At 36.5% G+C, this 69,429-nt stretch overlaps 8 protein-coding genes across 14 annotated transcripts in view; 2 read left to right on the forward strand and 6 right to left on the reverse strand.

The window, feature by feature from the left end:
* LOC147565152 (serine/threonine-protein kinase SAPK2-like) overlaps positions 1-2,077 on the reverse strand; it is a 3,080-nt gene extending 1,003 nt beyond the window's left edge. Inside the window, exons 1-6 of the mRNA XM_086651651.1 lie at positions 1,708-2,077; positions 1,487-1,561; positions 876-977; positions 485-538; positions 291-383; positions 41-133 (exon numbers count right to left, since the gene is read on the reverse strand). Coding sequence (XP_086507777.1) covers positions 41-133; positions 291-383; positions 485-538; positions 876-977; positions 1,487-1,561; positions 1,708-1,827 — 537 coding nt within the window. The 5' untranslated portion in view covers positions 1,828-2,077. The remainder of the gene's footprint in view (positions 1-40; positions 134-290; positions 384-484; positions 539-875; positions 978-1,486; positions 1,562-1,707) is intronic.
* A 6,115-nt stretch (positions 2,078-8,192) lies between these two features.
* Positions 8,193-18,507, reverse strand: LOC147565153 (uncharacterized). The gene is made up of 4 exons (XM_086647597.1): positions 16,880-18,507; positions 15,581-15,952; positions 8,379-8,503; positions 8,193-8,276 (listed from the first exon to the last, which is right to left on the reverse strand). The coding sequence occupies exons 1-4, from the start codon at positions 18,498-18,500 to the stop codon at positions 8,193-8,195; spliced, it is 2,202 nt and encodes a 733-aa protein (XP_086503723.1). The 5' UTR covers positions 18,501-18,507.
* A 4,584-nt stretch (positions 18,508-23,091) lies between these two features.
* Positions 23,092-25,512, forward strand: LOC147565154 (14-3-3-like protein A). The gene is made up of 4 exons (XM_086651652.1): positions 23,092-23,881; positions 24,004-24,126; positions 24,878-24,994; positions 25,103-25,512. Exons 1-4 carry the CDS (start codon positions 23,405-23,407, stop codon positions 25,160-25,162), a joined length of 777 nt encoding a protein of 258 aa, XP_086507778.1. The 5' UTR covers positions 23,092-23,404; the 3' UTR covers positions 25,163-25,512.
* An 827-nt stretch (positions 25,513-26,339) lies between these two features.
* On the reverse strand, positions 26,340-27,096 carry LOC147565155 (VQ motif-containing protein 9-like). The gene has a single exon (XM_086651655.1). The coding sequence runs from the start codon at positions 26,974-26,976 to the stop codon at positions 26,473-26,475; it is 504 nt and encodes a 167-aa protein (XP_086507781.1). The 5' UTR covers positions 26,977-27,096; the 3' UTR covers positions 26,340-26,472.
* Positions 27,097-32,411: 5,315 nt separating this feature from the next.
* On the reverse strand, positions 32,412-34,609 carry LOC147565156 (histone H3.3). Of its 2 annotated transcripts, none has more exons than XM_086651653.1 (5): positions 34,303-34,609; positions 33,734-33,805; positions 33,568-33,644; positions 33,368-33,458; positions 32,412-32,875 (listed from the first exon to the last, which is right to left on the reverse strand). In XM_086651653.1, the coding sequence occupies exons 2-5, from the start codon at positions 33,803-33,805 to the stop codon at positions 32,705-32,707; spliced, it is 411 nt and encodes a 136-aa protein (XP_086507779.1). In that variant the 5' UTR covers positions 34,303-34,609; the 3' UTR covers positions 32,412-32,704. The 2 variants fall into 2 exon arrangements, with proteins under 2 accessions (XP_086507779.1, XP_086507780.1); XM_086651654.1 differs by having other exon boundaries at positions 33,734-33,806; positions 34,310-34,398.
* Positions 34,610-35,330: 721 nt separating this feature from the next.
* On the reverse strand, positions 35,331-41,360 carry LOC147565157 (signal transducer, putative (DUF3550/UPF0682)). 4 transcript variants are annotated; one of them, XR_015230121.1, is made up of 9 exons: positions 40,626-41,349; positions 39,370-39,576; positions 38,656-38,898; positions 38,222-38,288; positions 37,945-38,136; positions 37,766-37,861; positions 36,373-36,558; positions 36,157-36,293; positions 35,331-35,888 (listed from the first exon to the last, which is right to left on the reverse strand). XR_015230121.1 is itself a non-coding variant. In XM_086651656.1 (9 exons), the coding sequence occupies exons 1-9, from the start codon at positions 41,142-41,144 to the stop codon at positions 35,702-35,704; spliced, it is 1,830 nt and encodes a 609-aa protein (XP_086507782.1). In that variant the 5' UTR covers positions 41,145-41,360; the 3' UTR covers positions 35,331-35,701. The 4 variants fall into 4 exon arrangements, 2 of the variants coding, with proteins under 2 accessions (XP_086507782.1, XP_086507783.1); XR_015230122.1 differs by having other exon boundaries at positions 35,331-36,020; positions 36,118-36,293; positions 40,626-41,217; XM_086651656.1 differs by having other exon boundaries at positions 37,770-37,861; positions 40,626-41,360.
* A 3,647-nt stretch (positions 41,361-45,007) lies between these two features.
* Positions 45,008-55,231, forward strand: MCM9 (minichromosome maintenance 9). 3 transcript variants are annotated; one of them, XM_086651659.1, is made up of 21 exons: positions 45,008-45,259; positions 45,345-45,447; positions 45,530-45,632; positions 45,719-45,857; positions 45,995-46,061; positions 46,399-46,573; positions 47,541-47,640; positions 47,840-47,937; positions 48,101-48,166; positions 48,349-48,441; positions 48,937-49,053; positions 49,544-49,616; positions 49,822-49,888; positions 50,340-50,421; positions 51,479-51,600; positions 51,684-51,754; positions 52,181-52,290; positions 52,418-52,465; positions 52,559-52,711; positions 52,962-53,097; positions 54,985-55,231. In XM_086651659.1, the coding sequence occupies exons 1-20, from the start codon at positions 45,138-45,140 to the stop codon at positions 53,051-53,053; spliced, it is 2,001 nt and encodes a 666-aa protein (XP_086507785.1). In that variant the 5' UTR covers positions 45,008-45,137; the 3' UTR covers positions 53,054-53,097; positions 54,985-55,231. The 3 variants fall into 3 exon arrangements, 2 of the variants coding, with proteins under 2 accessions (XP_086507785.1, XP_086507784.1); XM_086651658.1 differs by having other exon boundaries at positions 55,002-55,231; XR_015230123.1 differs by lacking the exon at positions 51,479-51,600 and having other exon boundaries at positions 51,624-51,754; positions 55,002-55,231.
* An 11,873-nt stretch (positions 55,232-67,104) lies between these two features.
* LOC147565159 (uncharacterized) overlaps positions 67,105-69,429 on the reverse strand; it is a 2,559-nt gene continuing 234 nt past the window's right edge. The window contains exons 1-3 of the mRNA XM_086651660.1: positions 68,757-69,429; positions 68,077-68,456; positions 67,105-67,980 (exon numbers count right to left, since the gene is read on the reverse strand). The exon at positions 68,757-69,429 is cut by the window's right edge and continues 234 nt beyond it. Of these exons, the coding sequence (XP_086507786.1) occupies positions 67,378-67,980; positions 68,077-68,456; positions 68,757-68,820 (1,047 nt within the window). The 5' untranslated portion in view covers positions 68,821-69,429 and the 3' untranslated portion in view covers positions 67,105-67,377. The remainder of the gene's footprint in view (positions 67,981-68,076; positions 68,457-68,756) is intronic.

Consider the following 69,429-nt stretch of genomic DNA (forward strand, 5'->3'; position numbering starts at 1 on the left):
AACATGAAAGTGAAATAGTATGTATATAAGTATATATCACCTTTCCGTCGTATTCCTTTCTAGCTAAGACCTCTGGTGCAATATATGCTGGTGTTCCCACAGTTGATTTCGGTTGAGAGTGTAACACCGATGACTGCAGAATAAGCAGAATGTATTAGTCGTTGTAAGAAGAGTATACATAATAAAGTGTAAATGGAGTGTAAATACTCGACTATTTATGTTCGCCAATTTTAGTTTTGTTGCACTAATAAACCATTAAATTCTGCAGATTTGCACAAATCGAATATTACCTTTGAATACCCAAAGTCGCATATCTTCAATCGAGGGGCATTACTTCCATCTAAGAGCGTGTTTTCTAGCTTTAGATCTCTATGACATATTTGCTGAACAAAGAAAAGGTTGTAGTAAATTATGGCATAAAATTTTACGGAAAATTATCTAATAAGTAAATGAATTGTAGTGGTAAAAAGATAGGAAGAAGTACCATAGAATGACAATAGCTAACTCCTGATATCAGTTGTTGGAAGAAAAATCTGGCCTGTTTCAAATAATTGAGAATCGAAAAGGAGTGAGATATTGTTCCACCACTCACCAATCCTAAGATAAAATGAAAAAGTTAAGCAAGAAGATGGTCCACTAAGAGTTGTCTCCACTTGTATCGGTCCGGGCTCTCATCCAGACTGTCTAAATTATTGTAATCCTCTTTATGAGTTAAAGAACGAAGACAATACTGACGATAACTTATATAACAAACATTATGGAATCAGTGTCAACAATATTTATTGCTTTAAGAATTAAACATATATTGTAGTCGAGGTAGGTCCATATATTGAAGATTTTGAATATAAGGTCAAAATTCGGTTTGGTTATTATACCTCATCCTCGCTGAATCTACCGGCCGTACATATCCTCTCAAAGAGCTCACCACCGGCTGCGTATTCCATGACTATACCCAAGTGGGTAGGTGTTAATAAGACCTAAAAATATACCAAATTTGGGTTAGAGAAACAAAAAGCCCATTAAACAACTAGAAAAAACAAATCAAGAAGATGAATTAGAATTGCATATTTGTTCTTTCTCCCCCTAAATGTGTAATCTCGTCTTAAAGAAGCTATTTACACAATGAGAAGTCTCTCATTAAGATTCTAGTTCTTAATTAGGAGTAGCTTAATCAAATTCCTAAACTGAGGCCATAAGATCATCGCTATTGAAGTAGTTAACTTCGTAATTGTATTGACTAAATCGATCGAAAAGAGCCCAAAAAACTATATAAACAAGGTGGGTGATATTCTATTAGCATTCATCTAAAACAGAGTAATTCAAGTAATTCAAACCCAATTTCTTAGTAATATCTAATTTTCAATTCTCAAACCTAGAACTATCTTCCTCTTTGATTGTGAACTTCATTTTTATCCAACCAAAAATCAAGCTAAACAAATTTAAGATTAAAAGCTTGAGAGATAAAGAAGAAGCTAAAAACCCTCACCTCTTTGAACCTAACAATATTGGGATGTTGTAAAGATCTATGGTTCATAATCTCTCTCTGCACATTCTCATCAATCTGTAACATCAAATAAAATAACTCAAAGTTACTAATCAAATCAAATAGCTAAAAAAACCCATGAATAAAAATCAAAACCCAGATAGAAAATTGAATCTAAAACCTAGAAATCCAAGAACAAGATGAAGAAGAAAAACAGAGCATACCTTTTGCCCTCTTTCTATATATTTAACAGCTAAAAGTTCTTTAGACCATTTATCTCTAACAAGCTTAGCAACAGCAAAATTCCCAGACCCAATATCTTTCACAACTTCATAACGTTCCATTCTAACTTCTCCAGAGAGATCAACCAACAACAATAGAACAGAGCTTATCTCTTACCTCTCTCTCACTTTATCTCTCTACTTGTTTGTTCTTGTTTGCTTAAGAAGACAAATTCACAGAGTTCCAGATTATTGATGTCTCTCTGTCTCTATGCGTCAAAAAACAAGTGTTTTACAGCAGGTTTTAGACAGAGAGAGTTTAGAGAGAGAGAGAGAGAATGATGAAATGACAAATGGTGGAAACCTATAGGTTGGGAAATTGAGCTGAATTGTGCAAGTTGATGAAATTATCAATGGGTGGTTCTTTTTTCTTTTTGTGGGTACCCATGAAAGTAACAGAATTTTCTTTCCACTTTTTCTTTTTGTGGGGAAAGAGGAATTCTATGAAATTGGTGGTTTAAACTCATGGGGTTTTGAAATTGAAAAGGGAAGAATATGCATTCTAACATAGAGTTAATAGAAATTTTGGTTTTTTATGAGAAGAAAGTGACAAGAAAAAGTGCAGGCAAATGTCTAAAAATTCTTTTTTATTTGATTCTATTAATACTTTACTTAGGATAAAAGTTTCCTCTGTTTGGTAAGAGGAGATCCACATTTCTTTTTGTAGTGGGACTAGATTTATTAGTATTATAAGGAATCACAAGTAAACTTGGCCACTTTGGGGAGACCAGCCACATACCCAGAACACAAGAACTTACGTAGTTCAGTGATTGATTTGATACCAAGTAGTAATTCATACTCGGGCTATGACGGCGATCCCATTTACCAGGTGTCTGAACTGTTTCTTCATTGTAGAATTCGATCGGATATGGTCTCTGTACATGGAGAATACTGGCGGGATACCCTGGAATCATCCTATGATTCCATCTTGTAGACACCCTCGTTTCTTCCGGAAATGTTGGGTGTTTGTTTTATCCATCATAAGTGTTACACGAAGTTAGATACGAGCTTCATCTTCATAGATACCAGACGGACTCTCTGCATTAAAGATTATATCTCGATCAAGAAGAGTTGCCAGCCTTGCAAGCTACAGAATGGAGACTGCCCTACAAACCGAAGTTATATGATGCATTTCTTCACTTCTGATATTTTGTTGTACTACTTTTCTTATTGTATTTGTATTTTTCTTTCTTACTGTATTGTAATAGACTCTTAATATTAATATATTCCCTTCAACAAAAAAAAAAGTAGTATAGTTATATGTTCATCAGGAAAAAAAAATAGTATAGTTAGAGTAAATGTTATTGTCCCAGTAAAAGATGGTGTGCAAGTAGTATAGTTCTAACTCATAAATTAATGATGTAATTTGTCAATATTTCAATTTAGTTATCGGTTGTACGTGTTATTACTTGTAGGTTTGTGAGAATAGTCTCGCATGTAAGAAAGATGATCTAGTAACGAAGAGTATAATGTCTAGGTTATTTCATTTATTGTCGATTAATTTTGAGTTAGATGACCACAAACTTAATATGACATCAGAGCTAAGACCACAAATAAATAACCACGCGTGTTCCACTTCACCTTGAATTTTGTTTTTAGAGTGCACCAACAGTGGTTATCATGGGCGCCTATAGAATAACCTAATTTTATTCTTCTTGACTTCTTAAAATTATGTGATTTTTTATCACGAGAAAAGATTTTGGTGCACCAATCTCTTATTCTTTAGCAATAAGAATGAAATTAAACCTTAATGAGTTTTTTTACATCAATTAGATTCCCACCTCGGGCCTAAGCCCAAAATGAATTATTTTGGAAAATGTCATACCATCAATTGTGTTTTGTCTAGTTCACCACTTTTTGGTGTAGCGGTTGGACACCCCTCTTAAGCCCATGAGGTCGTGAGATCGAATCGCGGTGGAAGCAGTTTGACATCAAGATTTATCTCATTTAATTTTGCAATATATAGAGTAAATAATATAATAAATTTGTCGGATTTTAGGTCTCTTTCATGTTTATCTGACTTTAGACCCCTTTCATTATGGTTTAAATTAAGCAATTATCGTGCTCATCACATCTTCAGAATATATAAATGTCTTGCAACGACTAACGTAGATCGTAGTCGATATCTCAAAAAAAACAGATTGTGTTCTTAGATCATTTTTTTCTTGGAGCAATGAAGAGAGATAATTTAGTAAACTATATGAAAGAGGGAATAAATAATAGGAAGAACTGAAGAAGTATAGGACAACGGTAATTTTAATCTGATTTGGATATAAGGATCCAGAAAATGATAGTAATATAAGGACAAATTACATAAAGTACGGTCCTCAAATGTATTGTTGGCGTGCACCACATCTTTTTCGCTTCCAATAGATCTTCAGCTTGACAAATTTGAGGATTGCATTACTAGTTAGGTTGATTAGTCCATTTTCTTATAAGTCAATAGAGACTAATTCTCCATTTTAGTCTCCAAAATTTTCAATTCCTTTTTGTGTTTTAATGATTTCAACCGAATTTTAAATTAATTGAAGTACGAATTATTTCTTTCCTTTTGTCATATATAAAACTTTAATGTAGGTCCAAAAATACACTTTATATGTATGTGGTTATAACTTAATAATGTAAAAAGATATGAATTAAACCTCACACAATTAATGCAAGTTGATGCAAAAGTGCATCTTAAACGTATGTGGATAGAATTGAATCCCTCAAGCGAGCACCAAACATTTGACGATGGCAATGTTGCATTCTTGAAAATATGTGATTTTGGGTATGAAAAAAGGTTTAGGTGGACCATTCTCTTTATCTATACATTTACTAAATAAAGTGTTTTCATGCAATCAAAACTAATTTTCACTTTCTACCTGTTCAAAATACGACAATTCAAATGAACTATACAACAGATAGATATTTTGTCAGACACTATTACGGTTGGATCTCGATGGAAATATGTGCAGATCAAGATTCAAAATGTTCTGGTTAAATTTTGTCTGGCTACGTATTCGGCCGAGAATTCAGTGGGGATATTGATTGAACTAAGGTGCTGTTTGTTTTTTTTAATTTTCAGATCTGAAATCTGAATAAGTCCTAATTCAGATTTCAGATGTTTGTTTTTTTATTTTAACAAAATCTGAAATGTGGGCTGAATGAATATATGTCTGAATTGGCTGAATAAGGGCCCAATAATTTCAGACTTTAAAACAAGTCTGAAATGGGCTTCCACCATCTGAAAACATTCAAAAGACATATATACCCAGTGAAATTTAGAAAAATACTTCCCTATCCCCATCTTCATCTTTGCCAGGCACTGTAACCACCACCACCGACCACCACCACCACCATCAATACCACCGCCACCACCATCAACACCACCGCCTCCCACCATTACCACCACCACCACCACCATTACCACCACCGAAAACGATTGCTTTAATCTCTATAAATATCACACTGTAATGCTTGCACAAAGAGGGAAAATCGAATATACGTTTCACCAAATAAAAGAATAATCACAATAGAGTTTATAGATTGAGGGTAAGTTTTGAAGATCTGAATAAACATATCTCCATTTTTGGTATATATAATAGATCCCATTCTTCTTCTCAAACTGAAGAAGGAACATTACTGTAAAAAATGGAAAGTGATGCCACTTGATGCTCAACACCTACTTCTACTCGTGCTTTCTCTCAAGAATAAAAGATCCATTGATCTTGAAGACCTACTTCAGATTTAAGTTGTTGGATCTTACGACAAATCAGCATCAGAAACCCATCGTTATGATTAAGGTTAGGGTTTGGGTCTTGAGGATGAAGAAGAGAAGAGGCAACAGGTAGAGAAAGGTAATAGAAATGAGTTAGGGTTGGGGTAAAAGGCAGTAAGTAGAGGAATAATGAAATAAAAGTGGGTTAGGGTTAGATAACTGACCAATTGATTATATGTAAGGGTATAAATGTAAAAAAAAAAAATTCAGACACAACCATTCAGATCACAAAACAAACATACGAATTCAGTCAATTCAGTTTCAGCCAATTCAGTTTCAGCTAATTCAGATTCAGCAAATTCAGATTCAGACACAATAGAAAAAACAAACACAACCTAAGAGTCATTTTTCCCATGTTACAGTGAGCAAATAAAACTGTCACTGTCTTGATGTAACAAATTAATGATAGAGATTATAGCACTTTTGACAACCAAGACACAGCTAGGGTTTTACTGGAACAGAGACTAATTGGCTCTAGAGATGGTTGGGGTCGGACTCCAATTTAACCTCTACTCAAAATCCAAAATTCTCCCTACTACAGCTGAGTGGAGAAAAATAGACCATTTACAAGGTAAATGGATTCTGTATGGGAAATATTTTCTAATAGTGATAAACATTTTATACAACTGGAAAAGTACAAACTTATATAAAACAAAATAATATAATGATGATTTTTATAAAAAGCTGTCTTCGAAAATACAATTTAATACTAAAATTAAACGTTTTTCATCACTAAACTAATATTGATGGAAAGGCTTTAACATCACAAGATTAAAGGAAGGGACTTTGTGGGGTGTATAGGATTCAACTTGGAACCTATATGAAGGAAAATATTAGGAGATCTTAAGTTTCAGCGAGTTCAAAGTGTGACGGAGTAAAATCTCATGTGTTGATATCGGCATCTTTCTCTTCGAAATATATTAAAAAAGAGAAGTTCTAAAAAGCGCACCATATTATTATTGTTGGTGTCTGGAAAAACATAGTCAGGCATTGTACGAGATTCTTCTTCGGATCCCCTGTCTTCTAAAAGATGAAATTTCAAATTGAAATTTTATTTAATCTGTTTGAGAATTTATCAACCCTTAAAATGAAATAGCGATGGTGGTTGAAAGTGGTGGGTGGTGAAGATGATGAAATTAAAACAAAAATTGGAGTCTAGAAGTCTGATTGACCAAAACCCTACTGAAAATCAGAACCAAAAGTGGAGGCGGAAAGGGTTGGCCCCCATTATAGAACAAAAAGTGGGGGCCAAAACCAAAAGAGTTGCCCCAGCACAATGGTTACTTCCAAGTTCCAATTCAAACCTCGGACAACAAAATGGCCCTTGTGAAATGCATGTGCGACTCAAATGCTTGAACAGAAAATTCACCATCATCTTCAACTTGTGGGCATGTGGGCTGTGGCTGCCTCTTGCAGTTGCAGATATTCAAAGTAATGGGCGGGTCAGGTTATCTCTCTCGAACTCCCCATTAGTGGGATACTGACGGTTTATATGTATTCTAAAGGCAGATAATAACAAATCTTAGGTTGTGTTTGTTTTTTTTTTTGTCTGAATCTGAATTGGCTTATCTGAAATGGTTGAATCTGAATTTGGCTGAATCATTTACTAAGTCAGATGTTTGTTTTCCAGATCTAAATAATTAAGTTTGAATAAGAAAATTGACTTTTATACCCCTGAGTTATATATTTAACCAAAAAATTAGGGTTTTTTGTTTATTGACTGAATAAAAAGAGAGGACTAGGGTTTCACTTTCTTTCCCCTTCAAAAATGAAAAACTCTTCCTCTCCTTCTCTCTCTAACCTAGCCGCCGGTGCTAAACTGACCAGATATCTCTCTTTCTCTTATGAAGCTGCTTACCTCTCTCTTTTATGAAGCTGCCAGATCTCTCTATCTCTCACTCTCTAACAGAAGATTTGTAATCTACCTTAGCCAGATCTCTCTCTAACCGACCCTCTTCAGATATCTCTCTAACAGAAGGTGTACCTACCCTCTTCAGATCTCTCTCTTTATCCGAAAGATGGGAAAGTTAAACCCGTCGGCATGACCGGTTGATGACCTCTGATCAATCGATATGTGTTGTTGCTGTGTTGGTGGTGATTGTTTTGGTTTGTGGTGGTGGTTGTGCCGGTGGTTGTATTAGAGGTGGCGGTGTTGCTGGTGTTGTTACAGTGATGTTGGTGTTGCCGGTGGTGTTCCTGTGGTGGTGGTGGTGGAGGTGGTTCCAGACTTCCGGTGGTATTGTACAGTGGTGTAATTTTGAAAATGAAATGAGATTTTTCTAAATCAGAGGGGCAGAATTGTCTTTTGACGAATTTCAGAAAATGGTCTTGAGTTTCAGACTTGTTTTGAAGTCTGAAATTTTTGGCTTTCTTTTCAGCCCATTCAGACCTCAGCCAAATTCAGTTATTTTTTGGGTTAATTTGACATGGACCCCTATTTATTTAGTGATATTAGGACTTCACCCCCAAAATCAAAAGTGTTCTGGCGTTAACCCCCAATTGGCCTTTTTCCGTCATCTTCTCGTTAAATGGTCGGCGTGTGAACCACACGCGTGATTCATGACGAAATTACCCCTAATCTAATCCTCCATCTAATCCAACGGTGAACAATACCTCTCGTGATCACACCCACCATTGTGAAATAACCCTAACAATCTTTCTCGTCATTTCACACCCTAGCAGTTATCCTGTGAAATCCAAAAATGTAGTTGTAAATCCGACTCTGAAACTCGAATTGGGGTTGATTTGAAACCTGCAATTATTATCCTTGATGGTCATACAGTTGATTAGAACAATATTGATGGGTTTGGATTCTCTCTTTCCTGTTCTTCATCCACATGAAGATGATGAGTACCCAGGTGGAAAGAATTTCTTCCCAATCAAAATCCCAAGATGGGTATTTCTTCAATCCAAAGGTAATTGATTCCCATGAAGGTTCTATGAAATAAGTAAACTTAATTTCAGATTCAGGTGAAGAACCTGCAGATCCACCACTTCCAAAAAACAACAGTGAGGAAGATGGTGATGATGATAATAAACAATCAACCTTTGAACAAATCTTCTCCTCAGATGTTAATTATGAAGAACCCTAAAAACCCATTTCTTCCACTGCTGGCTTTCATGACAATTTTGATGAAGAGCCCACTTTTGAAACCCCATTTTTGGAAGAGAATTTTTGCAATTCCTGTTTCTTGTTAGCTAAGCTTTGACAAATTGCTTGAAACTTTGAATCAACAAGTGAATTTAAAGTTTTGTGGGTTTTTGAATTGAAGAACTCGTTTGCTTCATGGGGATTGATTTAGGGCTTAGGTAATTATTAATCTCTGGTTTTGTTGTTGTTGATGATTCATTAAGGTTTGATGGTTTTGGTTCCATGGGTGAGTTGAAGAAGGATTTGGTGTTGTATCTGATATACCTGAACTTGGGTAAGTTGATTCAACCCAACTAAACCATTAGATTGCTCAAGATCCAAGCTTGGATCATTAGAGTTCAAAACCCCTGGATAAAACATCTGGATTGTTGATGTTGAGCAAATATCTGAGTTATAAAGTTAGGTTGTGAAGAAATTTCAGGAGAAGGGGGACAAGAAGAAGATAAGGAAGTGAAGATGGGCTTAGAGAAGATGAAAGAAAGAGATGCAAAGAAGCGGGATTATTAGATTGGGGGCGTGGAGAGCGTGCAGAGAAGAAGATAAAGATCAATCACACTCTGAAATTTTAACCGTTGGATTAGACGGGGTATTTTCGTCACGAATCATGCGTGTGATTCACACGCGACCCATTTAACGAGAAAATGACGGAAAAAGATCAATTGGGGGTTAACGCCATAACACTTTTGATTTTGGGGGTGAAGTCCTAATATCACTAAATAAATCTCAATTCAGATTTCAGATCTGAAAAAAGAAAAAAACAAACAGCACCTTACCCAAAATTGATACGTAGTTCTGATTTGCACCACTTTATTGCTATGATTTTTTAGTAAGGATCTAGAACCGTACCCTATCAAATTACTCTAGGTTTTGGTAGGTACCCGGTATTTCTAACTTGTTATTTAATCATTTTTACCACTAATTATTAAAGTTATACTTCAGTAAAAGAATCTAATAATTCTTACTAGAATTTTGATGGGCCTAGAAAGGTTACCCTAAATAGGTCTACACCCGCAAGTGCACGGGTGTCAAGTTGTAATATTTCCGGTAAGACCGGTTCGTTCCTCAGAGACTAAGTTAAACTAAATTCTAACCTTAAAACTATAAAGATTTAAAAATTCGATTTTTGATTTTTTAACGATTAAATAGCAAATTATTAAAATAACGTAAATAAGTAATAACGGAGAACGGATGAATGGAGGAAAAGTCTAGGGTTTTGAATCTATTTTAATCATGCATAAACATCGATTTAATTCTATTACCTTTTGGTGACTAAACTAATAATCAATTCTTAAGGATTCTAACTATTATTTATCAACTATCAAGTATCCAATATTAAAGAATTTAATCTAAATATAATGGATCAAGACTAACGAAGTATAAATAATGAAAGACTTAAAAAGAAGTTGAAATATATCTAAGCACCTAAGTTGTCGAAATAATCATAATAATCATGCATAACACAAAAATGTCATCAAAACCCTAAACTAGATGTTTAGCTACTTATCATAATCATGATGGAAGAGATAAAAAATTAATAAAATAAAGGAGAGATAAGGAATCGGCAAAGAAACAACCTTTTTCTCGCAATTTTCCCTCTGCGCAGCCAAACAGACCCTTAGGAAAGGGATTTTCCTTCTGAATTTGCTGAATTCTGCCAAACAGAACCTTAGGGAAAATTATTTTCTCGTCTTCCCGGAATCGGTTTCCTGGTGAGAAAATAATTTTCCTCCTCTGGTTTTTCTCTCTCTCTACTGTTTTCTCCTTCTTTCTTCCCCTAGACTTTCTCTTTATCTTTCTTTAACAATAATAAACTATCTCTTTCTCTCTTTAATCGAACCAGCAAAGGGAGAAGAAGATAAAGAGATGTAAAAATTGATTTTTTTATTAATAAGAAATCTCTCTCTCTCTCTTTACAGTATCTCTCCTGACTCTCTCTTTCTAATCTTATCTCTCTCACAAAGATAATAATCAGAAGAAGAAGAGGAAAAAGAAATAAAACTTCAACTCCCACAAACTCTCTTTCTCTCTCTAGCTCTAGTTCTCGGTTTCTCCCTCTAAACTTCCTTGTCTGTTCTGTTTTTGCTGTCGAGATGAGATGATTCCCTTTCTCTCTCTTTCTGTCTTCTATATAGCCGAGTGAAGCCTCAAAAACTCTTTCCTTCTCTGTCAAATTTCTTTCCACAACCGAGAGATTTTTCTCTCATTCCCCATTTCTCTCTTTCCTTCTCTGTCTATTATCTCCTTCCATGTATCTTCTTCTTTCCATTTCTATTCGAAATCCTCACTTTCCTTTCCTGTCCTTCTTTCTATTTCTTCTCTTGGTCGGAAAATCGAATCTCGGTTATAAGGAAAGAGGAAGAAGAAGATGATGACGTCATCTGACGTCATCCGAGTCGGGTTGGGCTGCCCGGGTCACGCGTACAGCTTGGTGTACCTCTGGACGTGACAGAAAGTAGCCCGCGTATTCCCTGGTCCATTCGATTTCTTGCCGGATGCATGCCACGTGTCCCTCTTGACTTTTAGTATACCCAATTTGACCCGAACTTTGACTTGCTCTAATTTATTCATCCGGACTCCGATTTGACTTCCGTTTTCGCCTACGGGTTCATCTTGGACTCTACTTTCCATCCGAGCACTAATACTGATCATGAAATCAGAATCAAAAAATGACCAAAATACCCCTAATCTGCATTTCTCCGACTTTTATTCGTTTTGCACACATAACTCTGAAAAAGGTACCTGAGTAAGGAAACACAAGCAAAACATCAGAGTAACAGCTCGAATTAGACTAACTAGTCTAATAATTCCGGTAAGACCGGTTCGTTCCTCAGAGACTAAGTGAAACCTATTCTAAGACTTGGAATTAAGACGGTTTTTGTTTTTGAAAATTTAGTTTTTGGTATAAAATAATAAAATGCTAAAACAAATGTATGAACTCAACTGGGGAGAGGACCTAGGATTTTGGAATTCCACTTTGAACTATCATAAATTATTTAACTCTTTTCTGACACGATTCTTTAATTTTATAACTCAACGTCTAGTAAAGTAGTTTTACCTAAACATCGGAAAATCAAACATTTGAAATAAACATATCTAGAATGAACTATGCTAAATTCAAGTCCTAAATAATTGTATCCCAACTATCACCTATCAAATTTCAAGTATAAACCATCAAAGAAACTTACTTCTAAGTATGATCTATCAAGCTCTAAGTATAGACGATGAAGCTACTACCATTATTTTATGGAATCGAAATGAGCATAGTAAAACAATAACGCATATCTTAAGAATCATGAAAAGGAAGAGATTAAATTGTTTACTCATGCTTAAAACTTCACCAACACCGTATAAGGAGAGACATAAACATTAATACCAATGTGATCCTTATAAGTGTCTTGTTATCAATCTAAGAAAATAAAACAAATCCAAGACAAGTAAAAGAAATCACCATGAAGATGCTCAAAATCCCAACATGATGATGATGTAAGTGATGGAGAGTTTTGATAATATTTGGTTCCTCTCACAAGAACCTTTATCAAGTCCCTCTCAAACCCTCTTTAAACACAAGGAATGTGTTAATTGTTCTCTCTGTCTCTTTGATTTATGCTTGTAGAAGAAAATTACAAAGAATAAGGTTAAAGTCTCTCACAAACCCTCCCCATCTCTACAATTCTCTCTCTTTTTTCTCTTTGAATTTATAAAACAGGAGAAGAACAAGAAGAAGGTAATGGTAGCTCAGACCTCTCTTTCTCTCTCTTTTTACATAAAAGCTCTCTCTCTCTCTCTCTCTCTAAAAATTACTTGAAGCCCGGAGAGGAGAAGAAGAGCTCCCTGTTTTATTGCCCCGAAGATGAGATACCTCTTTGTCTCTGTTATCTCTTATATATATATAGAAGAAGAAGAAGAAGAAGAAGAAGAAGAAGAAGAACCAGCTACTGTCCTCTTTCTATGTCTGATTCCTAATGCAAGAAATCTCCATCGAATCCTCTCTAATCATAACTCTTTCTTTCTATTCTCTGTTGTTGGAAACTCCAGCCGAGATTCCCCTAAAGAAGACCAACCCAGCTCCCCATAAATCTTCTATCTTCAATCCTTTTACAGTAAGAAATCTCAAGCTTTTTGTTCTTAGAACTCTTTCCTTTCCTCTCTTCACATAAAATATCAACCTCCTCTGTAAAATAATCTCCATCGAATCCTCCTTCTATCTAAATAACTCGCAATCATATCTCCTTCTTCCAGCTATTATAATTTCTTTCAATCCAGAGAATATTCGATTCTCTCTAAATCGATTTCCCTAGTTTGTTTCTTTCCCTCTCTAGTAATACTCCTGACTTAATTTGAATGGAGAGAGAGAGAGAAACAGAAAATAAGAGATAAAGGAAAGAATTGATTGGCAAAAATCGTGGGTTGACCAACCGGTTAAGGCATTCGTGTGAGCTGTCAAAGCTAGCGATGCAGTGCATCGCGATGTACTTTAGGAGACTATCTGACCGTTTGATCCAATAACGTGCATCTTAAGACCGTCAGATCGCCGAAGGATCACTGAAGCTTGGACGCGCTTGAGTACCGCACCATGCTCCAGGTAACTCCAGAGTGCCCTCCCATGGAGCCCGAAGATGTACCACACAGACCTGCTGCCGTCAGATTGCACCTTGTCATCCTGATAGATTTGCGCCACGTGTCATGTAGCTGACTTGGTCAACTGATTTTGACCCCAACTTTGACCTATCCTAGTTTTCGCATCCGGACTCCGATTTGACTTCTGTCTTCACCCACGGATTCGTCTTGGACTCTTCTTTCCATCAGAGTACTAATATTGACCAGAATACCCTTGTCATTAAAATGACCAAAATGCCCCTCAAGTATGTCTTTATCATGATGTTTCCGCATCGAACTCCGTGAATAAGACCTGAGAAAGAAAATCAAACAAATAATCAGAGTAACCGCTCGAACTGGACTAACTAACCCGAGTTAAGAGGTTCAAATGAGACTGTTTCATGTCTCATCAAACATCCCCAAACTTAGATTTTGCTAGTCCTCGAGCAAAAATAGACAAATAAAACTAAACCCACCTTCACCACTTTCGTAGGGAATCACGATTGCACTTAGCACGTGCAACAAGCCGTTAAACCTCTAGGTTACCCAAGAGGACGAGTTTTGTCTCGTGAGGGTTTGCAGTGAATATACCCACAAAATTCAAAGATCAAAAATGCAAAAGGGTTTAAATATGATGTGGACCAAAAATGTTCATCCGGTAGATTTTCGAAAGTTAATAGAAATGAAATCTAAGTTGACCAAACCATTCAAATGCTAAAAATCCCTTCACTAGTAATCAAGACCTAAAGTGCACATGACCAGCCAATATGAGTATCATTTCGGTTCCAAACAGACAAGACCTCGATTACCTTCTCAATACATTTCGCCTCGACTACTGCCTCACGGTCATACACTCAGAAATTCAAGTCACTCAGAAATGTTTCACTCAATGTGCGAGTATGAGCATGAAGAAAAACTCAACACATTACAAAAGACGGACTAAATTTTTGGTAAACGACGGATCTCATAGAAAGGAAACAACCACTAATACGGAATGGGGAAGCTAACCAACTCTTCTCACCTGATCAACCATCTAACAATGCTTCCTAGAGGTCAATAGACTATAGTGATGAACTAGAACTCCTGAGAACTCGACGTCTTCAAATCTTCAAGAACTACTTCAAGGGATAAATACTCAAACACTACTAAATAAACACTTTTCCTTTTTTTCTTTTTTTCTTTTTCTATTTCTATTTTTTTTTTCTTTCTCTTTTTTTTTTTTTTTTTTTTTTTTTTTTTTTTTTCATACGACTCATAATACAAATACTACTTTCTACACATTATTCTTTCCTTGGTACTATTCTCTCCACTTTGCTTCATGCCTTATTCTCAGGGTTCTAACAAATGGATTTCTATCTTCCTCTAGTTGACACTGTTTTCAAGTTTCTCAGACTACAAGAGAAAGGTTTACTTCCTGATGACATCCTTAGTGGTTGTAAAATTTGAACTCAAGAGATCAAATGAGTTCTTCTTTCAATATTGCGAGGTTGAGTAGCTCTTCATTCTACTCGGAGTTAGCGCAAAAGAGATCACTCAAAGCAAAAAGAAAGGCTCAGAATCTCACATGGGTTAAGTCTCCACTAATGATCAATTAAGTTCTCCCAGAAAAGTCTACTGTTCACCTATCTAACACTCACATGGCTAGTGCACAGACAACTTCAAGACTCGAATTTCGTGGAAAAACCTTTAGCAAAAGTGTAGTACAACCAACTAGACTCTATAACTATTAACAAGCAAAAACAACTAGACTCACATTTTCAACCCAAAAATTAAAAATTTTGAAAAATTTTAAACCCTTTTGAATTTTTGAAATAAGGACTAAAAATTCAATCCCCTATCCCCAAACTTAAACCAAACATTGTCCTCAATGTTCTGAAGACTATGCAAAAATAAAGGGTGAAGGGAAAGACATTACCAGATTCAGATGTCCCATGCGTGGGTTGCCTCCCAGAAAGCGCTAAGTTTAACGTCTTCAGCCAGACGATACAGATGTTTCAACAAACCTTAAGTAACAGCTCCATAAACCAATAGGCGAAACATCTGAGGATCTACCCAGGACACGCATTGATTAGTGAATGATAGTCTCACACTTGTGTAAATATGTTGCAGTACCGGTGAGACTATCGTGATCAGGTAAGAATCCCCAAACTTAGACGACAATAAAGTCGTTAAGTTTGGCCATGGACTAGAAAAAGTATAGTTCGGACAGAAAGGATCTATGTAAGGAGGAGAAACCAAGTGAGAGATTGCATAATATTCTAAATAGGCTCCGGAGGGACAAGATGTAAGATGATCACAGACATCCATACTTAGACTAGCGGTTTCCAAAACAGGTATGTTGGGTACTTCCAAAGGAATAACCTGACTTCCCGACTCAAACTCCCAAGAAATTGGTTCAGATAAACCTTCTGTAATCTCTTTTATCATAATGTAATCAGGGTCCTTGAAGAATTCTGGATCTTCACCTAAGTCAAACGAGTCATCACTTTCATTTAATAGATTGAGCACCCATGACTCATCATCTTCGTTTCTGGAAAGAGTTTCGCGGTTATCCATAAGATTATGGATAAAACGAGGTGTTGATACCGAAGATAACATGACCTCGACTTCTCGCTCCTCTAGAAGCGCCTCAAAAGTTTCGTCAGAACTAACAATTGACTCATACGATGGAAGTGGTGACTCTAAGGTGTGCAAACTAATCGACTCAGATACTAATAAGGAAGTAGACTCTGATATGTTTTCTATCTCATTAATACTAGCTTCCTCATCTAAGCATAAAAGTGCCAATAGAGTTTCTAAAGGATCTCTCGATTGAGTTGTTGGTAATGCATCTTGAACTAATAACTCCACCAAGTTCAACCCACTGAACTCATCTATGTCATCAGGGTGAAGTCCCGCATTAAAAATATTCATCTCCACCGTCATATTTCCAAATGACAATCTTAAAAGACCACTTCTACAGTATATGACAGCATTTGATGTAGCTAAAAATGGTCGACCCAAAATGACAGGGATTTGACTTTGGGTATCATGAACGGGTTCAGTATCTAGGATGATGAAATCTATAGGAAAGATAAACTCACCAACTTTTATCAGAACATCCTCTACTATGCCACGTGGTCGCCTAATAGACCGATCTGCCAGCTGAAGAACTACAGAAGTAGGTTTTATTTCTCCTAAACCTAATTGTAAGTACACCGAGTAAGGAAGAAGGTTAACACTGGCACCTAGATCTAACAAAGCTCGCTCGATCTTATAGTCTCCTATAGTGCAAGGTAATGTAGGACTTCCTGGATCTTTGTACTTAGGTGGAAGGTTTTGCTGGATGATAGAACTCACTTGTTGAGTTAAGAAGACCTTCTTATGCACATTCATCTTACGCTTTCTAGTACATAGGTCCTTAAGGAACTTAGCGTAAGCTGGGATCTGTTTAATTGCATCTAGTAATGGAATATTAATGTTGACTTGTTTAAATATTTCCATTATCTCCTCGAACTGAGACTTTTTCTTTGGCTCTACGAGACGCTGAGGATACGGGGCTCTAGGAATGTAAGGCTCAGGCACTACAGGTGGTTCCTCAGATTCAGGAGCCTTCTCAGGCTCTTTACTAGGGACACTAGTTGGTAAGGTGGGTTGCTCAGAGTTTAGTTCACTATCTTCGGGAACTCTTACCTTGTTGTCAATTACCTTACCACTTCTAAGGGTGGTTACTGCATTGGCCTGATCCATTGGTTGTTTACCTAGTGTACTTTTTGGGTTTTGCTCAGTTTGACTAGGAAACATACCCTGTACTCTCTGCCTAAGGGCTTCTCTAAGTTGACCTACCTCGGTTCTTAAACTAGTTACAGCCTGGTTGGTCTCTTGTACAGTCTGGTTAGTCTGTTGTAAAGCCTGGTTGGTCTGTTGTATAGACTGGTTGGTCTGTTGTAAAGACTCTTTATGGGCTCTAGCTAGTTGCTTCATGATTTCCTCTAAAGACTCACTGTTTTGAGAAGGATATTGGGTACTAGATTGACCCTGATTTTGAGCATAAAGATTCCTAAGAGCATTAAACCCAAGAGGGTTCATGGAACTACTAGGCTGTTCCTGATTTTGACCCTTGGACCAGGAGAAATTGGGATGATTTCTCCAACCTGGATTATACGTGTTAGAATAAGGGTCATACTTCTGATGATTGTCTTGCCTAGAGTTTTGGTAAAGAACATAAGCTTGTTCTTTTTCAGCAGAATCAAGAAATAGGGTACATTTGTTCCCTATATGAGAAGGGTCTCCACAGACGAAGCACGGATAAGAGGTGGATTCATTTCCAACACTCATGACCTGAGTGGGATCCTCCCTGAATGCTTTAGGCTGACCAAGCTCTAGGGCTTCTATTCTTCTAGCCATGGCAGCGAGTGTAAGCTCTGACTCATCAACTCTAAAGATGCCACTTTTACTTGGAGTAGGATTTGCCCTAGTAGGAGGTCCTCTAGAAGTTTCCCATTGGTGGGACTTCTCAGCTAATTCTTCTAAAAAGGCCATGCACTCATCAGCACTCTTACCGATAAACCCGCCATTACAGAATGACTCTACCATGGATGTAGTTGAATAATTTAATCCATCATAAAGAATCTGGACTAGTCTCATTTTCTCAAAACCATGATGTGGACACTGTAATTCAAGTTCTTTGAACCTCTCAAGATAGTTATAAAGAGACTCTCCTTCTTGTTGCACAAAACTGTTAAGACTTTGCCTTAAAGTGATAGTTTTGTGTTTAGGGAAGAATTTCAGAAGGAACAAATTGCTTAATTCTTCCCATTTAGTAATGGAGTGAGGTTGTAAGGCATACAACCAAGATTTTGCTTTCTCTCTCAAAGAGAAAGGGAACAACCTAAGCTTCACTATTTCATCAGACATATTGGGGAATCTTATAGTCCCACAGATTTCTTCAAAATCCCTAACATGGTGGTAAGGATTCTCGTTCTCAACTCCACGAAAGAGTGGGAGCATTTGGATAATGCTCGGCTTTAACTCGAAGTGAGCCGTGGAGTGGGGTAACTGTATGCATGATGGTTGAGATGTTCTAGTAGGGTTCATGTAATCCCTGAGTGTCATAGGTGGATTTCCATCCCTGGCTTGGTTTAGATTTTCACCCATAGTGTCACTCAAAGAGAGATTGGCTAGAAGATTACTTAGATGGGTTTCTCTACTGATGAAACGACCTCTCTTATCACGATATCTATCGGGCATAAACTAGAGTCCAATGACCAAGGATATTCTCAAAAACTTTTTTTTTTTTTTTTTTTTTTTTTTTTTAATCGAAAACCGAGGAATCACTACGAAGACCCTAGAGGAAAGCAAACACAATCAGTCTGACTCCACCAAGCAACCTAAACAGAATCTAGACGAAAGACAAGTTGGTCAGATTTCCCTTAAAAATCTAGACAGCTCCTACTTCGTTACAAAGCTTGAACTATAATGTTTATAAGGGTTACTCCGTCCAAGTACTACGATCAAACAACTCCTGGAGACGACCAACGATAAACGTTGTGATAGCCGTCCAACCTGGTAACGTTTCCTCTTCTCGAGGCGACCTTATAAAGAGTTGAATGAACTTTCCCTTTAGGAATGCCCAAATAAAAATTAAGTCCCTGAATTGTGCCAAAGATCCTATGAGCTCGTCACCTTAGGGGCTGATGTCTAATTCAGATTTTAGATTTTTTTTAGGTGAAGTTTGGGATCGTGAATGTTGTTACCTATTTGGGCAAGAGAACGGTGATGAAATCCGTCTCCTATCTTTCAATTGGGTTATTGCCCTTACTAGAATGCTTACACTAAGCAATTCGATCAAAACAATTAGGCACACAAAACACGCAAATACCCACTGACAGGGGCTTCGTGGGTGATTAGAGAAATTACCTCCCGTTCCAGACGGGCGATGACCCTTGCAGACGACCCGGGCCACTCTCCCGTGAGTGTTCGAACCCGAGGCTTCGCTTTGGTTTTCGGTTACAATTTATAAAGCCCTCCAATTTAGGGTCAAAACTTTAATACCAAAAATAAAAACTAGAAAGTCTAAAAGTCTCTCTCTCACCAAAAATAAAAAAAAATACTAAAAATAAAATGTAAATTTTCCTTCTTGAGCTCCTCTCCTTGTTGCGCCTTTTCCTTCGTTCCTTAGCGTTCTACACACCAAAAATGGAAAAGCAAGTCAAAGTGTCCAAAAATAAAAACTTACCAAAAAAAGAAATAAAATTAGATTCAATTCAGACTAAGTCCCCGGCAGCGGCGCCAAAAACTTGATGGGCCTAAAAAGTTTCCTAAATAGGTCACCACCCGCAAGTATACGGGCGTCAAGTAATAATTCCGGTAAGACCGGTTCGTTCCTCAGAGACTAAGTGAAACCTATTCTAAGACTTGGAATTAAGACGGTTTTTGTTTTTGAAAATTTAGTTTTTGGTATAAAATAATAAAATGCTAAAACAAATGTATGAACTCAACTGGGGAGAGGACCTAGGATTTTGGAATTCCACTTTGAACTATCATAAATTATTTAACTCTTTTCTGACACGATTCTTTAATTTTATAACTCAACGTCTAGTAAAGTAGTTTTACCTAAACATCGGAAAATCAAACATTTGAAATAAACATATCTAGAATGAACTATGCTAAATTCAAGTCCTAAATAATTGTATCCCAACTATCACCTATCAAATTTCAAGTATAAACCATCAAAGAAACTTACTTCTAAGTATGATCTATCAAGCTCTAAGTATAGACGATGAAGCTACTACCATTATTTTATGGAATCGAAATGAGCATAGTAAAACAATAACGCATATCTTAAGAATCATGAAAAGGAAGAGATTAAATTGTTTACTCATGCTTAAAACTTCACCAACACCGTATAAGGAGAGACATAAACATTAATACCAATGTGATCCTTATAAGTGTCTTGTTATCAATCTAAGAAAATAAAACAAATCCAAGACAAGTAAAAGAAATCACCATGAAGATGCTCAAAATCCCAACATGATGATGATGTAAGTGATGGAGAGTTTTGATAATATTTGGTTCCTCTCACAAGAACCTTTATCAAGTCCCTCTCAAACCCTCTTTAAACACAAGGAATGTGTTAATTGTTCTCTCTGTCTCTTTGATTTATGCTTGTAGAAGAAAATTACAAAGAATAAGGTTAAAGTCTCTCACAAACCCTCCCCATCTCTACAATTCTCTCTCTTTTTTCTCTTTGAATTTATAAAACAGGAGAAGAACAAGAAGAAGGTAATGGTAGCTCAGACCTCTCTTTCTCTCTCTTTTTACATAAAAGCTCTCTCTCTCTCTCTCTCTCTAAAAATTACTTGAAGCCCGGAGAGGAGAAGAAGAGCTCCCTGTTTTATTGCCCCGAAGATGAGATACCTCTTTGTCTCTGTTATCTCTTATATATATATAGAAGAAGAAGAAGAAGAAGAAGAAGAAGAAGAAGAACCAGCTACTGTCCTCTTTCTATGTCTGATTCCTAATGCAAGAAATCTCCATCGAATCCTCTCTAATCATAACTCTTTCTTTCTATTCTCTGTTGTTGGAAACTCCAGCCGAGATTCCCCTAAAGAAGACCAACCCAGCTCCCCATAAATCTTCTATCTTCAATCCTTTTACAGTAAGAAATCTCAAGCTTTTTGTTCTTAGAACTCTTTCCTTTCCTCTCTTCACATAAAATATCAACCTCCTCTGTAAAATAATCTCCATCGAATCCTCCTTCTATCTAAATAACTCGCAATCATATCTCCTTCTTCCAGCTATTATAATTTCTTTCAATCCAGAGAATATTCGATTCTCTCTAAATCGATTTCCCTAGTTTGTTTCTTTCCCTCTCTAGTAATACTCCTGACTTAATTTGAATGGAGAGAGAGAGAGAAACAGAAAATAAGAGATAAAGGAAAGAATTGATTGGCAAAAATCGTGGGTTGACCAACCGGTTAAGGCATTCGTGTGAGCTGTCAAAGCTAGCGATGCAGTGCATCGCGATGTACTTTAGGAGACTATCTGACCGTTTGATCCAATAACGTGCATCTTAAGACCGTCAGATCGCCGAAGGATCACTGAAGCTTGGACGCGCTTGAGTACCGCACCATGCTCCAGGTAACTCCAGAGTGCCCTCCCATGGAGCCCGAAGATGTACCACACAGACCTGCTGCCGTCAGATTGCACCTTGTCATCCTGATAGATTTGCGCCACGTGTCATGTAGCTGACTTGGTCAACTGATTTTGACCCCAACTTTGACCTATCCTAGTTTTCGCATCCGGACTCCGATTTGACTTCTGTCTTCACCCACGGATTCGTCTTGGACTCTTCTTTCCATCAGAGTACTAATATTGACCAGAATACCCTTGTCATTAAAATGACCAAAATGCCCCTCAAGTATGTCTTTATCATGATGTTTCCGCATCGAACTCCGTGAATAAGACCTGAGAAAGAAAATCAAACAAATAATCAGAGTAACCGCTCGAACTGGACTAACTAACCCGAGTTAAGAGGTTCAAATGAGACTGTTTCATGTCTCATCAAATTTATTTAATAAGAGATAGATGATCAAATTATTAAGTTTACAACAAATTTTAACATGATGTTTCGCGAAATTACTATAAAATTTGTTAATAAATTTATTTAGATTACAAATTAAGAATGTCATACTAAGTGAGAAATTCAAATAACGTAGTTACTATAACATAATATAAAACAAGTAATTTAGACTTTAAAATTTGTAAGAACACCCCTTAGAAACCTATTAAAGTCGTGTATCATGTTTGGTGTGTGTCGTCTGATATGCTCAATCTTATCGGTTCCAATTAGTGGTGCTCAAAAGGCCGGGCCGGGCCGGCCCGGCCTTTTATAGAACGGTCCAGGCCGGGTTGCGGGCCGGGCCCAAGCAACCCGGGCTGGAATAGTCCCGGGCCGGGCCGGTCCCGGGTTGGCTAAACCTATGGCCCAGCCCGGGACCGTGACTTGACCCAGGCCAGGCCTATCCGGGCCGGGCCGGGCCAAACCCGGGTTTGACCAGGCTAATCTGTTTTTTTTTTTTTTTCCTGATTTTTAATATGAAACTCAATTAAAACTTAACTAATCCTAAAATTAAATTAAAAAGTAATATTACAAATATAAAACTATTTGTAATAGAACTTACTTAAAAGAAAATAAAACTTATCACGTAGTATTAAAGTAATGACTATTTACCTAAACAAATCGAACTTACCTAAAGTAAATTAAAACAAAATGGAACTTACTTAAAAAATTTATAGTATTTACTAAAAATTTCTTCTCTTACTCGAAAAGAAAAGATTTTCTAAAACTTACACAAATAGTTTAATGAAACTTATATTCTTTTTATATTCTCTAACTTAAAAAGGAAAAGATTTTCTAAACTTACATAAGGATATGAATCCTTAACATAAATATAAATATTTCTTTCTAACTCAACAACTTACCTAAATTTATTTTTAGATAAGATTTTTTAAAGCGTACCAAAAATTTCTTCTCCAACTTAAGTTTGCTATATTTTCTAAATAGGATATAAATGATGAGGCTATATTTTCTAAATAGGATTTAAAGAAAGAAAGAAAGAAAAAGGGGAAAAAAAAAGTTGCCGGGCTCAATCCGGGTTTTCCCGGGCCGGGCCGGGCCTAGCCCGTCGGGGCCAAAATAGAGGCCCAGCCCGGGCCCGGGACAGAACCCGGGTTGACCTGGCCCGTTTTCCGTACGGGCCAGGCCGGTCCGGGCCTGTACGGAACGGGCCGGTCCCGGGCCCAACCCGGGCCGGCCCGGCCTTTTGAGCACCTCTAGTTCCAATCGGGTAAATAGTAGTCTTATAACGTATGTTAGGAAGTCGAGGGACGATGTACCCATTCATCAACTTGTGATTAAAATAGGGGGACTCGCGGGAGTACCGAAAGGGCGAGGGACACGGGCCGAACATTATAGCGGCTGACCCGTTCCCATACTTTCTATCTCTCTCTCTACAAAACCTAAACGCGGAATAACAGCAACTGAAACCCCTAATTCTTCTTCTTCTCCATTTGATTCAAATCCACAAAACAAAAAAAAAAAAACTTGAAGAAATTTCAGATCAGAGAAAAAAACTCTTAAGATCTCATCAATGGCGTCACCAAGAGAAGAAAATGTATACATGGCGAAATTAGCTGAACAAGCCGAAAGATATGAAGAAATGGTTGAATTCATGGAAAAAGTAACAGCTTCAATTGAAGCTGAAGAACTAACAGTTGAAGAACGTAACCTTCTTTCTGTTGCTTATAAGAATGTTATTGGTGCTCGTCGTGCTTCTTGGCGTATAATTTCATCGATTGAACAAAAAGAAGAAAGTCGTGGTAATGAAGATCATGTTTCCACCATTAAAGAATACAGATCTAAGATTGAAACTGAACTTACTGGAATTTGTGATGGAATTCTTCGTTTACTTGATTCTAGACTTATTCCTGCTGCTTCTGCTGGTGATTCTAAAGTATTTTACCTAAAAATGAAAGGAGATTATCATCGTTATCTTGCTGAATTTAAGACTGGTTCTGAACGTAAGGAAGCTGCTGAAAGCACTCTTTCTGCTTACAAATCAGCTCAGGTTAAACCTAGATTCTCTCTCTTTGTTCCTTCTTCCTGATGCGTTAGATTTTTAGGGTTTCGATTAGGTTTTAATAGATTTTTGACGATTTCTTTTTTACTTGTTTGGATCTTTATCTATAGGATATTGCAACGACTGAGCTTGCACCTACTCATCCGATCCGTTTAGGGTTGGCTCTTAACTTCTCCGTCTTTTATTATGAGATCTTGAACTCTCCTGATCGAGCTTGTAATCTTGCAAAACAGGTAAACGATTTTAAATGTCTTTACTTTTTATCTGAATTACTTTAATTATTGATGATTTTGATCTGAGTTTGGAAACTATAGGGAGAGATATGAACAAAAACTCTTGATTTTGTTATGTTGTTTGCTATGATTTGTTCGTTTCAAATTAGGGTTATAATTTTGTGATATTTTTTGAATCTCTAAACTCTCATTTTGGGTTACTGTATAAGATTAGATCTTTATCCGATATTGGATACCCAGAAAATATCCGATGAAATATCTATAATCGTATCCAATGTCTAAATTTTGAATTTCCTGATAAAAATGCGGATCTGATACGGATATTTGGCCTTGATCCACCATCCTTAGTCCCATTAAATTGAGTATTTGAGTCTCTGAATTTCCATTTTGGATTATAAGATTTCTCCGTGACCGGAAATACATAGTCCATTGAATTGTGTATTTGAATCTCCAAATTCCAATTTTGGGTTATAGATTTACTCCTTGACATGACATTCATAATCAATGTATATGAATATCTGAACTTCCATTTTGGGTTATTCAATATCCTCCTTGATGCGGCATTCGTAGTTCTTGAATGGGTATTTGAATAATTGAATCTCTGAACTCCCATTTTAGGGTATTAGATTTCTTCTTAATCCAACATGCATTGTCCATTGAATTGAGTATTTGAATATCCGAATTCTTTGGTTTATTAGATTTCCTCCTTGATCCAACATAATTGATCCATTGAATCGTCAAATTCTATCAGGCTTTCGACGAAGCAATTGCTGAGCTTGACACACTAGGAGAAGAGTCGTACAAGGACAGTACTTTGATTATGCAACTCCTTAGGGATAATCTCACTTTGTGGACTTCAGATATGCAGGTTTATGATCTAATCTCTCTCTCACTATTTCTCTTCGGTTTATCATTTTTTCATTTGTTGGTAAGATTTCTTATGCTAAGCAATCCTCTTGATTTCCTTTTTAATTAGGATGACGGTGATGAGATCAAAGAAGCAGCACCAAAGCATGACGATGAACCACAACAGTAATGAAGTAACAACTTTATAATCTTCATATTAGGGTTTTCAAATCTATGCTTGTTTTCTAAAGAAAAATATGCTTGGTGTGTTTCTTTTAACCTAGCTGTTATGAATTTTCTTTGGAAATTCCTACCTTTGATTTCTTTGGTGAAGGTAGGAATCCTTTTTTTTCATGTTGTTTTTTTGTTAATCTACTGTGGTTTTATGTCTTCTTATTATCTTCACCTTCAAAAGTGTGATCTTGTTTATGTTTGAGCATCTTGAACTCTATTTCTCTAGTCAGCTCGACGAACTTGACCAAATGATGAACAATGTTATGGGATTTTTAAGGCATTTGTTGAGTATTTATATATTTGCCTTTAGCATCGTGCTCCTACCTTTTTATTTCCATTGTTATCTTCTTCTTTTTCTTAATTCTTTCTTTAAGAGGACCTACATTAATGGATTCTCAAGTTTTAGTGTATCGATAGTTGTTTATTTGTGAATTGAAAATACGAAGATAAGAATCATAAAATGTTGTATAATAATATAGGATATTAGAGTGCTCAAGAATTTGGAGTGAATTGAGTGGAATAGAGAAAGCTAGATTGTCTTTCCAACTCTCTACTGATTTAAACTACTAATTTGTAGTGAGTCTCCTCTTGAATATGTATCTTTTGTCCCATTTTATATGGTGGCCCATTATATATCTTTTGTTCCATTTTGGTAAGTGTTATTCTTTCGAGGGATGTTCCAAACTGTTTTTTCACTTTCCATATGTAACATTCATTTAGCTAACACGATTACATTTTCAAAAATACTTTTTGCTTTTAATATAACTAGGGTATAGCTCGTGCCCACGGAATTTACTTGAAGTATTTTACGTCGAATTATGAACGTATACTTCTATCATTTAATGAGAGAATGTATGAATTTAAGGAGATTTACTTCTGCGGCATGACATGGACATCATATAAGAAGATCATACAGATGGGTTAACATCTCAATCCAAGACATGGACTATAATACTACAAATTTGTTCTTTGATCATCTTCTAATTTTAACTCTTATATATATACAATATGATAAGATTCACACCACCCCCACACATAATTTGGTACACAGGTTAGTCGAGCTTTGTTCAAGTTAGCCAAGAAACTAATTAAAACAACAGATTTTAGATTAGTTTCTTTGAATTCTCGGTTCTTTTGATTAATTTCTGTTCTAACTCGAGCAAAGCTCTTGAAATTGTACTTGTTAATTTGGAATTTTCTCCCAAATCTACCTGGATTTCAGCTTCTTTATCACTACAGTAAAAACTTACGAATGTTGTTGAAGATTCAGAGTTTGGGTTCCTTCTTTGATTCAAATTCACTGGTCGGAGTAGAGCTCCGGAGGAATCTCATGTAGGCTGAAACGGGAGATTCCATGGCAAAATGGGTGACAGGAAAGGGTGGAAGTGGGGATAAAGGGAGAGTTGTTATCTTTCTTCCATTTTTATCCTCTGTGGTGGCGATGGTGGTGGTGGTTGTTAAGGGAAGAATAGGAGGAGGAGATGGTGTGATATTAATGAGTGAGAGAGGCAGAGGACGAATAGCCTGGAGACGAGAAGTTGGGGGTTTAGGAGAAGAAGAAGAACAGGCAGTGAGTTTCTGAACAACATCTCTGAAATCTTTTTTGTTAATATTGTAAACTTGGGGAGGCTGATGATAATAGTGTTTTTGTGGATTGAAATCAGAAGATGGGTTTACTTTTCTTTTAATGGGTTTTGAGATCTTGTGTGAGAATTTATTCATCTGTTTGAGATAGTGATCATGATGATGATCATCCCCGGCTGAGTCCATCTCTTGTTTACCCTCTTTCTCTCTCTCTCTCTAAGTTGATTTTCCTTGTCACTTTTATTCTTCAAGGGATTGGAACATACTGTATTATGGAGAGAGATCAAATATTTATGGAGAGAGAGAAAGAGGAAGAAAAAGTAGTCAAAGAAGACAACTTGATAAAAACAGGGTTTTTAGGGTTCTCGTCAAAGGAAAGCGTCTAGCAGTGGAGAAAATGACGTCCCCTCTTCTTCAAGAGTAGATGCTAGAGAGAGAGAGAGAAGCATCGCAGCCTACTTCCACCCTGCTCCATTTTCATTTACTAGTGTGTTTCATATCCCGAGTGCCATGACGCCTAAAAGGCTAAAACAGACGGAAGAGTTTATAAAACTAGATGGGTTAATTTGACATTGACCCCCAGTTATAATGTGATATTAGGGGTTCACCCCCAAAATCAAAACTGTTTAGGCGTTAACCCCCAATTGCCCTTTTTCCGTCTTTTCCACGTTAACTGGTCAGTGTGTGAGTCACACGCGTGAGTCGTGACCAAACTACCCCTCGTACCATCCTCCATCTAATCTAACGGTCCCCATTCCATCTCCCGATCTACGGTCCAGATTGAATATTTCAAAATAGCTGTTGAATTATGTTTCCCAAAACTACCCCCAAAAGCTCCCAAAGGTAACAACCCTAAAAGCTTATAAAAAACAAGAGATTCAATCGATGGATGATGAAGTTTTGGGAGGGTTGAAACCTTAAATTGTGTTCATTGTTTCGAAAATCATGGCAGGAGGAGCTAAGTGTAGTTCATCATCTGAGGTATACACTGTTCTCTTATATTTTCGGTTGGGGGTCCTTCCCTAATTATCGTATTTACAGTGGGGTGTTATCTCAACTGTTTTGTGCAATTTTCGTTTTCAGGAAGTCATGTGTCAAATTTGTGAGATGAAGGCTCATGTAGCTCTAAGTTGCCCCTTTCTTTACTCCGCATGCACGAAGAGAAATTGTGATGGCATTCGAAAAGTGATGGTGTCGAGTACTTCAAGAAACCCCGGAAGAAAGTATTTGAGATGCCAATACCTCAAATGTGAATCTTTTCAGTGGCTAGATGAAGCCATGCTTGAATATCAAACTCAACGTGTGAAACAACATCGAGTAGTGGGTTGCTATGGTTGTGGAGATCCAAGTCACTGGAAGAAAGATTGCCCGATGAATAAGAACCAAGGACAGAAGCAAAGTAACCATTCTCAAGCTCAAATAGTGATAACAACGACTCTTGAAGAGTTTTGTAACAAGTTTAACAATGTGAAACTTTGAAGTATGTAGGGTACCCAAGTATGTATGTATGAAGATGATATTGAATAAGTTAGAAGTTAAAGATTAGACATTTGTAGCAACTCACATTCAAAAGGTTTGAACTTTACAAAAAAACTAAGATTCAAAACATACCCAACTTTTATAGCTCCAAAAGTACATGTTACATAAACCTAACAAGACTTAACATAGTTCCTGTTAGATACCTAACACATCTTCCTTAGTTTTCAAACCTACTGTTCTTCACAAAATGATGAACCCAACCTAATGCTCTTCAATCTGGACCGTAGATCGGGAGATGGAATGGGGACCGTTAGATTAGATGGAGGATGGTACGAGGGGTAGTTTGGTCACGACTCACGCGTGTGACTCACACACTGACCAGTTAACGTGTAAATGACGGAAAAAGAGCAATTGGGGGTTAACGCCTAAACAGTTTTGATTTTGGGGGTGAAGTCCTAATATCACATTATAAATGGGGGTCAATGTCAAATTAACCCAAACTAGATTTATCCCGGCCACTTAGAATAGAAATGGGTTAATTCCGTTTTGGCCCCCGATTTGTGACCAACTCGCCGTTTTGGCCCCAATAAGTGTCTGGCAATTCGTTTTGGCCCCAAAAATTTCCTATTTGGCCCCAAATTTTATCCAGACTCCCAATTCTACCCCGATGGCATTTCTGTAATTATATATATTTTTTTTTGTCCACCTCATCTTATCACTCCTCCACCACACCACCTCCTCTCCACCTCACCCTTCTTCTCCGGCGGAATCTTGCCGGCCGGAATAAAAAATTCCAGCCGACCACCTTATTAAAAAAAAAAACTTATTTCTCTCTCTTCTTCCTCCTTTCTCTCTCTTCTTCTCTCTCATCTTCTTCCTCCTTTCTCTCTCTCCTTTCTCTCTCTTCTTCTCTCTTATCTTCTCTCTCTCCCTCCTTTCTCTATTCCGGCGAAGATATCTTCGCCGGAAAATGTCTGGATCTGGGGAAAACCCCAGATCCAGACTCCTCTTCGTCTGGGATTTCCAGACGAAGAGGAGCACTCTTCGTCTGGAAATCCCAGACGAAGAGGAGTCTGGATCTGGGGTTTTCCCCAGATCCAGACACTTTCCGGCGAAGATACCTTCGCCGGAATAGAGAAAGGAGGGAGAGAGAGAGAAGATGAGAGAGAAGAAGAAAGAGAAGATGAGAGAGAAGAAGAGAGAGAAAGGAGAGAGAGAAAGGAGGAAGAAGATGGGAGAGAAGAAGAGAGAGAAGAAGAGAGAGAAAGGAGGAAGAAAAGAGAGAAATAAATTTTTTTTTTTTTTTAATAAGGTGGTCGGCCGGAATTTTTTATTCCGGCCGGCAAGATTCCGCCGGAGAAGAAGGGTGAGGTGGAGAGGAGATGGTGACGTGGATAGGAGGTGGTGTGGTGGAGGAGTGATAAGATGAGGTGGATGATAAAGAATGGTGTGATGTGTTTTTTTTGTTTTTAACATTTTTCACAAATAATTCTGTTTGGCCCCCGAGGATAATTTCGTCAAAAATTTAGCTCTTGGGGCTAAAACGAACTGCCGGACACAATTGGGGGCCAAAACGGCCAGTTGGTCACAAATTGGGGGCTAAAACGGAATTAACCCAATAGAAATTACAAAGCTCGTAGGGTTACAGTCCAAAAGTACCGCGTATCACAAAAGACAAGGGGCAAAATAGTAATTTACACTTTGAAATTACCATTTCGTCCCCTTATCTAATAGGGTCACCCGTACGGCACTTTTGGACGGTACTTTTCTCATTTTCCTACAAATTAACCGTGTATTTACAGTAAAAAGTACATCAAGAAAGAGAATTGACTGATTAACCGTCTAGTATTGGCATGACACCCTTCGAGGCATTATATAAGAGACTTTGTCGATTACCATCGTGTCGGATAGAGGCAGAAGATGCTAGACTAGAGGGGTCAAAGTTGATTCGAGACACTTTTGAGAAGATTGCGTTGGTTCGGAGTCGTAGTGGCAAAAAGTCGTACTTTGCCCACTGGGACTAAACATTGCCTAGGCCCAGCTACTTCAAATAAATATCACTTGGGCCCAGCCCACTCGCCTACTAGTTGGACACTCCCACGTGGAATTTGACCCATTAGAAGTCTAAACGGCTCTAAGCCCTTGTGAACGTCCATCTAGACAAACAATAACCCCTCAAAACTAATAATATTCCAAGCACCCCTCGGTCTCCCTCAACCGAGTCTGCGAGTTACTGAGTCAACCTCAACTCCGGAGATCTCGCCACGTATCCATTGACAAGGTCGCTCAAAAATCTCACGTCACCTCAAATACATTTAGGGTGATCTCAGCCTACGAAGAGTTTAAAGTCGAGCGGTGTAATCGTACGGTCAAGATACTATAGGCAACAGATCGACGGCTAGAACGAGACTCCTTTAGGGTTCAGAGCCACCCTCCGACAATACAACACGGTGATACGCTCAACATTCTTCTGTATATTTATTTTCTTTCTAGTTGGTTGACTTCACCGTAGGAGCCCCCTCGCCGACACCATCCCTGTGTCCCCAAGACTTCACGGTTCTACTTGTGTTTTTGTCTGTCTACAAGGTCCAGCCAGAACTTCGTCTATCTCGAGGTCTAAAACCCAAGTTGTTGGTGGCCCACCAATCGACCTTATGTTAATTGTGTGTTTCCTACTGTCCGCAGGAGACATAGATCACTACTTGCAAAACATTATCGGTACGAAACTAGTAGGTCATAACAATATACTAGCGGTTAAGATTTGATTTATGTATGTTGTGGTATGATGTTATTATATGTGTGTGATGTGATGGAGATGGTGGAGGGTTGTATGAATTTTGTGGTTGGTCCAACCCTCTTTACCGACTATTTGTTGTGATGGACGACGGGTTCGCATGGTAAAGGTTTACGGAGGTACGACCTAGGTATGGAGCATATGGGGTCGGCGCTAACATAAGGGTAGCCTTGTGGACCACTCTCATACATCAATGTTATGGGGACGGTTCGGATGAAGGATTTGATTTTCCCGGTGGACACCAACTTATCATATCGCTTTCGGTTGTTGGTTACAAATGTGGTTTCCTTTATTGTAATTGCCACAACTTAAGTACTAATGTGAACACCTAATATATAGTTGTCTTTTTGTCTTCATAGTTCTTAAAATTGTCTATTAAGATTTTAGAGATTTCGAAATCTACTTGTTGAGTTCTGATCCAACCTGTTATTTTTTAGGACAAAGAAATCAAGAAGTGTCACCTGTTTGGGTCGTAGTTAGTCAATTAAAGAGTTTTCATAGTTTTCTTTCTTTCTTTAAGGTAGTTATTTGGAGTTGCATCTCCTAAGTAGTTCTTTTTCTTTTATTTGATCTTGTCCGACATACGTGTCGATGATTTAGAGACATTATTTGAGTTTTGAAAATTTAATTGGTTAATTTTTGTTACCTATGAGCTTCTTGTTTGATATTATTTGCCTCTTTTTGATGAGTATATGATTGTATTCACTGTTATGCGAAAAAAATGCTTTAATTTAGATTTTCATGGCGGCAGACGTGAAAATCTGGATTATTGACGTTATACATGAAAAAAAAAAAAACGAGTGGTCACATCGACAATTGACACATGGGACGTTTGAAGTTCCTATAAAGACTTTTAAAGATGGCAACCATTTGGAATAAATTACTTTCAAAAGGCACCAAAGCAAAACCCTGAGCGGTCAAACCACGTGATCAAAGACCATTTTAGGAGAAAATAAAATCCATATTTCGAGAAATTTTTTCATCTATTGAGATTTTTCGAACAACTTAATCAAAAATAAGTTCAACAAAAAAAAAACTTAATCAAAAATAATCTAACGGATGTTGAAGACAAATGTCATACTTTACCATCTTTTATCTTTTACTACACATAACTAAAATACCTCAAAAACTTTAAGCTAATACCATAACTTCAATCAGCTATCAAAAGCCCAACTTCAGGACATGGTTTTTCTCTCTTCGACCAAAACTTTCCCCCCATTAACTCAAACCCTAGAAGTTTATCCTTTTGCCATTTCATTAACAGCTATACATTGTCTCCTTCAGATTGGTTTAAGATCTGTCTTCCCCATAATTTAACAATAGTACAAACACAAAGGCAAAATGATTCTTGAAAGAAAATTTCAACTGATCAACATTGAATTAGTAGTAGCAACACAAAATACTTGGTTCATTCTGCTGCACAAAACCAAACATCACAACCATAATATTCTTCTTCTACAACTCTCAAGTACTAGAGAGAGAGAAAGAGATATATCCTACTACCAATTACCATCTTCTAAGTTCATCATATTCATTAACAATACTATGAAAACACAGAAAAAGCGGAAAAAACAGAACATCATCTTCTTCTACTACTTACTCCCCCTTTGAAGGCAACATCATATGAGTGCACCAACCCGATTAAGCCCTTTCTCCCCTAATCCTCCTGGCCAGCTGAATATCCTTGGGCATTATAGTAACACGCTTAGCATGGATAGCGCACAAGTTGGTGTCTTCAAACAGTCCAACCAAATACGCCTCGGCTGCCTCCTGCAACGCCAACACAGCGTGACTCTGGAAACGAAGATCAGTCTGCACAAACATCACAACAACTCATTACTAGCCAGAACACCAAGTCCATATACTCGTATCAATATCTACAATCTTAATTAACCCTATTACTCGACAAGTCTATAGGATCAATCAGTCATGTTCAATGGAAGATTTCTTGATCAACTAATTCAATACACATAATATTCAAAAGTGTATCTATCATCCCGTTGTTACCTAGTCACATATCTCTCCTGTATGTGGTACAGATACGCATAACTCTTTCTGCCATTTTTGGCTGCAGTACATCTTGGCTATTTTCTTAGACAGCATAACTCTTTATGATGCATTTATATTTCACAAAGATTTTAGGCCAATTAAGATCAAAAAGCCGATACGCGATTTTCGGGTTAGTACTAACATGATAGCAAACAGGTCCCCATACCGCATACGAGAATGATTTCGGTTTCAGGTGACATTTGAAGCAACCAACAATATTTCAAGACAACAGATGATTGAAGACAGAATCTATACCTTGAAGTCCTGAGCGATTTCACGGACTAGCCTCTGAAATGGAAGTTTCCTGATAAGCAATTCAGTACTCTTCTGGTATTTGCGGATTTCACTATTTACAATTCAAAATTATATCATCAATAAGAAGATATCTAAGTTCGATCTTTGGAAGTACTAATATACCCATTACAATTATATACAAAAGGAAAGACAAAATTTACCGAAGAGCGACAGTTCCGGGACGGTATCTATGGGGTTTCTTCACTCCACCAGTAGTAGGGGCAGACTTACGGGCAGCCTGAAAACAGAGAGGAACATAAATCAGAAAAAAAAAATATCAAAATCAATACTTGATCAAGAAATGTAAATTAGGTCAATTGAACAGACCTTGGTTGCAAGTTGCTTCCTTGGTGCCTTTCCTCCAGTTGACTTACGAGCAGTTTGCTTAGTACGAGCCATCTGAAATCAATAACAAAATCCCCAAATTTCAAATTCTATAGCAATTAATGTTTCAGATATCTTCTACATGTATAATTAGTTGACATTTTAAAACCCTAAGAAACAGAACCTTCTCAATATTTGTTCTATGGCTGATTACTTGACACTTAAAACCCTAATTAAGGAACCCTAATATACAAAGAACCACAGATTATAACTCTTTCGAAAGTCAAATCTTTCAATCTTTTGTTCTACGGGTTATAATTACACAAGATGGTTTAAAATCCTAAACCAAGAAGACAATATTAAGAAATAACAACGCAATTCATAAATCTTTGAAACCCTAACAATGAAATCAAACATGAATTCAAGCTCAAGTAAACCACAAAGAAGGTTGAAACTCTAGTCACCTAACAATAACGCCAAAAACCATAACCCTAATGTACTTCTAAGTACTATCAGAAGAACAGGTACCTTAACATAAAAAAGAAAACCCTAGAAAAGTGAAGATCTCTTACCTCTTCTTCTTCTTCTTCTTCGAATTCTTGATTTTTCGGTAACCACCCAAACAATCTAAACTTCGAAAAAGTAAAAGGGAAGTCGTTATTTATACAACTTTATCCACGTTGCCGAAATAAGTGGTGATGGTTTTTATCTAACGGCTGTAATTGAATGTCAATGTGTTTTTATTAGTAAGTTATCTGACGGTTAATTTTCACTACCGTTGTGTTTTCTTCATAATATTATCGACGGACGAGATGCTTCCTTGGAGAGTCACATGGATCGACAAATTTTAATACTTGTGGTGAAATATACGTCTAATACAAAGCTAATCTCTTAACACTTTCGTTATCTCAAAAAGAAAAGAAAACTTTTGGATGGACAAAATTCTCCCTGCGTTTTAGAAAAGTTAACCTTGAGTTGTGTATCAAGTCATTTACGCCTAAGCCTTCCATGCACCGGTACTCCGGTAGTGTAGTGATTGGACGCGCTCTCTTGAGCTCATAAAGCCCTCTGAACCAGATAAGTTTCTTTTGAAAACGGAATGGGTACTTGTAGTTTGGACATGAGTCCTCAAAGCAATTTGGAACTTTTTCAGCAAATCTCCCTCTTGAAAACTTAATATCTAGTTGATTTGGCTACAGTTTTAGAAAAATAAAAAAAATTCTTCAGTACAAATTTTTAGATGAAAATTTTTGATTAATTTTTTCTTTTGTTTTTTCGAAACTCCCCACGCCATAACCTTTCTTTCCCATGCCGATATAAGTCGTTGGCAAACTGCAATTGCCGACAACCTATAATATGCTTTTTGTAAGATCTTCGTCCTCTCTTCTAGCCACCACTACTATAGTTCCTCGTATAACCGTCGTTCCTCTTATAATTTACAACAGTTTAAAGTTGAAACGCGAGAAAGAGCCATGCTGATATAAAATCTGTCTCTTTTTTTTTTAAGAAATCATACACATACAGAGAGAGAGAATGACTTAAAACAGCTTGAAATGGTACAAGAAATTAACTAGATCTCAGAAAGTCATACACATACAAAGAGAGAAAAATATCATAAATTTCATTGCCTTTCTAGGTATCTTTTACAATTTACACAAAAATAAATAAAATTAGTTCTATTCTGTTACTACCGCGTTACTCGGTAATAGCAAGCAATCATATTTTAATTATACAACATAGCTTCGAGGTAAAATTAACACATAAAATCAAACAACAAAACACATTCTGCAAATCTTCAACCAACAATACACTAAAAACCCAACTCACTTGAAAAGAAAGAAAAATAAAAGAGACGAAGAAGATACCCTAGATGGCATTCTGTTCATGAATCGATCGTGTGAATATAGAAACTGCCTTCTGAAAATGGCCATAGTCTTATCTACACATTCTTTCTGATCTCTTCTGGTATAGTTATGATGTATCGAAGTGAAAATGACTGGCCACCCCGAGGCAAGTAGCGACCTCAAGTATATTAGATTGAATGTCTTCGGACTTTGGAGAAACATCAAGAGGAAGCTTGGGTAGGCACTCAGGTAGATATTCGTCACCATCTTCCCGAAGACAGAAGAGGTAAAGTGCAGATCTGCAGAATATGAACCTAGAGAGAAGATGAAAGTTAGGTTCAGGAAAAGAAGTGTTTACCATAAATAAGAAAGCTACCAATCCATTTATATTTCCACATTAAAAGATATACCCTAAGACCAAATCAATATCGTATGATCCCCAAGTACTTAGTATGCATGTTGTGTTCTTGATAGGGTCCGGGCCCATTAGAAAAGAACGGGGAGCTAGTCCACACCCAAATCATGCACTTAGAATTGGGCAACAAGACAACATCCTGAAATAACATTACTAAAAACAAGTACCTAAGAATAAGCCTCCTCAGGAACGGATCGGATAATACTTGAGCCCAAGCTAAATCAAGGGAATATGATTTGCAGAGTTTTATTTCCCAATCAGAGAAAGCCATGGAGAGTACTTCGTCAGCCTTGTTGTATATCTCCTACAAGACCATATCTCAAACGCATCAGACCAATACAAGCCCCAAATGGCGTTGAGTCAAACGTTCTCTATCGACTAACCTTATCGATTTCGGATAGGGAGAGGCCAACCAATTGACAGAATGCTGGTAAAGGAGCTGTCAGGAAGTATGTAAACTGACTACCATTTTTTGTCAGATCAGCTGCAGATGATGAGTTCCAGAATGCTGGCCTACGAGGAGAAAGAAGCAGCACAGCCGTTTCTCCACGTTCTGACCCATGTATAACCTGAAAAAATTTACAGTAATAAATGAAGAAGCATGACCGGTTGGGAGAAACTAAAAACACTTCTGGTGACTCTCCATTAATGGGTTGTTTGGACTTGGGAAACATGAAACCTAGAAAAATGATGCCTTGGGATTTTTCTTCGATTGGGAAACCAGTAAAGGATCTCAAGAATTTTAAGATTCGTGAATCCAAGTCCTATCTTCTTTAGATCATTCGGCAACAAAGCAAAATCACAAGATTTCATTATTTACAATAATGACCTTATTTAGATATTATTAATAAAAAACATAGAACCTCAAAAGTTTAAAATACATTTTAAAAAATGGCGTTTGTGGTGGTGGTGGGGTTGTCATGACTAGTGATGTAGTGGTGGTATGTCATTGGCGGATGTAGTGGTGGTTATGGTAGTGATAGTGGAATGGTGGTACAGTTGTGGGGATTGGGAGTGGTATGGTGTCTTGGTGGTAGTAGTGGAGGAGGTTTGGAGGTGTTGGTAATGGTGGTGCTGGGGGTTTGGTGTTGGTGGCGGTGATGCTTGTTGTTGATGGTGGCACTGATGATGGCTTGGTCCTGCAGATAAACGTAGGTAGAAATATGGGTTGGAATAAATCAAATGTCACAAATGATTCAGTGGGCTTTGTTTTTCTTTCCAGAACTTGATTCGTAGAATTCCAGTTTGCCACGAACACTTAAGAAATGTAGATGATCTCAAAAATAGTATTTTCATCTCAAAAATATTGCTGTGCTGTTATATTAACTATTTTTTTGAAAAAGGGAGTCCAAAATGCAACTCTGGAAAAAGGGAGTACAAACAGCAAGTGGATTATGTGAAAGGGGGTCCAAACAGCAAATCTCCCAAACTGAAATCCTAGAAAACCCTAGAATCCATACTTTCCTACAGTATTTTCCTTTGGTGCCCCAGCCGTCTGGGTTAGTGGCGGTAAGTAAATATAGATGATCAGATTCTACATTCAAGTTCTACTTGTCAAACTACAAAGGTTATACCAAAGGTAGATTTTCAATAAGAAAATCAGTGACTAATCGGGCGATTGTCAGAGGAAAAAGAGTCATTACTTGTTAGAAATCGAAATAAGGAGTTAAGAGAATTCAATTTCGCCACAGAAGTCAAGGAACTAGCACAATAGCACTTAAGTTAATAGTGAACTAAGAAGTCAATCAACGCATTGAGAAACAAGTTTTGACAAACCTGCCTTGAATGCATGGCTATTGTCACTATCAACAATCAAGAAGAGTGGTTTTCGCGTGAATGGAATAATATCACCAGGGTACAGGTTGCTTGCACCTGAAAATAAGAACCATATTTGTAAGAACACGCAGAAATAGCGACTAATGGTCAATAATCATGGCCAAATCAACACGTCTTACCTCCATCTCCTTTAGGGCCTAGCCACAAACAATTATCATCACAGTCTGGAGAGTCTCCCTTTTGGTGATTAAGCTCCCCAGATTGTGAAATTTCACATTCAGGAAAGGTCCGAGAATCTAACTTTAAGTTTGATGAGTTCCTTGAAACTCGAGAAGTACCCATTTGAGATGTAATATTTCTACCAGCTTTTCCTGCAAGAAAATTCTTTATAGTGAGTAATCAACATTAGTTGAAATATCTTATTTTATTACGGGGATTGGAGTAGAGAGACAGAACCTGAAGCTGATATATAGATTAGGAAAACACTATCTGGAGGTAGCTCCTCGCAAATTGTTGCAGTTACCTGCACAAATTGAACCTTAATTACATATCTGACAAAGTTCTGATTCTTCGAAATATATAAAGCGAATGAAACTTGGAAAGATAAGAAAACATATTCATGTTCTTGGGTTTTCTTAGTATAACTGAGTACCACCATAGGGATCCTACCTTACTGAAAAGGGAAACAGAAAAGGCAACCTTACTTTTGTAATTCACGTGGGGGTAGAAATGTGAAAATATCTCTATCTCTTTTTTGGCAAATAAGTGGACGATAAGTAAAATATGTTACAAATTCTCAGGTGTCTTCCTTTGTCATATATAATACCAAAAAAAAATAGAACTAGAGAAGTGGTCAACATTCAACAAACAAACATGAAATTAACACTTACAGAGACCAGATGTGTTGCAGATGGACGGTAGAGAATAGCCTTCCGTGGATTCAAAGGCAAAGTTGGATCAGTCATATCCATAGCAAGATTTATATCAATAAGTCCAGAGGGTACAGAGTGATCGTTTGAAGTAACATGATTGTTGGTTTCTGTTGAACGCATCTGGAAGAAGGATCCACTAGGTTCCCACTCTAAACATTGCAACATTCTGAAAGTGTCAAGAGTGAGCTCCGTGAACTTCACCTGAAAGTAGACAATAACAAATTTATGATTAAGACTCCCAGAGAGCGAACAAAAGAGAATTACCTGAAGGGTAAATGTCTGACAGACTCCGACTTCATGAACCTTTATGTACATTTTAATCAGGTGATTGGGTGGATTACACGATTTCGTGTTGGTCTTGGTTAAAAAGACAAGAAAACACTTTTTGAGGCGTTCACTCCCTATGCTGACATGCGCAAACTACACAAACTGTGCAAATTTGTACAGCCTATGTGCGACATTAAATACCATGTACAAACTTAAAACCTTGCATAGGGAGCTGAAGCCTAAAAGGATTCAGGGACCCTTTTGTGACAAAAAAAACTAGCCCATTGAGTTTTTGACCGGTTTCCCTTTTTTTCTGTTGACTGGATATGGCCTATGTGTCCCGTATCTTTTTATTTTTCTCATTACATGGCAATTAAGTGTGCGTGATAATACTTAAATAGTTACCTCATTACGGTGGTAACTCATCAACAATGCATCTTGCAACTTCAGAACCCGCTTTGCGTGGAAACGAGCCACATATGGTAATGAATCTGGATGACAGTCAAACTTAGCGCAATAACGTAAAGGCTTGATATCCATCATTGTTGTATCAACTTTCAAGAATCGGACAATTTCTTGCACCACTTGCTTCCATTCTCTGAAGTTAACCTCCTGAGAAAACAAGAGAAGGATTGACTCAAACAGTTCACTTTGGTTTGGAGTTTATAGAATCAATTAAAGATTTTAACGAAATATATTTTTTGAAATTAGTGATGTAAATAGGACAGCACGGCAAGTAAACGCTGCCCTAAAAATTCGTTGAAAAATGGTACTCCTCGATATATAATCACACTAGACATAAAGCACCAGGTATAAAACAACCATTTTGCCAGTATCCCTCAGTCGCATTTGTATAACCAACATACTTTTTTTAGGAACCTACTAGCTAAATGCAGCCAAATTCAACATCTTCAAACAACTACAACATTTCTATCAGAAAAACGCATAGGAGGTAATAAGAAAAACGTATGTGAAATTCAAAGTCTTTACTACCATTTAACAAATAAATCAAGAAATTTCATTAAAAGCTAACATATACAAATGAACTTAACAATCCAGGAGGACAGTTTCCTATCTTGGACAACCCAAATAGAGAAGATGTAAAATTTTATCGGAACAAGAGGATTTTACTTTGAGATTATTTCTACCTAATCTGGATGAGTAATTACTGCATCAAAATCTCGAATTGGGATATAGTAAAGGTATTGAATCTCCCACACGTAAGTGATAGAAGGCTTGACCATAATAGACGTACCAATCTAACACCATATACAATTTCAACATATTACACAGGAAATGAGAAGAATATTTCGATTTTCGACTTAAGCAATAAAAAGTGTTCTACTTCCACTCTCTCCCTCTCTCTGTATCTGGAAATAGTTCAATATGTGAAAGAAAAATTCATCATTTCCAGTCGAAATTCATTGGAAAAAGCAAGTAAATAATTTATGAGGAAATGCCATAATAATTGAACTCTAAAACACATAATTGGTACCCTTTTTTCCTTTAATAGGTATGAAACCCTAATCCCCAATTTCAATCAAACTTTGCTCCTAATTCACTATCAAATTAACAAAATTCCCTAATTCTAACTGGAATTCAGTATCAAAAACACAAAAGAACTGCATTTCTCCAGTAATCTATAAAATCAAAGAAATTACCCGAAAAGTAGATTTGCTTTCATCAACAAGAGTTTTGAATCGCTCAAAGAGTATCTTAACCGTGTCAGGCCGATTCAAAATCAAAGCAACAACCAAAAACCTAGCATAAAACCTCAATTCCTTAAACCTCAAACTCAAATTATTCTTCATCGACGATCCACCACCACTTTTTACACCATCAAAATAACTTCTGTTCAAAATTGCTTCATAGAAAACATAACATTCAAGCAAAAACCTAGTTTCACTTGTTCTCATATACTGTCCATAGTAAAGTTGACCGATTCGAGAAGCGATCTCACCGATTTCCCATCTTTGTAAACCTGATTCAACGAGTTTAGACCGATTCTCTTGCTGAAATTTCCATAATTTTGTATAAGCTTTGAATACTTTACGGAAATAATGATTTGGAGTTCGTCCGTGTAATGGAATCTCACGAACCCTAACGAATTTCCGGTCGGCGCTTTCAACCAGTGAACGGAAATTCCTGGCGACGACTTCTCGGCTGGTATCGGTGCTCATGGCGCACGTTAGCAGCTCGAGGCAGTTGCAGAAAAGAAACTCATATGGTGAGCTGGTAGTGAGTAGTGAAGGGAACGTTTGTTTTCCGGTTTTAATGATATTTGGATTTTAACTTTTACTTTTACTTTTTTTTTTTCTTTCTTTCAGAGTGGCGGCGTTGACAAGAAAGAAGGATGGGACTGCAAAAACATGGGAAACTCTAAACGGGCCATGTATAATTTTGCTTTGGGACTCAAATAGAGGAAATTGCCATTTGAATTTTGGTAGTTAGATGGTGGATAAAGCCCACAAATAGGAGCAACTTAGTGCAAGACTCAAGAAAAATTCTAAAATTTTATGTTTAAAGTGTAAAAATTAGATATCTAAATGGTCTCTTTCTTATTTGGTCATTTAGGAATACTCTATTAGAGAGCTCTTTCTAATGCAGTACTCAAGAGAAACTCTAAAATCTATATTTTATCATAAAATTAAGTGATTTGTTTATGTGGCACATGAAAATCCTCTAGAGGACAGTCTAAGAACATCTCTAATGCAACACTCAGACTCTAAAACTTAGAGTGTCACGTAAGATATTTTAGAATTTCTCTTTAAAAACCATCTCCCAGTACTGACCCAGACTTTTGGGGAGCCTAGGCGAACGTACCGACGGGACTCCTACACTGTAAGTTGAAAAAAAATGATTCGTCAACCAACACTTCATTTAGGTTATTAGTCTCTTCTTGTTTTTTCTTAACGATTCATAGCTCCTGATTGTGATTTAACCAAATTTGAACTAAATTTTTTTTCTTTCTTTTTTCAGAACAACATAAATACATTTTTGGAGTCATAACAATCTAACAAGATATAACAAAAAACATATACTACTTATCATAACTATTTTAACTTACCACAATTAGCAATAAGAATCTACGCAAACAAAAAATTAAAAACAAAGAAAAATTAAAAGAACTAGAAGGTTACCTCTATGTAATTGTGTAACACACCCATGTAGAGGATGAAATAGATTGAAAAAAAATATGTATTTAATTTGATTTTTGTTCTTTCATTCCGGCGTCTTTCGGGCTTCCATGAGTAATTAATTAAATTACAGTTTTGAGATTTTGTCTTTGTACATTTGCTCTTTTAGTGCCCCTTTTAAAAGAAAATAATATTTAAAAAATTTAGTAACTCGCAAAAATCGAACCCTTAACCTTAGGCTCTATAATCAGCTACTCTACCAAATCTACAGTCCAAACAAACCTGATATGCATACTTCTATGAAAGGTCTACGATTGAAACTATGGGGACACTCATGGACTTTTAGAATGGCATCCGAAGTCTAGCTTGACTACCCCTCTAGATCTACTATACTTATAAGTTAAACAGTTACTGTATAAAAGTAGAAATTTTTATATAATTACCAAATTTCTTTTGGGGTTAAGACTTAAAATCAAAATAATCCTATTTTTTTTATGAGATAATAATCCTATTTGCTTACAGATTCATATTTCAAAGCTTCCTTATTTTTTGGTAAACTAATTTAGATTTTAGTTTTTAATTTTTTATTCAAGCACTCTTTACAACCCCATGTGAAAACAAACATTCGTATCCTCGAGATTCGTAATGCGAATATTTAAGTCGTGGTCAATGGAGTTGGTATAATGCCTCACAAAGAAATTTGCAGATTGTTAGCCCTTCCCCTTTTATATTCGGGCAAAACAATAAAATGGTGGTCAATTATTCTTTTGTCGTTTTAATAAAAATAAGAATAATGGTTTTTAGGGTTGACCAAATTAAAGGAAATAACCTAGTTGCAAATAGGGCTGGGAAAAAAATCCGCACACCGAAACCCGTCACGGGTTTCCGAATCCGTTAGAACCCGCGGATACACGAAATCCGAAAGCGGATTTAGCCCGACCAACCCGATGAAATCAACGGGCCGGGTACGGGTTTTGAGGTGCTACCCGGCATCCTGCCCGAACCCGCCCGATAATCTTTATCCGACATAACCCGCTTAATAATGTCATCCATTTATACGATAATACTTATGCACATTATATGTATGCTTGCTTGTATGTATTTATGTATGCATATATAACATATATAAATATATTTTTAAAGTATTTGAAGTGTATAATATAAGTATACGTACATATATTGTTGTCCAAGTGCGAAGTGTCCTTGACACAACATTGTTAAGAGAAACATAATTAAATTTTAGTTTCGATATAAATTTCGATACCATCGAAATAAAAATATTTTGGTCATTTCGACCGAGATATTTTGAAACTTTGGTGAAAACCCGATACGCGACCGTCCGATACCCGAGAAACCTGAAAAATTTGACGGACTTGGACGGGTTTTGGACACCAAGATTTTTAAAATTACCCGCCCGATTAAACCCGAAAGCCCGATTGGACAGAGAGTTCAAAAACCCGACCGGTCCGAGAGTTTGGTATGAGATTATATGAGTTTGGATCTTAATATAATTAATTAATCAATAATGAAAGTGAGTGCAAATAATTCAGATAAACTTTTCCAGATTGTTTAGTTTGTGGCACAATTATATCATTGTTTCTCGATTGTCGATGAGTTTGAGTATTAACCTCTAGTGGTTGTTGTATATGTATTTATATGTTAATCTAGCTAAAAAGAAACTATGATATTATTTAGGAGTGCCATTCAAATTTGCTATTAATTTAGGGCGGAAGATCTTGAGTAACCAAAGCGGTTGTAACTCCGACGTTTTTAATTTTTAAGGTACTGTAATCAGAGTTCGTTCAACGACTAACTAGTGTTCAAAATGCAGATGTAACTAGTGTCAGGGCCGGCCCAAGTATATCTGAGGCCCCAAGCCAAATTAAAAATTGGGGCCCCATACAATGGATACTAGGAAAAAATTAAATAAATTTTAAACGATGTAAAAGGCAGGGATAAAACCCATAACCTTTTATCCAAGATGTGAAATCTTTACCACTAAGCTACGCCTTGAATTCTATTTGAAATTGATTTAAAGTATAATTAATTTTTCGAAAATTACATACAAAATAGGAAATATGAGGCCCTTGATTATTTGGGGCCCAAAGCGACCGCTTTGGTGGCTTTGGTCACGGGCCGCCCCTGACTAGTGTCACAAGAACTCATTCACGAGAGTATCGGTTGTGGGGGAGTTTGATGGTGCATCATTTGTTAACGAACCATAAAGAATTTTGGACATAGTAAACATTATAATAAATATTTAGAACTTGTAGACTCAACTTGGGAGTTCAAATGGATTTTACAACCATAAGTTTTAACGGAAAAAATCCCTCTACTCGAAAATAAAAAAAAATTTAGGGGCACAATTTGAATTTAAAACACACATTTTTCTCTCTTCATGTTGGCAAAGGTGTGGACGGACTGTCATCGACGGCGAATTTGAATAAAAATATGATATTCTTCTTCTTCCTCTCCTACCACTAACCAGTAAGTACCACCTCCTACCACCACCATAATTTATCTCTCTCTCGTCCCTCCGCTCTCTTTTCCCCATGTCCTATGTCTTTCTCCTCCTCCTATCTCTATCTGTTCCAGCGAAGGAGAAGGTCCCCTTCTCGAAATACTAAACTAGTTTGACATTCCTCGAACTAGTTTGACTTGTAGCTGAGGGAAACCTTCAAACCAAAACACATTTGTTTGAAGAATTCCCTCCCTCAAATCAAATCAATGGTTTGGCGAAGGAGAGAGAAATGATGGCGTTGGTCAGAGGTGGTAGTGGTGGAGATTTTAATTTTCGTATAGAGTTGTCGGCGATGAAAGTCTAGCTAGTCTGACCGATGCGAAAAGAAGAAGTCCAGGTTTTGGAGGAAATAAGAAGATTGCCCCCAAAATTTTTGAAAGCGCCCAAAAGTATATTTGTTTCAGCAAAACATCATCCAAAGCCAAAGGGCAACCCTTCCCATCGAAGGTATTTCCCGCGCAAAAGTATCCCATATTTATACTCCCTCTCTCTCTCTTACCCTTTTACAGAACTCCATGAAAATGGCGTCTGAAGCCGTTCACGCATTCGCTAAGTTTCTTCTCCGCCATCACCACCAAGAACTTTTCTCAATTGCCGTCTCTCAAGACCCTATGCTTCACTATCCCCTTCACATCGAGTAAGCTCAAACCTCATCTCTCTCTCTCTCTCTCTCTCTCTCTCTCTACACTTTCATCTCTCTTAAAAAGTTTCTTCTCTTCCAGCTTCGCAGAACTAACAGAAGAAGATCCTTCACTTGCATACCGTCTTTTCTCAGACCCTACCGTCTTCTTACCACTCTTTGATGACGGTGCTTCACTTGCTCAGGTTAAAATCATATCTAAACCTAATCGATTCTCTAGGGTTTTATGTTCTCGTTGATGATCTCTTTTCTTTTTGCGATTTTCAGCGGATCGTTTTGGACGAGGAATTCGAAAATCCGAAAAATATATGTTTTAAAGAGTTTGTTCACATTCGAATCAATATCAGTGGTTCTCCTTTGGAATCTCCAGGTTTGATTAGGTCTTTTCAGATTGTTGATTTTGAGTTCATCTTGAGTTAGAATCATTTTGATTAGTTTTTTTTTTAATATTGATAGAGTCTTTCCCTAGCATTGGGCGTGTGAGAGTGAAACATAGGGGAATTCTTCTCACTCTTAAAGGTACTGTAATCAGGTCTGGATCTATTAAGATGATTGAAGGTGAAAGAGATTATGAATGTCGAAAATGTAAACACAGGTAAATTTTACTTCTTCATATACTTTTTTGTTCATTGAACATGAGGCGAGTATTTCATTTCATTTCATTTTGATTTTCTTTCTGCTTTCTCTTTTATAATAATGTCATCAGTTGGATTAACAAATAGTGTTGTTTAGGTTCAAAGTTTACCCTGAACTAGAAACTGGAAATTCCATACGACTTCCATTGTCTTGCCCTTCTCAGGTTTATTTCTTTCTTGTTTGTTATGTTTACTCCGTTCACCTTTCCTTATTAAAAAAATGTTCATGTTAAAAAAGGAGTTTAGGGTAAATTAAGTCACAAAATGCATACATTGTAACTTGAATATTGTTTCTATTTTGTGTGTACCGGTGTACGTCTTCTCTCTTTTTTGACGTATACGCGTCGAGTTTGTGACTTTATTCTACACTTGTGCACCTCCTTTGTTTAGGGATATCCAGATTTTGCATCATCAAAATTAGATAATACGTCTTGAAAGTTTCCTAGTCATTGCTGCTCAAATCTATACAACTTATGGTATTCTTTCTTTCTTTCATAACAGAGGGATAAGTTATGTGAAGGCACAAATTTTCAGTTTATAGAGGACAGTATTATATGCCATGATTACCAGGAAATCAAAATCCAAGAAAGCACACAGGTCTTGGGTGTTGGGTCTATACCTCGTTCAATTCCTATTGTTCTCAAGGATGATCTTGTTGACCTTGTTAAAGCTGGGGGTAGAGCTTCTTCTGAAACTAATCTTTGCGTTCCTTACATTGAGTTTTTTTCCCCTAGGATCCTCTACATTTTAGTGCTATTCTCATCATTGAACCGATTTTCGTATAATTTTACATACCTATGCTATGACTAAGCAAACGAGCTGAATTTTACCCGCACATTTGATTGTAGACTTGGAGTTATCAAAATTATCCATGATAAATAATTATGATTGAGATATTTTTCACGAAGTTTAGAATTTTATGAACACTAAACGATATACAAGAATACGCAAAAACAAGCCTGCCTCAGAACATGACCTTCATGACCCACCAATGAAACTCAACAACTTATTCTAACCCTGGACTTACATAAAAGAGTATAGAGGGGACTGGGAAGGGAAGAGACTAGGACAGTAGGATTACTAACATTTACTTCGCTATTGTTTGATTCGCTTGAAACTGTTCATTCTGAAATCGTAACTTGGAAAATGACCGTCTTAGGATTTAGGAAGAAGCGCAATTTGTTGTTATATCTTCCTTGATGTACCACACACTACTATAACCTATCATATCTGAAATAAATTTGTACTTCTTGAGAGTGATAGGATCAATTCTTGATGTGGTCAAGATTGCTCCAGGCCTCCAAATATGTGAATACTTGATCGTAGCTCATGATATATCATCTTAAGAATCTTAGAAGCAAAGAAGGCTTTGAATGTTATATACACCGACGGATCGAGAAACAGACCTCATGCTAGAAACACATTCCCTTCAAATACAAACCTATCTAATTATAGCATTGATAGTTCCTTAAAAATCTACATGCCCAGAAAAACATTGTTTACTTAGTCACTGTAGACGTCTTCTGTTCTGTATACGCATATGGTTTTCATAATAATTGTAGATTATAAATAGCTACTCTGTTATGTTTTCTATTGTTTAATTTTCCTTTTGATAAGGTCGTTTTTGGTATGTTATTTCTCAGACGATGTAATAGTTACGGGCGTGTTGACAGCAAAATGGTCATCAGATTTAAAGGACGTCCGTTGTGATCTTGAACCTATATTGATTGCCAATCATGTGAGGTAAGAATGAGACGTGCTACAATAATATTTTGACAATTTATTCCTATCTGTTGTATGTCTAAGTCTAACACCTTTTGTTACCTTCTTGCGGGTTTTGTTACTTATGTTGTATGGTTCAGAAATTGCCTTCTAAGTCGTGATAGTTTTGCTTCTTTCATTTGTCTGCTTACCATGGACCTTAAATTATTTTCATTTGTAGGAGAACCAATGAACTGAAGTCAGATATAGATATCCCTGATGAAATTGTCAATAAATTCAAGCAATTTTGGTTAGATTTCAAAGATACTCCTTTGAAAGGTACCGCTGATTACCAGGCTTCTTTACTTGAGTATTTTAGACAGTTAGAATACCACACTGAAGTGTAATAGTGTATACTGTCTACTTTCTAATCTTTCTGGTTTTGAATAAGTGTCAATTGTCAATATAAAGTTGACTTCTAAGCATTAGAAAACTAATGCAGGAAGGAATGCCATTCTGCAAGCAATATGCCCCCAAATTTTTGGACTCTTCACTGTGAAGCTTGCAGGTATAGTTGATGATTCTGATTCTATTTCATACTACGTAGTACAACTTATTTTTGTTGCAAAGATGTAGCTCCAATCAAGAGTTTGGTCTATATTTCAAGAAAGGAAAACTGAGAATGTAAGTTAGTCTTTCCGAATCTAACGGGTACTCTTCCACTCTGTGGGTACTTCCCTTGACCCTTAGTTGCACTGACACTTATTGGAGGTGTACAACATGTTGATGCTTCTGGAACAAAAGTAAGAGGTGATTCACACCTGCTTTTAGTTGGTGACCCAGGTAAATTCTTTTACTTTCTAAATTCTCGTGTCTTTTGTTAAAATTGCTTTAATTCAGATTATGAATTAGGCTTCACCTTTACATCCAGCTTCGTTGTAAGAGCATTTCAAGTTTCAACGTGTATTATCTTAGTCACGCTTGACCACTTGTCATCTTTAGTGAATGTGACTGTTAACAGAGTGATATAAGGTGCCTCGCACTAGGAAATTATGTCTTCTCTTCATTGTGGGTACAAGAACACAAATGTCTTTACTTGATTTTATCCTCATTATTCATCACATAAATGAGGAGTTCCGACATCTCATTTCTAAGATTTTCTGTTTTTTAGTTATTACTCCCTCCAAATATGTACCTTTTGTCCTTAATACTTCGGACTTAGTCCAAGGTTATTCTTATTATTTTCTGCTCGAAATGATTTCGTAGATAACCCGAAGTAGTGGCCCATGTTCTTTTTATGTTAAACTAGAGAAGATAGTAATTTTTTTCAACTTACAGGTACTGGAAAATCTCAGTTTTTGAAGTTTGCTGCTAAATTAAGCAACCGGTCTGTCATGACCACGGGATTGGGAAGCACTAGTGCTGGATTAACTGTCACTGCAGTAAAGGATGGAGGTAGTTATGACTCCTCGCACATTAACTCTTACAAATTTCTTGTCCTTATTATTACTTCGGTGAACATATGTTCAAAATTAATGATATTTTTCACTTATGTTTTTCAATCATATAATACTTGCAACAATGAAGTTGTTAGCCATTTACGTCCGATAACGTTTCGCGCGATGCGTTTTTGTGTATGGTATATGAATGAGAATAAGTGACATCTTGGGTACCCCATGAGCCTGTTGGGTTGTCTGCTTCTTTTTAATCTAAATGAAGAAAAGGCTTAATACTTTTGATGTATTATTGGACCACATTTATTCGGGTTTGTTTTTTCAGTGTCATAATCCTAAGTTATTTCATTGGTTTCATTATCATCAAAGGCTTAGTCTGCTTCTTCATTTCATCAAATGCTTGAGTTTCAATTCCATTATGTTCCATATACATTAGTATTCGTAATGAATATCTAAGATCAAGCATCTTTTACATTGAAAATTTTTTGAAGGTGAATGGATGCTGGAGGCTGGTGCTCTTGTCTTGGCAGATGGTGGCCTTTGTTGCATTGATGAATTTGATAGGTATTCGGTTGTTAATATTATCTGTAAAATGTTATTTTCTTTGTTTTTGTGTGATTTGTTTCTGATTCCTATAGTCTCTGTTCCCTTCTGAATTCATGTTCTTCGACTCTTGGTTCTTCTTAGAAATCAATACTCTCTAATTCTGCAAACAATATATTATTAATCTTCTCTTTCCTTTCTTGCAATTAATTTTCTTCTTTTCTAGCATGCGCGAACATGACAGGGCAACCATACATGAAGCCATGGAGCAACAAACCATAAGTGTTGCAAAGGTATTCTATTTTATTTAATTTTTATGTCACTGAGAAAGAAAACTATCATGCTCAGTTATGAGTTTGAGACCAGTTTGTGTTTTTAATAGTCGTGGGGTTTCCAAAGATGGTATTTACGGATGTTGTTAAACTCGCTATTATACGTTGTTTGTTTCGTTATAATTTTTCTGGCGAGTCTGCCTTTCTCAAATTTTTCCCTGTTCTCTGGGTTCTCCATTCCAGTCACCTAATGGGAAGTATGTCTCCCTTGCTGTGTAAGATGTTACTCTTGTAGTCTTGTATTCTTTTCATAGATATTTATTCTTTGCTGCTTTGACTTCTCAAAAGATAAATTTGTTGTATTGTTTTTATGTTGTCAGATTTTACTCTTGTAGTCTTCTTTTGTTCTATAAGATACAGCGAAGCTAGTAATGTTTTATGGTTCCTTAACAGCATTCCTTGTGATTTTCAGGCTGGTCTTGTCACGTCTCTAAGTACCAGAACTATCGTGTTTGGTGCTACAAATGCAAAGGGGCAGTATGATCCTACTAAATGTATCACTGACATGCGATCCTTTTTAAATATGTATTTGGTGACCAACAAAGTGAATTACTGTTTGTTCCTAGATTTTGGAGCGCAAATAGTAAGGAGTAAAGCTTCAGTTTTCTTGCATTTCCTTAGTGGTGGCCAATGTGTCGTGCCGAGACCATAGCAACGGCCCGGCCGTTGCCGTGGCATTTTTAGGCAAACCCGCCACGCCCGTTCAGCAGCCAACAATGGCATTTAATTTTTTTTGTAAGTCCAGCGTGGTGGACTTTTGTTTACATCCCAATACTCTGGCTGTTTTGTTGTTTGTTTGTTCAGAAGAGGTTGGTGTCTTTTCTCGCCTTGAAGTAATGACCAAGTAGAGTTCATTAAGGTTAATATTGTTGTCAAATGAAAATCTTTAGTATGATTAACTAATTTTGATTTAATATAACACGTTTCTCACGGGTCTTGCGGGGCGTGTCGGGTTAGGAACAACATGTGCCGTAGCGGGCCATGTTGTCGTTCCTAAGCAGTCGGGGTTAACGGATCTAGGAACCCAAAAACCCAAGCTCGCCACATCCCGGCAAACCCGTGACGCATCAGCACAGCCCGTTGTCCACCACTGTATTTCCTTCCACGTATGATCTATCTCTTTTTTTTGTTGAAAGGACATATGGTGTCTCTTAAAACTAACGGTTGGTCTCCTCGTGTTTCCTCCTATAGTGTTTTTGGGATCCTGGTTCCCCAAATCTCGAATCGCAAGCTTTCCACCTCGAAACCCGAGATTTGAGCCTTCTAGATGTGTTCTTGTGGTAGGCGATCCTCCTGATCTAGTTGGAAGGTCCCACCTCTTGCATTGCGAGACGGTAAGCTTGAGATTCGAGATTTGTTGCATTACAAGGGTTGACCTCATCGATCTAGTTGAGATGTCATGTATATCAAATTGATGTGATCATCCATTTATTTTCAATAAAAGAAAAATAGACTAACCTCGTTGAGGGTTTTTAACCTATAAAAGAACATGTGTTTCTGCTCGTTGAGGTCACACTCTACTTTATCTCAATCTTCCTTAACCTATTATAGCTTTATCTGTCAATACTACACTTTCTGGACCCTTACTAAGCAGATTTGATATAGTTCTTGTCCTTCTGGACACAAAGAATCCGGAATGGGATGCTATTGTTTCATCTCATATTCTAGCTGAGGTAAATTTACCATTATGATTCAGATAACTCCTTGTATAATCATGACGATGGGGCTAACCTCCACATCTTAACCAAACATTCAGCAAGGAGAATCAGAAAAAGGAAAGAAAGACGAAGATCTAACAAATGTATGGCCACTACCTATGCTGAGAAGGTAAAAAATGAAATATTTGTTAATTTAATATGTTAATGATTTGATGACTAAATTACTGTTAATTTGTATATTTTGGCAATCTCTCGCTAGTCGCTACTAAACATAACCCTGAAAGGTTAAAGTAGTATAACAATAAAGGTAAGATGGACTTAATAAATGTAGTTGAAGTGCTGACAATCCCTCACTTATAAAAAGATTTCTATATATAATGTTAACGAAATATGTAACCTCCAAGCAAAAGTAATCACATATAAGCAATTTCGTTGGAGATGATCGATTTAAGTTAGTGCAATACACTAATACCCATTCCGACATGTGATAAACAAGTTGCTAGTAATTCGTTAAATGAATAAAAAAACGAAGAATATCCTGAAAAGGTTAAGCAAAAGGAATTTTTTGAGCTGAGATGGTGGCATTTCAACGCAGGTATATCCACTATGTAAAAGGATACTTCAAACCGGTTCTGACCAAAGAAGCAGAAAGAGTTATTTCAAGCTATTATCAACTCCAAAGACGAACAGCAACCCAGAATGCAGGTTTGAATCTCGGCAACTGTTTGAAAAAAATTCTTACATTTTTCAGATCCCTTTAAACAATTCTTAAGTGGTGACCCATGACTTTCTTTACCTTCATGCGGGTTAAGTTTACAGTTTTACCATGCAGCAAGGACAACCGTTCGTATGCTCGAAAGTTTGATCCGATTAGCCCAAGGTAAACTAAATTTTTAATCACAAGCGTAAAGAACTTGAGTAACGTGCCAACTTCAAGCTTTGCCATCATGATTGAGACTCTTCAAAATTACAGCTCATGCAAGACTCATGTTCAGAAACGAGGTCACTCGACTTGATGCTATAGCTGCCATTTTGTGCATCGAGTCATCGATGACAACGTCTGCTATAGTGGATAGTGTTGGAAATGCATTGCATTCAAATTTTGCTGAAAATCCAGATCAGGAATGTATCCTAACAACCCTAGGGTTAGTGATATATATATATATAATATAATATAATATTTCAGTATAATATTTTACTAATATGATATTCTCTAGTGTTAGTGTCTGGACCTCCGATGCTAAACCAATTGACAATGAGTAGAAAAGAAACCAGTTACTGTTTACTTGGTAATGAGACTTTTTTTGGTCCATGTGGGACTATTATTGCATCCACTACCATGTTCTTTTGTAAGTTCTTGACAATATGCGACATAGATGCCAAGCAAGAAAATCTGATCATTGAAAAGCTGAAATCAGTTGAAGAAATTCCAGATATAAACAGCTGGGAGGGCTCAAAATCAAGATAATGTCTCATTTTCTGAAGCAAATAACGCAGTATTTTCTTACACAGGTAAATGTCTAAGAACTAGCAAATCTTTTTCGCTGCTCATAAATTCATGCATGTTGAATTTATTGTCACGAATCATGCAGTCTGTACACTGCAATTACCCATTGGATGGCCTTGGGCCCCTCTCTAGGTGAGGTTTCCCTCACACTTGTTAAAAAACCTATAGGCTCTTCCACTACTAATCTATCCAACAATCTCTCCTTTCACACATTGGTTTTAGTTTCAATAGATTATTTGCCTGAGACTTGTTGTTTCTTGGGCACTGAATCACTGTTACAAGTTTTATTTGGTCGGGGACTCTCCTCACCCCAAAAACTAGCCCCAATAAGTGAGGTTTTTCCTTGTACTTAATAAGCTTACTACTTGCTTATTCCCAATGTAGGATTATCACTAGGTTCCCGAGTTTTTAGTCAAGTGACGCCTGAGTTACTCGGTCAGTCTCAAGACCAACCACCTAAAAATCACCAGATAAATCTAGTTAATTTCTCAAGCAAATTATCTGTTGTATGTTACTCTGGTCAGTTACTCTCACCCCAAAAGCTAGTCCAAGAAGTGATGTTTTCCCTTGTACTTGAAAACTGACTACTTGGTCATTCCCAATTTAGGATTATCTCAACATTACAGAGTTTTTAGCATGAACGAATCTGGAGTGACTTGGTCAGCCCCGAGTCCAACTACCTAGGAATCACCATATAAGTCTTAGGTGCTGTTTGTTTTTTTAAATTTTCAGATCTGAAATCTGAATTGGAACCCAATTCAGATTTCAGATGTTTGTTTTTGTATTTAGTTAAATCTGAAATTTTATCTGAATTTATTAGATGTCTGAATTGGCTGAATAAAGTCCCACACATTTCAGACTTCAAAACAAGTCTGAAAATTGAGCCCAAGATCTGAAAACATGTTAAAGACGTATATACCCTTGTTAAACTTTAAAATACCTAATTAAATCCATCTTCTTCCCTCTTCCATCCAGGAACACAACCCCACCACCACCACCACCACCACCACAGTTATCACCACCACAGTTAACGCCGCCACCACATTTAACGCCGCCACCACCACCACCACAGTTAACATCACCACCACAGTTAACACCATCACCACAACACCACACAATCACCATAAACCACCACAACATAATCACCATAGACCACTACCACCACACAATCACCATAGACCAACACCACCACAACAATAACCACAACAACATCACCACCAGATTTATTTTTGTTGGAAGGAAAGGTAGAGAGAGAAACTGAATTAGGAATTTAGAGAGATTTCATGGAATCGATTATTGAAACATCACTGACTCATTTTACTATACATTGAATCGATTTGGGTTGTGATTATGATTGGATTACTAACCGGAAAACTCGTTGATGGTATGCTTTGGTTCCTTTGAACTGCTCCACTAGGATCCAGTTTGGAGAGAGAGAGAGATTAAGAATAAAGAGAGAGAGAGAGAGAGATAAAAAAAAAAAAGAGGTTTTCGGATCTGGCGAGGGTCACCGTGATTGAACCCTCGCCGGAACTTTGCCATCTTCGGCAATAGAGGGTGGCTGTTGAGAAAGAGAGAGAAAGAGATGAGGGTGGGATTAGGGGTTTTTTATGGCATTCGTGAGGGAGAAATAGAAATTAGGGTTTCTTTTTTTTTTTTAAATACGAAAGGAGGGTATAAATGTCATTATTTTAATTCAGATTTAACATTTCAGATTTAAAAAACAAACAGTAAATTTGTAAAATTCAGATTCACCCAATTTCAGATTAAGCCAATTAAGATTCAGCTAATTCAGATTCAGATATATACAAAAAACAAACAGCACCTTAGTTAATTTCTGAAGCAATTTATTAATACTTTGTTGCTCTAATCAGTTAGTCTCACTATTAAAGGTTTCATGGTCCTGCAGGAATGTTAAGTAGTGCATCTGCGCCTCGATGAGATTCTACCATCCTTATTCCTTGCAGCAAATGAGGTAAACTTTAGCTTTACGAGATTTCTGTTTGTAAATACCAAAAGAACTCATTTTTTGCACCTCAAATAGTATAACTTATCACAAAATTAGAACCACAGACTATACTTAGTATCAGAAGAGAATATGTAAATTTCTTTATTGAGAGAAATAGATTCTTTCCGCAATATTTTTGTTCAAATTCTTGATGCCTAGCGAGAAAATAATCCATGATTAACACTCACCAAGACGTAAGTAGGATAATTTTTAGGATACCAAGCAGAACCAAGACATCTTTTAATTGGAAATAGGAGCCTACCTTCATTTGAAGTTTGAAAAAGAAAGCCGACAGACACGTGCACCCTGGGGTTAAGCATTTGAAGCCAAAAGAGGTTAGAAGCTGCTAGAGTACAGCACAAGGCTGATGTCGAAAGCAACCAAAGTGACAGCTTAAATTTGCGCTCAACGCTATTAGGACCCATTGTGTGGGTCTATTGACTAAAATGTTTAATCCTTGAATAGAATATAGAGAACATTCAGGTTGTAGTCTTAGTTAGTATAGGGTGTAGTTTGTGTGTAAATGGCCGTCCACCCTCCGACGGTTGGGCCGGCCGTCTAGAGTGTAATGTCATGAGTTATACTAGGAGCCCTACTATGTCAAACATGGCTGGCTGGAGAGATAGATAAGTAGCTCCGGACAAATACTTGATAGAGATAGAGTTAGAGAGATGGGTCCCTACCACATTCATGAAACTTGCAAAATTTTGTATATCATAAATTCTCTTGCTCTTTTCTCCCATTCATAGTTAGGAAAGATTACAAGGAACCATTCAATAGTGAGAGAAAGATAGAGACAGAGAGAGAGAGAAAATAGAGACTGGGTTATCAACCGAGTTTCCAAGTCCAGGATAAGTAGTTGCCGATTGGGCAGATGGAGAGGGCACTTTACCAAGTGCTTATCTTTCACTCTCATTGGACTTTTATGTCAAATTTAGACATTTTGAATTTCTAAAGTTTGAATTTCACAAATTTATGTTTTATTTTACTTTTTAATGTTTTTTGTACGTTTGTTTCTAAAGTAAAACGCTTTATTCTCTGAATCATGTCTGCCCACATAGACTTGTAAATGGTAGCTTATCGGATCGGATATCGGTATATCCGTATCCGAATCCGTTAAGCTATCCGAATATCCGAATCTGATAATTATTCGACGGATATTATAAATCAATGTTCAAATCCGAATCCGATAATATTAACTTTTAACCATTAGAAATAAATCTCTTATATATTCTTATGAATAAATTTAAATTTTTATTATTTTTTATATTACTTATCAGATACGGATATTTATCGGATCGAATATTAGTGTATCCGTACCCGATATCTGATAAGCAGATATCCGATAAGTAGTATCCGAATCTGCATCCGATATCCGAAATTTCAAATATTTTTTAAATTTGAATACGGATGCGAATCGGATGTCGAATGTTCGGATACCCATTGACAGGCTTATGCCCACATATCCCGCCGGAATAAATACAGGGCGTGAGACACTTTCCCTAATTAATAGTAAAGCCTTGGAGCAGTAGGTTAACATCTAATGTGGGTTTTGGAATTTTTTATGTAGTGGGACCATTCCTTTGCCTGCTATATACGACTTTTTGGTGTCATTTTCCATTTATTTTTGTAGTTGTGATTTTTTCTCAAATTTGAAACCTCATTTAAATATATAAAAAGAAATTTCGATCTAAAGTGAAGTCATTGACAATGTTATGGTAACCAATGGATCTTCATATATTAATACTTGAGATTTTTTTTTTTTGAGAATTCGACTACTTTATGGTAACCGCCTACTTTTTAAACTGAGAATGAAAGAGGCCTAAAGCCCGACAAATTATTACATTATTCATAGCCTAAATTAGGTAGGATAAATCTTGATGGTAACTGCTTCCACCGAGACTCGATCCCACAACCTCATGGTCTTAAGAGGGGTGTCCATCCGTTACACCAAAGGGTGGTGGACACTTGAGATTCATTATTCTAATATTGTATCAGAAGTTATAGTTTTGAAGATGATAACATCCCTAGATTTATACTTCTCACATGACATTTGTTGGCGCATCATTCTTTTTGAAATTTACAATGCCATATCAAATTAATGGGATTACATATTTCAGAGGCTGCTATCTTTTTTTTGAGTAATGCTAGAGAACAAAAAAAAATGAAGAACAATTATCACGTTGCTAATTCATTATCCCAATTGGATCACGTTGCTAACACATTATTCAACTGGTCAAATTAAGGAGCTTCATTGAAACCAATCTTAACAAAAGATTAATGCTCAACTGTTAGCAGTAGTGATATCTCTGCATATGCTTCTAGAAGGAAACTCGATGGACATAAAATAAAGATAAAATTCTTGTTTTGTATTGCTACGTGGTATAAAGACATTGTTTCTAGTTAGGTAGTATATGGTACTTTAGATCAAAATAAAAAGACTAGATTACAAAGAGTGGGTTAAGCAAGGTGATTAAATTAATCATGGTTGTTGCATATCAAAAATTTAAAAAGATATTAAAGAAAGTGAAGAGAGAATCTGGTATTTGTTTAGGAAACATTACTTTAGGCCGAGAAAGATAAAAATAAAAAGTATATCTTTATCACTTTACGTAGGACAAAGAAAATTTTGTTGTAAACCATCCAATACATGTGGAGGTTGGAGTGTTGGGTGGCCACTATAAATAAAAATACTACGTGCCACATTTTTTTCAAATAGGATTCCGAGAGTCAGTTACATGAAATTAATACATCATGAAAATGAAAATACAGGACAATTGGATTCTTGAGTAACATATAAAGACCATTTAGGTAAATTACCACCTTAAAAATTGTATGTAGGACCTCGTACTGTTTTAGAGGGATGGGTAACCAATTGAATTAGTGGGTGTGTTATGTGTTTAGATTCTATAAATGTTTGGATTCACAAGTTTGGATAAACCAAGGTCATTAGCAATCCCTTCATCAAAAAAAAAGGTCATTAGCAATCAAAATTGGGCAAACTCACTTGTATGGCTAAAAAGGTTTTTAGTTGGGAAGTGTTGTAATTTAAAGGGTTCACTCATATAAAGTCCAAAAGGATCGGCCAATGGGTCAAAGTCCAAAAATTTATTTTTATGGACTTGTGGAAATTACAACCCCAATTCACTCTTTTCCCTCTTGTTTATGGTGGCTTTATCTTTAAGGCTGCGTTTCTAGTTATTGACAATGGTACCCTCGATGCACAATTTTATCTCTCCTCAAAGAGTTGTGGAAATGTCATGGGTCGTAATGTTTATGACTCATTCTACTCATGATGTATCTTATGAATATACGATGGTATTAACTTGTGTGTCAGATAATCCAGTTTTCAGCCAAGATTGTTTAAAAACATTGAGAGGGAGATCAAAAAAATCGATTATGTGAAGGTATAATCCGTGCCTGCCCTAACAGACAATTCGGTCAAATTTTGAAATTGCAAAGAAAAATTAGGGGGTTCAATTTTGAGAGGAGATCCTAATGAGATGGATACATTTTTTTTTTTTTTTTTTTTTTGAGGTAATGAGATGGATACTTAAAAAATGAGATGGATACTTAAAAAATGTGAAAATGAATCTTCAAGTATATGAGGTGTGATGAAATAAGTAGTCCATTTTAAAGAAAAAATATAATTTTTTTTTTTGATACTATTGCCCTAAAATTCCGGTAAATGACAGTGAGGATGATGCATGTGTGGGTCCCATACCTTCTTGAAAAGCAAAGAGTTGGTCCCACCTAGATGAAACAGCCAATGTTATCCTGCCAAGTCCAAACATGAAAATAACTATTTGCATACCGAACCTACTAACCCAATAAACCTATCTAGCTGACATGGCATACATCTGGCCCTCTAAATTGTTCCATCATTTTCCATCGACGCCTAAGAAAAGCTTGCATCCAGAAATCGAGTTTCCAACGGGATAAATGTCGGGTGGAAAATATATTTATGAAAAAGTAAAGCTGGAGAAGGGAATCTCTTTGTTTTTTTCTTTACCAAAGATGGGGCAGCAGACACATTTAAAATAATAAATTCCAGCAAGGGGGAGCTATCAATCAATGTCATACGTGTCAAAATGGGACCTAGTCCATTCAATAATGGGACCCACAAAAGAAACTAGTGAATGAAATAAGGTCCACAAATACTTTGTTTAATTTGTTAATATTTTTGGGTTATAGTGGATTTGATGTGAAAGGGATTGGAGAGGGAAAGAGGGGAAGTGGGGAAACAAAGAGAGATGAGAGATGAGGATGGGCATGTGCAGGCCTTGTGAGAGAGAGGAGAGAGAGAGAGCCTTCTTGCTTCTTGACAAAAGAGAGAGAGAGTGGAGAATGCTATGAGAAGTCAAATGGGAAGTGAGGGGAGGTAACAATGTATTATGTATGTGCTAACTCGAGTGTGAATTGGTTTCAAGTTCTACTTAAAATTCACATTTAACCCTATTCTCTTTTGGGGGTCATGGTTCACAAGCAATTTATGTATGGGCAGTGGCGGACCCAAAAATTCTTCTTTGTGGGGGCACATTTACTTATATTAAATAATAAAAAACGAATACCATCTCAAATGACGAATTGTCGAGGTTCATTATGAAACTCTACCAAAACGAATTATAAGTTTGGATTGCGAAATAAATAAATAATGGGCATTCAAACCAATGATCCTATATGTGATGGAAACACTCATCGAATTAGATTACCACTAACCGTGAGTTGATTTGACTACAATCTAATTACATAAATAATTAGTATGCACAATTAATTTATACAAAAGCCAATAACTACAAATTATATGTTAAAAGAATAAGAAGACATTTTATCTTGAAAAAAAATCTTCATAATCCATATTTCGTACAGAATAATGAAACGAAAGGTAATATGAAGACGTAAATAACTCTACCGGAGTTTGGATGAATTTTAGCATAAAAGAAAAGTCAATCTCGAATTTGCAAAAGAACAAAAACACAAAAAAATCTCATCAGAAAAGAAGAGTATTCGAAGTGCCAAAAGCTAACTTTAAAAAAAGTTGGGACAAAAACAAATTACGCAAAAAAATTGTGATGGTTAAAAGAGTATTCGGAGTGCCAAAAGCTAACATCAAAGATAGTTGGGACAAAAATAAATTACCCAAAAAGAAATGGTGATGGTAATGGATTTCGAACTCATGACCTTTGTAGTAGAAAACTACTACCTCACCATCTAGCCAATTCCTGTTTCATGTTAAGATTTAACAACTACTCAGATTTTATTTAGAACTGACCTTAGGAAATTTTGGAATCACATACATTTTCAACTCGGAACCCACTCGGAGCCGTGGGGGCACGTGTCCCCATAGGCCCCAACGTGGGTCCGCCCCTCTGTATGGGGTATTGTGGTGTCAAACTTGATCATGAATTCATGATCTTTTTGTATGAACATAGTAAATAAAATTCTAAAACCTTCATCTAAAAAAAAAAATTTCTAAAAGACCCCATAATAAAAAAAAAACATATCAAATTATAGATGAATTTAAGCTTAGTGATTGATGTTGTTATATCATAGGCAAAAAGACTCCCAAGATTAAGATTAGACATTTAGACTTCCTTTGTTGGCACGAAAATATTTAGTTAAGAAAATTAGGGTTATATATTTAGGCTAATTCATTGAATTAATTAACATTACTCCCTCACCACGAAAACAACCTAATCTTTATTATATGTTTTAGTCTTCCTCTCATATCCCTACCGCCGACATAACACTCTAATTTTAGTCTGCCAGTGTATTCTTATCTAATTGTTAAATTCAATTAATAATTTCTCTTATAATATTTTGATTTTTCGTTCAGTTCATCATTTCAATTTGTATTTGTATTTGCATTCTTCCAATGTGCACGAGTTATAATTAATAGAAAAACAGCAGAGATTAAGAGGTCTTCTTTGAAATTGGTTACACTAGGAAACACCAATTTTAACTAAAAAAACAACTCAGAAATTAAATGATGTAGAAACGCAGCGGAATTAAAGATATGAAATAACTAAATAAGAACAATGAAATTAAAGATCAAATAACTCTAAATAATAAACTTTATTAAAACTTCAATGGGGTTTTTCTCTCAAATCTGAAAATAATAGACAAACTAGATATCCCTCTTATAGGGTTTTGGACTTTCCTAGATAGACTTGAATTAGAATTCCTAAATAATTAAATACTGCAACTTGCCTAAATAACTGGACTAACTCTGGACCTTTCCAATTATTGGAAATATTAAAATAGCATAATTCCTAAACCAAAATTAATTAATAAACATACTAAAATAAGAACTTTCTAAGTCTTCTCTCCTTGGCCGGTTGGACCATGACCGGGTCCGGTCATGGAATTAGTCTCCATGCCGGGTGCCCCTGCATCAGCATCCTCTTCCCTCAAGAGGTTCGTCCCGAACCGTTTGTGAAGAGAATGTAATTCCTCCGATCCATCTTCAATTGGTAATAATGTCACAATCTTCTTCTTCCATGGAAATTCATAAACATTCGAACGACCACGGTAAGTGGCATCAACATCAGATTGCCATGGCCGTCCTAATATGATGTGGCATAAATCCATATCTGTAACATCACAATTAACTGTAGACACATAAGAAGAACCAATAGAAAGATTAATAGTACACATATGATCAACTCTTGTAGTAGTACCAGACTGAATCCAAGCTGTTTTATATGGTGTTGATTTAATCACTGTAGGAATACCTAAGAAATTGACTAGTTTAGTAGAAATCAAATTCTCTACACAACCATTGTCAATCACAATAGTACAAACTTTATTCAGTACTGTTCCCCGTGTAACGAACAAATTCTTTCGTTGAGATAAATTCCTCTTGAAAGGTGTGAAAAGAACTTGTCGAGTGAGTAACATAACCCTATCACCATTGTCGGGAATAGTGTTAATTCGTTCAAATTGATCCTCATCTGTATCCGAATCAGCTTTCTTTTCTACCAAATTAGCTTTACCGCGAGAGGGGCAAGCATTAGAATAGTGACCTGTTTCAAAACAACGATAACACTTAACTGGTGGAGGCTTTTTATAAGGATTTTCTGTTAGTGATTTAGTACCGTCTTCCGCCTGCTTTGATTGATCTAATTCATCTGGTAGAGTTCTGACTGTTTGATTTCTCGTACTATGTCCTCGAAAAATTGAACGTGAATCAGATTCAAAAGACCGAGCTACACTAATACATTCAGAAACCGAATTAAAAGCTCTCAAATTAACCAAATCTTTAATATCATTACGAAGTCCGTCCTTGAATTTTTCTACTTTCATTGACTCTGAATCTGGGAGATTAAGTCTAGTAATAAGTCTTTGGAATTCCGAAGCATATTCCTCAACGGAACGTCTTCCTTGGCGGCAACGTAAATAATCAACACATAGTTGGTTCTCATAATCCGGAGGGAGAAAACGGGAGAACATTAATGGTTTCAATTCTAACCATGAAGAAATAGGTGGAAGGTTTAATAAACGACGATTCTCAGATTCCTGTTTCCACCAAGTAAGAGCAGTTTTAGATAAATAACCAGTTACACAACGTACCTGTTCAGGGCCTTCAACTTGCATAACATCAAAAAATATCTCAAGTCTAGAGACGTAATCCAAGAAATCTTCAATATTAATCGAACCATCATATGAAGGTACCTCCATTCGAATACGGTATGATGAACTAGGATTTGGAGATTCGATGTCGGTGGGTGGAATGTAGTGATCACGTTCGGTTTGGTTGCTTTGTACTCCCAAAGTTTGTCGTTGTTGTATGTTGGTTGGACGGGTGAGAGTGGTAGTAAGGTCACGGTTTAGAGAATTGGTGGAGAGGTGGTCTCGGTTTCGGTTGACCGGGTGGTTTTGATGACGTTGGTTGGTAGTGTTGTCGGGTTGGAAAGGGAGGTTGTGGTGTGGTTCGGTTTCAAGGGGGCGACGGTGTTGTGTAGGTTGTGTGACCGGATCAAAAGGTGTGGTGGTTGATCGTGTTTCGGTATGAGGGTTGTATTGGTAGTGATGTTGATGGTACGGTGGGTTGGTTTCGATTGGGTTTGTTGGGAATGATGGGTATCGGTTATACGGGTAAAGGGTACGTGGGTCTTGTTGGGTCGTAACGGTTCCTAAAGGGCCAATTGGTTGGGTTAGGTTGGTGATGTTTCGGTTGTTGGTTTGTGGAGTGGTGAGGGTATTGTGATCGACCGAGAGGTGGCTCTCGGGTGGTGGTCGGTGTGGTGTTGTCGTCGGCTCGGGGAAGGAGAATGATGGTGGTGTTGAAGAGTGGGTATAGGGGGGTAGCTAGGTGTTGGAAAAAATGTGTTTGGTGAATAGGAGGTGGTGAAGGGTGGTGTTATAATCGGTGGAGGGTGGCTAATGGTGTGGCCGAAGAGTGGTGTCGTCGGTTCGGAGGAGAAACTTAGAGGGGGAAACCGAGTGGTTGTGGTGGTTGTGGTGCCCGTTAGTGGTGAGGGTTGATGTGTGATAGTGGTAGGAGGTGGAGTTTGGTTTTTACACATACCTTCAAGTTGTTTGGAGATGATGGTGATTGAGTCATTGAGTTGATCGAATCTTTTATCGATTTTGTCGAATTTTTCTGTTGTTTCCTTCTTGTACTCATTGAACCCTTCTTCCAATTTTCTTCCTGCAGATAGCCCTTCTTTAATGTTGTCCCATTCAGAAGAGAAAGTTGGTGATTTCTCCTTAGTTGGTGTAGTAGTAGTAGTATTAACCATGATGATAAAAGTGATGAAGAAAAAAAAAAATTATGGCTCAAGATACCACTTGATGTAGAAACGCAGCGGAATTAAAGATATGAAATAACTAAATAAGAACAATGAAATTAAAGATCAAATAACTCTAAATAATAAACTTTATTAAAACTTCAATGGGGTTTTTCTCTCAAATCTGAAAATAATAGACAAACTAGATATCCCTCTTATAGGGTTTTGGACTTTCCTAGATAGACTTGAATTAGAATTCCTAAATAATTAAATACTGCAACTTGCCTAAATAACTGGACTAACTCTGGACCTTTCCAATTATTGGAAATATTAAAATAGCATAATTCCTAAACCAAAATTAATTAATAAACATACTAAAATAAGAACTTTCTAAGTCTTCTCTCCTTGGCCGGTTGGACCATGACCGGGTCCAGTCATAGAATTAGTCTCCATGCCAGGTGCCCCTGCATCATTAAAAATTTTGTTTAGAATTTTACGATTTATATTTGTTAAATTATTGTGGTTTATTAATTTTAAGTGTTAAATATTGTTGATAAAGTAAAATAAAATAGACTATGAGAAAAAATAGGTATGGAAAATGAATATTCACCGTCAGGAAGAGATATGAGAGATCGGAAAAAAAATAGGAAAGCAATAAGAATAAAACTATTTTCGTAATTTTTAAAAAATGGGTTTTACTAAATTCCAGTTAAAAGAAAAGATATCTCTAATTAAACATTAGTAGTAAGAAAGTAATGTTATATTTCCCTTAATAGACAGTGTAAAAAAGAAATTTGTGCTTCTTTAATGTCTTATTTACTATGGAGATGGTATATCAACTGATTTCTTGATTATTAAAATTAAAATATCTAGAGACAACTCAATCAGTGGCCTTGTAAAAATGGAGTGTTTGGGCTCCTCAGAAAAATAATAATTATGCTGATAATGTAGATTGAGCCAACCAACTTGGCAACCTTCGTGCACAGTCCAAGTCAAAGTAGTATACTAAAAGAGCTGCTATAATGATGATATTTTGCTTTAGAAGCTTTCCAACTTAATTATATGACACCTTTTGGTGTGTGTGTTAGCGGGGCGGGGGCACAACTCGCATCCTCCACCTCACGGTCCTGACTCTTTCTGAGAGTACTCGGAGAGATGTCTCCAAATTGTTAGGCTTACTTAGTTCATTCCACTTTGGGTTCAATTTGTAATTAACCAGTCGTTTTAGACCCATAAGTGTATGAAAATTGCTAAGATTATTTCGGTTTGAGGTTGGAATGGCGACTCGTCGGCTTTAGAGTAGCAAACCAATGGCAGATGAAGGCGAGTCTTCGTATTATCATAACAACTGTGAGAATAGTCCCACATGAGAGAAGAGGTATCTAGCAACCAAACATATAATGTCTAGGTCCTCCTCGCTCATTGTCAATTAATTTTGATTTGGATGACTACAAACTTAACAACAATTATTGATTTTCATCTTATTTCTTTTATTTATGTTTTGAGAAGATGTCGTAAACTCGCAAACACTTCAGCAAGTGTAGCGGGGAAAGAAGATAAAGAAAGATTATAGAATCTTTTTTTCTTTGAATTCTCTCTTAGATTTACTATAATTGTACCGTCAAGATATTACATGTTTAACAAAACTATCAAATCATCTTCTTTGTCATCAACTTCATAACAAATCTCCTTTAACAAAAAAAAACTTCATAACAAATCTTAATTTCATCCTATAAAGCTTCAATTTTAATTGTGGAAGTACAGAGAGAAACTAGAGAGAGGAATGATACCATTATGAAGTTCTGATTGTTGAAAGTGTCTTGAATATGGGTTGATATCTAACTCCGTTTAGATCTCCCAACCCACTTACAAGGGCTTCGGCATGACCCATTAGCAGAGTTGATCACCGAGGAGCTGGTATGCTAGACAGGCTCCAAGGAAGAGTTGGTATGCTAGACAGGCTCCAAGGAAGAGCTGGTATGCGAAGCAGGGCCCAAGACAAGACTCTTTGTTATGTCGTTTATTAATGTTAGCGGTATCCATGTATATTTCAGATTTCGAAAGAGAGAGTTGATGAAGCGGTGCGTCAGTGAGATTAGGATTTTAGTGGCTATATAAACTAAAGCCCTTTGATATCTATATAGAATTCCCAAGAATCTTTTGTATTATTTGTTTGCTTATCACAGTGGAAATAATCGCGTCGTGTCATCGTGGAGCAGGTCTCACCAACCGAACCGCGTAAATCTCTTGTATTCAATGTGATTGTTTATTTCTTATTATTTTTCTTGGTTTACTCGATTTCGTCATAACATTGACTGTGAAGTACCTAGTCTAGAAAGGGAAGAAAAAAAGAGAGAGAGAGAGAGAGTAGTATTATCGCGAGGTCAAAGAAAAAGATGAGAAAAGAATATTTCCCAAAATGTCATCGAAAGTTATTCAAAGAAAAATTGGAAGGTCGTTTATACTGATGAAAGTTTTGGAGAAATTTTTTTGGTAGAATTTTCTGTTACAAAACAAATCTTTTTTTATAAAGGTAATACAATATCTGTATTTCGAACCTAAAACCAAGTCATTTATTGGTCCAATATGCAAGTTGATTCACAACACCCTTATATTCACCCGTACCAAACTATATATGAGATTTTCACGTTATTTGACTCCTCGCTCAATTCTTTCAAGATCATTATAATCTTTGCTCCTTCGAGTAGGACAAATAGGACATCGGATTCAATTGAGAAATTTTCTTCTTAAATAAGAACATTTTTTGGTTAAAATTTAGACAAGACCGTACTCTAAATACAGATAACCTTTTATTTAGACAATTTAGATGAACTTGAATCCACCAACTAATTTTCCAAATTTCTATCTTATAAAGAGATAAAAATTGAAATCCTTACTTTATGATACTAATGAGCTGGATAGAGACTAATCAATCTACCTATCAATACCCTTCTATGTCGTCGTAACAACATGCTTTTCCGAAAGAAAAATAGTTAATGTACAAACACGTCTGTACACTTGCACCCCTATGGCGAGGGTAGGGTTACAACATTTCCATTGAGACACTCAAATTCTAACACTCAGATTTTCACATATGATTTTTTAAAATTTTTGTCAAAATGATTCTCCAATATGACATTTTGTAGACACTCTGTTACGAGGTGAATGAATTTATTATAGAGAGTCTGATAATAGATTGTGGCGGACCAAATTCTTGATTTGATACATGTTTCGAAAACCTAACCTTCTTCTTTATCCTATCATGAGGTTACTTTGGGATCATCAAAGAGACCAGTTCATTTTTAAAAGGTTTTTACAGCAAAATTCAATACTACCATCTGCCATTTCCCATACTTAAAATTCTAAAAACGTTATTACAGATCTCTCCCTTATTCTTTTTGGTAGTGGCTTGAGATTTTTTTTTTCATGGTTTCATCTTTTCATTTTAGTCCAATTTCTACAAAGTTTCATTGATTTCTCCACTTAGTCTTTGAATTTTCATAGGATCATACACCCAAATTGAATCATTTTGATCTGGAAATTTCTCAACTCCATTGATCAGGGCAATACCAATGAAGGGTAGGAGCTTGATCATCAGAAAATAAACTACAAGCAGCTGGTTCTTCAGCACCAAAGAAATTATGTTCTTCCATCTTTAAGAACTGCCCATAATTATGCTGATAATTATGTTTCTGGGTATTCATTGAATTAATCTCTCGATTAGATTCTGAAAACCAATTGATTGATGAACAATTCTGTTTCTGTTGTTGAAGAACACCTGATGATGAAGAAATTGCAGCATTATTTGGACTGTTATTGTTATTATCTTCGTTTAAAATCGCACTCGAATCGCTATCAGATGATCCATCTTTCAAGTCCCCATATAAGGAAACACCAATCAAAACTCCATTATCATTGTTGTTGTTGTTGCTGTTGTTGTTGTTGTTGTTGTTGTTGTTGGAGAAATCTTGATTTGGGTCTGTAGTTTCTGATGATACAGTTCCACCACCAACCATGGATGATGAAGAGTTCTTCATTTGATCAAGAACTTGATTCTCAGAGTCCATCATCAAGATCTCTTCTTTAATTAATGGTGGGTTTAAGCTCTCTGTATTTTCTTCTTGGAGTTTTGATTTAAGTTCTTTCAGCTATAATAATCATACACAAAACAAGTTCTAATTAGATCACTCTGTAATTAACAAGTAATAAGAACATAAATTAGGGTTTCAAAAGAATGGTTTTACCTCAGCAAGAAGAGCTTCTTTATCATTTTGAAGAGCATCAAAATTAGCTTTAAGAGAATCAAAATTGGATTTAAGAACACCATAATCTCTTTCTAATTGTTTAGTCTTCCATCTAGCTCTACGATTTTGAAACCAAATTGCAACTTGTCTTGGTTGAAGACCTAATTCTTGAGCTAATTTAACTTTTCGATCTGGTTCGAGTTTGTTTTCGACTTCGAAATTCTTTTCTAAAGCTTTAACTTGTTCAATATTTAATCTTCTCTTTTTCTCAGAGAAATGCCCTGTTTCTTCTACACAATCTTCTTCATCTAAACCATCTAACATAGATTGAAACCCTCTTGTACTATAAATATTCTTCCCTCCTCCTGAAATCTTCTCATCTATACAAAATCAAAATTAATAGAGAGAGAGAGTGATTAGTTAGTTAGAGAGAGAAAATCAAATCAAATCAAAATGTGCTCTGAAATTAAGGAGGAGCATTAAATTTAGTTCTATAAACAAGAACACAACTAGACTGTCGGAAACAGAGAGACTAAAAAAGTAAAAAAAAAGAAATTAAGGGCAACTTTTAATCAATCATAAACAGAGTAAGAACCAACAAAATTATTACTCTGACATTAAATAAAAAAATGGGTAATCTTTAGAATCTACTAAAAAAATAAAAATTGTCTGAAATTTACCTGCAGATGAGTGACAGATGGAGATCAACCCACTTAGTGAATCTGAATTATCTAGTCTCTTCATGACTAGAGAAAGAAAGAGAACTTGAAGAGATAGAGATAGAGAGAGAAAGAAGATAGAGAGTGAGTGAGTTTGATGATAGATAGAGAGAGAAAGAGATACCCTTTTGCTTGAATTCAACTATTTGAATTATAAAAAAGCATGATTTTTAGTTCTAGAAGGGATGATTAATGGTGTAAATTGTATGTAATAAACAGAGTTTCTGAACAACCAAAAGTCACTCATGGCTGCCCAATCTTTCTTTCTTTTCATAATTTTTCCTCCTTTTGATCTCATCAAAAGAAGAAGAAAACAGAACTAACCCAAGTTACCCAAACCCTAAAAAGAAGAAGAAAAGTTACATATATATATCAATGAAAGAAAGCAAGTAATCAATGAAAAAAACAACAGAATTTGATGAATTTAAATTTTGATTATCAACAACAAAGAAAAGGGTACCCAAATTAAACAATTTTAGAGAGAGAGAGAAAGATTGAATTGAAAGAAAGGAAAAGAAGAGTAGTGATGAACAAACAAACCAAACAGGTCACAACCCGCTGGCCATTCTTTCTTTTCTGTCTTTAAATAAAGACAGTAGTAAGGTTAGATGTGGGGTTAAATTCTGACTCTAGT

This window comes from Eschscholzia californica, unplaced genomic scaffold (genome assembly GCF_041429995.1).
Source record: "Eschscholzia californica isolate CP2 unplaced genomic scaffold, dmEscCali1.0.p SCAF_1, whole genome shotgun sequence".
NCBI classification, from domain to species: Eukaryota; Viridiplantae; Streptophyta; class Magnoliopsida; order Ranunculales; family Papaveraceae; genus Eschscholzia; species Eschscholzia californica.

What these genes read in the sequence shown, in the direction of transcription:
- LOC147565153 (XM_086647597.1), bottom strand. Translation starts at nt 18,500, where the DNA reads ATGCCCGATAGATATCGTGATAAGAGAGGTCGTTTCATCAGTAGAGAA. An exon ending in TTTGGAAACCGCTAGTCTAA is followed by an intron (nt 8,504 to 15,580) that starts GTATGGATGTCT and finishes GTGGATCTGCAG; the next exon opens with GTTCTTCACCTGAATCTGAA. An exon ending in AAGAAATTCTTTCCACCTGG is followed by an intron (nt 8,277 to 8,378) that starts GTACTCATCATC and finishes TAATAATTGCAG; the next exon opens with GTTTCAAATCAACCCCAATT.
- LOC147565154 (XM_086651652.1), top strand. Translation starts at nt 23,405, where the DNA reads ATGGCGTCACCAAGAGAAGAAAATGTATACATGGCGAAATTAGCTGAA. An exon ending in CTGCTTACAAATCAGCTCAG is followed by an intron (nt 23,882 to 24,003) that starts GTTAAACCTAGA and finishes CTTTATCTATAG; the next exon opens with GATATTGCAACGACTGAGCT. An exon ending in TGTGGACTTCAGATATGCAG is followed by an intron (nt 24,995 to 25,102) that starts GTTTATGATCTA and finishes CTTTTTAATTAG; the next exon opens with GATGACGGTGATGAGATCAA.
- LOC147565155 (XM_086651655.1), bottom strand. Translation starts at nt 26,976, where the DNA reads ATGGACTCAGCCGGGGATGATCATCATCATGATCACTATCTCAAACAG.
- LOC147565156 (XM_086651653.1), bottom strand. Translation starts at nt 33,805, where the DNA reads ATGGCTCGTACTAAGCAAACTGCTCGTAAGTCAACTGGAGGAAAGGCA. An exon ending in GGAAGCAACTTGCAACCAAG is followed by an intron (nt 33,645 to 33,733) that starts GTCTGTTCAATT and finishes CTCTGTTTTCAG; the next exon opens with GCTGCCCGTAAGTCTGCCCC. An exon ending in CCCGGAACTGTCGCTCTTCG is followed by an intron (nt 33,459 to 33,567) that starts GTAAATTTTGTC and finishes AATTGTAAATAG; the next exon opens with TGAAATCCGCAAATACCAGA.
- LOC147565157 (XM_086651656.1), bottom strand. Translation starts at nt 41,144, where the DNA reads ATGAGCACCGATACCAGCCGAGAAGTCGTCGCCAGGAATTTCCGTTCA. An exon ending in AGGCCCTAAAGGAGATGGAG is followed by an intron (nt 37,862 to 37,944) that starts GTAAGACGTGTT and finishes TCTTATTTTCAG; the next exon opens with GTGCAAGCAACCTGTACCCT. An exon ending in ACAATAGCCATGCATTCAAG is followed by an intron (nt 36,559 to 37,769) that starts GCAGGTTTGTCA and finishes AAATTTTTTCAG; the next exon opens with GTTATACATGGGTCAGAACG.
- MCM9 (XM_086651659.1), top strand. Translation starts at nt 45,138, where the DNA reads ATGAAAATGGCGTCTGAAGCCGTTCACGCATTCGCTAAGTTTCTTCTC. An exon ending in TTCTCCTTTGGAATCTCCAG is followed by an intron (nt 45,633 to 45,718) that starts GTTTGATTAGGT and finishes TAATATTGATAG; the next exon opens with AGTCTTTCCCTAGCATTGGG. An exon ending in CATTGTCTTGCCCTTCTCAG is followed by an intron (nt 46,062 to 46,398) that starts GTTTATTTCTTT and finishes CTTTCATAACAG; the next exon opens with AGGGATAAGTTATGTGAAGG.